Genomic DNA, 72,089 nt, shown 5'->3' on the forward strand with positions numbered 1-72,089 from the left:
TAAGGTAAAGGGTAGTCTTGCCTATTTCAGGCCTTTAACTTAACACTCCATTGTGTTTGCAGTTTATTAGACTTCTCTGTTATTATTGGGTTAGCATGCCTAGTATGTTTTTCACTGCTTCAGCTATTTCTAAATCTTAGCAAAGACCAAGATCTATGATAAAGCACAATTAAGCTTGCAGTTCCCAGTTCCTGAAGCTGTTCCTCAGGCGAGGCTGGGCCGTGTGGAGGAGGCAGCATTCCCAGCAATCAGGTCTGCGGGCTGTTTGCTCTGTGCTATTTAATGCGCACGGGGGTTTCTTGCAGACGAAGCAGCTCAGCCTCGGCGCTCTGGGGAGCGTCTGGCCCTGTCATTGTCCCTTTGAAGAAGTAGGGAGGATGCAGAAATGCCTCAAATGCTGTGCAGGCAGCCTGGAGGCTCGCCTGTCACTTCCCAGGTAGCTGGGCCGGGAGGAGCCCTGGTGCTTGGCTATCGCATCCTCCTTGTCCTCCCGAGCCCGGTACCGGCAGCCGTGTGAATGCATCCTTCATTTTTCCTGCTCCTGGCATCGCTTGCCTCCCATCCCAGCTGTATATCGTGTATCTCTGCGTCCAAAGGCACCTTTAAAGAGATCTACTGCGCAACTCTCTGAATTGTCCATTCCCCTTTAGAGAAGAAATAACCCAAGCGGAAGGCAGGGCGGGTAAAGCAGGCTATTAATAAAGTAACGTTGTATTTTTCACTATAATATTGTATCCTTGCCCATGTTTTCGCCTTGCTTCCTGATGCAACAGCAACTATGCAACGCCCTGAAAGACACTCTCTCCACCCTTCACCCTCACTTTTTCCAATCGCATAGGGCTGCAGCTGCCGGGGTTGTCCCGTTCCCCTCGGCAGCCCCCGGGGCCCGTCAGCCGCACGGTGGCCCCGCAGGCCCGGGCGGAACCGCCCCTCAGGGACGGCCCGGCCCCGCTCTCGCAGCCACCCGGGCGGGGCCGCGCCTCCCCCCGCCTCTCTCGTCACGGCGGGGCGGGCCGGGCCGGGGCCTGCCCGCCCCTCCACGCCCTGCACCGCCACCGCCCCCAGCCGCCGCCCTGGGAGCGGGTTCGCCGGGGCCGGGTAAGAGCCGCAGGAGCTTCGCTGAGGTGCTGGGGGTGCTGCCCGCTGCAGGCAGGGGGGATCCGGGCGGTGTCCGGCCGGCCGGGAAGGGGCTGTCAGGCGTGGGGAGCCTGTCGGAGGGCAGTGGGAAGGGCCTCGCTGGAGCCGGGGCCGCGCCCCCGTGCCTGGCCGTGGGGCGAGCGGGGCGGCTCTGGGCGAGGCGGGGGTGGCGGGGCCGGGGCCGGGCTGTGCGGGGAGCGCGGTGTTGGAGCGCGGTCGGTCGTATCAGCGGCAGCTCCTTTCCCCGCACCCTTCCCTGTGACACCCACGGTACCAGGGCTTTGGGCTTGGCGATGCTCTTGGGGGAGGGTCGGGGCCTACAGCGGGTGTTTTATAGCAGCCGGTGTGGAACTGTGGGGTGGGACGGGCACCCCCGCCTTGTGGAAATGGTCCCCGTGCTGTTCCAGGTCCGAGGTGAGCGTGTCAGCGGGAGGAGGGGACATTATAAAAGTGGCCGGTGTAAAGAGTGAGCCCGGGCCTGGCGCCCGGCGTTATCGCTGTTTTCCTGGTGAATCACTCGGCGCTGCATCAGAAACTCAGGCTTCTTCAAACTCAGCAAGTCAGTGGAAGGTTTCACTCCGCTTTGCATGCACCGCAGGGCACTACACCTTAATTGAAAACGCCCGGTGTTAAAATCTCAGGATACTTGGTCAGAAGCAATGTGCTCCTATGCTGTGGTCCCCTCCACGAGCCATTCAAAGGCAGAGGGCTGTGCCAGCAGGGCGAGTGGAGCCCTCCTGACGGGTCATTATACAGGCTTGTGCTCTGCCAGCAGTGCAGCCCTTCTGCTTGGAGCCTGGGGATTGTGCAATTGCTCTTAATGGAAAAGAAGGAAAAGGGGACCAAAAAAAAGAGTTAAAATATGTCAAAATTAGAAGAAAGTGGTGCTCAGTGTTGGCATTGTTATAACCTGTGTCTGTGTGTGCTTCATGATGATGCCTTTTGTAGTCTTTGGAAGAATATGAGGTAGCAGTCTTCTTGGTGGCTTACACTGAAGTGAAACTCTTGAGAGAGGAGAAGAAAAGAGACCATGAGCTATATGTAGTCATTAGCACCCTGGTAGGCCTCAGAGAGACTTGGCATGCATTGCAATCAGATTTTGTGCAAAGGTAAACTTATCCCTTGGTGTGCTTGATCTGTTCACTTGGTAGCCAACAAGCTACCATGATGGAGAATTGGGTGAGAACAAACAGCACACCACATATATCAGGCTTCTCATCCATCTTCTTTTTCCCATGAGATAACCAGCTGCAAAAGAAACTGGGCACTTTGAAATGGTCATCAGGTCCATTTTCAGACTTCTCATTCCCTCTCTTTCCCCATAGTTTCGGTCCCCAGTGTTCCTTTTCCTTGCTTCGTCATAAGGCTTTTAAATGCCTTGTGTGCTCCTAGGAAACATAATTCTCTTGCTTAAGGCATTTTTCCAAGCACTAATATGTTCTCTTAGGCTTGTGAAAGCTATGCACTTCCTTCACCTAGTTCATCATAAATATCAGTGTGGATGAATCAGACAATTGTAAGGGTGGTAATTTTTATCCGTATATGCTTAGCGTTGGTGATGTGTTAGGCCTAGTAGAATTTCAGGCTTCTGTAATTTAGCTTTTCATGCTGAGCAGTTTAAATGTCGCTGCTTTAAATTGCGTCTTTGTTCAACAGAATCATTTTTAGAAAAAAATGACTAAAAACACTGACCAGTGGCACAATCTAATAATTATTTCAAAAAACCCCAAACATAGAGCTGTTAGATGATGCGAGCTTGGTTTTGGTAGGTTTCAGCATCAGTGACATGGCAAGGCTAAGGGAATTGTGCAGAGTAGGTAGGCAGTTACCTTTTGACATCTCTTCTGTTAGTGTTGATGCAGTTTTAAATAAACTTTGCTTTTTCCTATCATATATGGATTTAAGTTTGACTTCTACCTGAAAGTAGAGGATAAAAAAATAATCTGGAAATTTTTCTTTTAAGAAGGCAAGAAGAATTTAATTTTACTGCTACTTTGTTTGCTAATTTATTATGCTCCACGGTAGGTTTTGTATTATGGGGGCCTACAGCCTGCCTGTGGACCAGGATTTCAGCACAAGGAGCTGTAAAAGCAGAAAGTGGGAAATGTAATATCAGTCTCTAAATATTTTAGCTGAAGTATAAAGGAAAAAGAGACATAAGTCCAGGAAAAAATTAAACCTGCCTCATCCCTTAGCAAAATAATGACAGATTTAATGCTCACCTGTATCTTATTAATTCAGTTGCTAAGAGTCTGTTATGAGGATCCCTCAGGTGCTGTAGCAGGAGTCCTTATCTTTTCTTTAGCAAACATTGTGACTTGCTGAAATTTTTGCCCAAGTTTTTCAGCAGTTCATCACTTTTGGCTGTGTTTTCACCCTGCTTGAAGAATTTTGACCTTTTTTTTTTGGGAGGGGTAGTTTGTAAAGGAAGCCACATATTGTTTAGGAGAAGCTTTGTTACTGTGACCTTTATTTAGGAAAAGAATATCCTGTAAGGAAAGCCCCATGACTTATTTCTGGATACTTAAAGGCATAAAATCAGATCAGATTTAAATTTTCAAGTGTTCTATGGAATGCAGTGTGTACTTTCTGCTTTCTGAAAGTTAAGCGTCCATGTAAACATTCTAGGTCCTAATGCTATAATATTGCTCAAACAGTGAAACTATTGCTTAAGGGTTCTTATCCTAATGTATCTGGACTAGACTTCTGGGAGAAGGAGAATTCTTCGAATATCTAAATGAGAGAATACAAAATAGATTAGGTGCTTATTAACTGTAGCTTACTGGAGTCTGCAAAATGTTCGTGCAACTACTGTGAAATCTGACATGTGCAGTGCTTGTCACATCACTTCCTTTTGTCCTGATGGAGCTTCAGGAATGACACTGGGGAGCTGCTTAGATGTGGAGACTTTCTTGTCTCTGCATTCATAGTCGATGAAAAAGTGTATTTTTTTCTTATGCCTGATAAACACCTTTCTAGAAGATATGTTGGTACTAAGGTTCATTTTTTGTTTTGGTATGAAGTGACCAAATGATGTAGGAACTAGTTAATGCAGAAATTATGGAAAATATATTCAGTCCTTTGAGTTCTTTAAACCTCAATGTACAGTGAGATCCTGCTTCAGTTAGTGTTAATAAAATGTTCTGATTTTTCATTTAATTTGTGCTTGTCGACTCAGTTCCTTGGAATTTCTACAGTAGCTTGAAAAGCTGAATTGGCACTCAGTATACTCCCATTCAGAGGCAGTGATGTTGAGCAGAAGATAAAATGTACAATCAGAAACTCACACCTGACTGAAACTTTTAGAGGAACTGAAGACTACCACAAGTGCAGCTTGGTTCCAGTCTGAAGGCAAAGTGTACTTCCTGCAACTGCAGCAGGCCTTTAACTTCCCTGTTTTGTAAGTTGTGCAGCCAGTCATACCAAATACATCACAACAGAGTACTTAAATGCTGTGAAAGGGAAAAGGGGTAATTTCTGTGGAAATGCAGTGTCGTGATGAATGCTCCAATCACCCTGGATGGAAAGAAGTGCTTGGTGCATGCTTGTTTTTTTTCCTGGTGGTTGAAACCCTGACCTTGTCTAGGTCATTAGCAGTTGACTTTCCAAGGGCTCAGCTTATCTGTGTTTTCAGAGGAGCTTGAGTAACTCAGCACTCACAAGTGAAGGGGTTGTGAGTGGAAGAAGGGTGTTCATCAGGTTCAGATACCCATGTTACTGTGAGAACTAGAGGGAGAAAATGTGGTGAAGATTGGGAGGTGATGACAGCTGATGGTTGTCCTCTTACCTCTCTTTCTGTCTGTTCCCCAGACAGTCACTTACTGTCATCTATCTGTATTATTGAAATACTCAGGAATAGCTCTGTTAGCAGAAGAATGTGTTTGGAGTAAACCAGCTGTGAATTTACATGGCTATCCTACAAATTTGCTATAAGTACTCAATTGTTAAGTATGTGAGTTGATAAAAAGAATTGTGTCAACAATTAGAGAGATCTACATGTGCAGATGAAAAGTTGAACTATATCTTGTGGAGTTTGTACTCTGTTATCTGAACATCTTGCTATCTATTGTGTTTGGCTGTTGTAGAAATTTTAAAAATTCTTGTCTTATGTATTGAACAATCTGTATGCTTGTCAGTGTAGTGGAGTGTAACTTCTTTAAAGATATTTACAGTTAGCTGTAGAAATTTGCAAGACAAAAAAAAAAGCAGTAGCTGCTTTTGTCAAGACTTGGATGAAATATTCAGTGCATATCTCTTGATTGTAAAGGTATTCCTGAGAACAGTGCTACAGGCAGCTGTTAGGTGAATACCAATATGAAAGAAAAAAAACCAATAATGAAATGTTGTTTCAGTTAATTCTAACACAAGGTAGCTTGGTCTTTTGCCATCTCTTCTCCTTAGCAGTGGCATTTAACATTACCATTAAACATAAAAGTTAAACAACTTTTAACATTAACTGTAATATTTAACTAAAAAGTTTTTTTAAGGTATCTAGAAATAGTAATAACTTTTACAAAAACCTGTCAGCAGTTCTGAGAAATCTTTTTCAAATTTAGTTTTTAGGTGGTTTCTTTGTATTTTATGCCTATTATTGTATTTTTCACTGAATTAGTAGATTTCCTTACTTAGTCAATGCACTAAGGTATAGAGCCATTTATTTGCTTTAAAGGTTGCATGGGTTTGGTCTTGCAATACAAATTCAGTGCGATGTTGCCTGGAATTTCCAAAGAAAATCAAAAGTTGTAGTTCCAGTCTTGGCCCAGATAAGTGGGATTTAGGCTGGCTGGCTGACTGACTCCAGACTTTAGTCAAAAAAACTTGAATCTGCATGTGGTACAGACAAAGGAAACGACACTGCAGGCAGTTATCATGACTCTGGCAATGGTGCAGCAAGAAGAAGAGTGCAAATACACTCCCTGTGGCCTCGTCTGCTGTCAGGTTATTCATTACTAGGGCCTGATGACTCCAAGCAGGGCTTGGGATCATAGTGAAGCAGCCATTTTTAAATTAAGCAGAGTTTGTCTTCATGGTAGCAGCAGCTTTTTCATGGGGCACAGGTGATGTCACCTGCAGGGAGGCAGGGATGGGCCTAACCTCTGTATTTACATCCCTGGTGAAGTTTTGGTGAGTTGTACAATGTCAAGACCAGTACATGTCTTGGCTCTGCTAGAGATCATTTTATATGACAGAGATATGAAACCAGTTGTGTTTTAAAACAGCCAGGGTATTGCTGCCTGTATTAATACAGGCATTTCCAAGGTGGAAGGAAATATTTGGCAACAATGACTGTTAATTGTTTGTATTTAAAAAAAGGTTTTAAGGACTTGGGTTTGCAAATTGTAGTACAGCTGCTGTCATACTTGACAAATCAGTTGGTCTTTTCATTTCCTTATTTTCACACAGTAAATTTGCTTTCTTTTTCTCTATACCTGAAATGGAGTTTTAGTGGTGTCTCTTAAGCAGAAGCTGATGGGTCAGGAGGAGAGGACATTGTTTGGAAGGCACATGGTTTGGGTTGAACAGTGGAAATGTGGGGAAGTGGTGAAGCTAAAATGTTCAACCTGTGAAGGTGATGTGCAGGAAAGCACAGCCTGGATGAAATTGTGGGTTTGTGTTGGATGTGTTGCACTTGATTATTTTGCATTCTCACTGCAGAACAGATAAACCACCAGTTTTGATTTGCACAGGCATTGTAATTTATGTCTTGGTAATTTTGATTTAGGATATGTGCCCATGAGCTTGTGCTGAAATTTTATCTGTATGGATGGAAAAACACCCCTAAAAATGTGTTTGCATACCCAAGTTGTTGAAAAAAGAATTCATATCAACAAACACAGCAGCTGAAACAGGATAAAGTGCTAATTCATAGAACTTAGGTGGCACTGGGTTAAACTAAAACTGAAGTTGATACAAATGATTGCTGTTTGGAGGAAACTGGTTGCTGCCTTTTTTCTGAAGTTTTTTTTCCAGTGGTTACTTATGCTGGATTTTATTGTTGGGGTGGGTGATATATGGTATGTAAATAACAATGTAATTGGTTTGGGATGTAATTCTTCAGAGGGTTTGGAAGTTTCAGATGAAACATTTTTTTACTGGAATGGTAAATGCAATGAAAATTACACTCTTTGATTACAGTGGGGAAAATATATAAGAAGTTTGACAAAAGATAAACTGTCCTTGAAGTACAGTGCGTTCAAGGAGGGTAAACATTAGTATATAGAGTTTTCTTTAATCTTCTCCCATGTATTCTCCCATGTATCTTTAAGAAGATGAAGACCTTTATAAACCAATGACCAAAACATAACTATTGTTTTCTGTAGGTAGAGACTGTCATTTTCCTGTTGTGGATGACTGTGACAGCAGATCTACTCAGCCATGTCGTACGGACCAGGTTTTGGGGATCCTAATCAACTAGCCCAACGCATAACTTCTAACATCCAGAAGATCACACAATGCTGTAAGTTACATTTGTGCATGTTTTGTGTAAAATTTTAGTAATGGTTGTGGCCCCACTCAAGGTGAGTGTCTCAGATTCATTCATGGGAATTAACTCTGACTCTGCCTACTCATTTGGTAGGTTTGTGGCACCCCACACAGCGTGATCATTCCTTCCTTCATGTGTATTGTTAGCAGTGATCTGCCATGGCAAGTACAGATAGTATCACTCTGTATTCACCAATTTTGTCCTGTCAGTTAAAGGACACTTTAAGATGGTAGGTTGAGGTGTTTGCTGAGCAAGGATTGCATCAAGTATTCACTGAAGCTTGAATTTTTTAGCAGGGACAGAAGCTGTGGCCTTGCAGGTTCCCCTTCTTCCTTGTATGTCTTAGATTTGTAAATAAGATTCTGCAAGTTTTAAAATACCAGTACTTAGTTTCATGCTACTTAGTATTTTTTAGCCACCTAACTGGGGTATTCAAGCTAGAGGTTAATTAGGCTGCTGGGATTGTCAATCCTTTTTCCCTTTTCCACCATTTTCCATTTTTTTTTTAATGTGTGTGAATACAAAGCAAATACAACTTGATTGACAAACTATGTAAAGTATATAGTTCATCAGAAGGGAAATAGTCATGAACAACATGTGGCTAGTTTTGGTACATGTGTTTTATGTTGTGCAGGATGCAGAGTGCATGCAGAAATGAGTATTTTAATGTTAAAACTTCAAATGAATTCTGGACAGTAAAGTATGTCAGTTTTTATTAAAATTTTGATCTTTGTTTTGAAGACAAATTCTAGAAGTTGGTATTTGTAGCGCAGGTTAGTGGCACAGACTGGGTTTTTTCCTGTTTTTTTCAGTTACATTTTCTATTTTCTTCCAGAAAGAATTTCTTAAGATCTCAACAGGCAAGAACAAAAATTGCAATTTTGCCTTATTGAAAAGTTTCTGTACTTCAGGGTGGTATTTCCACAACCTAAAGTTAACAAACCAACTCTGTAAAAGTCCTCATGTTTTATTTCCTAAAATCTGCGCAGTGAACTCATTCAGTCTGATGGCTTCTAACTTGGTCTTCCAGAGGCAGCTGCCCACCTGTGACAGACACTGAGGCTCCAAGATGTAAAACAACGGTTTTCTGTCAAATGAAAACATAAAGTCAGTGATTGAAACTGGAGTATTATGGAAGTTGCTGAACATAATTAACTGTCTTGTGCTGGACTCACTGATTCCTTAATCTCATCTTTCCCCTTCTGTCCCTTCTCTTCCTTCTTCTGTCTCCTCCCCAAGGCATGTTAACAGCAAGCTGCCCATGCATAGATAGGAGATGTGCCAGAAGAGTTATCTGCAGTTCTACTGTCTTTTGTATCTTGAAATTTAGATGGCTAAGGTCTGAGCAATGGATAGGTGCTACTGCCATACCAAGACCCAAGTCCAAATGTCTCTAAGCCCCACTGCTGCATGGCTTCAGAAACCGGAGCTTTGCTCTGAAAAGCAGCAGCCAAAGATTTTCTAGTCCTGGTAGGGACACAGCTGGATTCCATCCCTTGCTCTTGTGTAGATCTGACTGAATTGTAACCACTCAGTTACTCTTGCAGTCCATAGATTTTTATGAGGGTCTGGATCCTATGTGTTTCCTGAACTGAGGTCTCTAAGGACTTACAGACTTTTCTAGCTTTTTTTTTTTTTCCCACTGTGTGTAATACCCATGCAGCTTTCTATTGCAGTGTGGGAGCTGCAGGAACTTCCAGGTCAGATGGAAGAAACCTGCAAGCTTAGGCACTTACAGTGCTAGTGAGATGCTGAACATGTCTCTTGGACTGCAGTTTTTCATCTTGTTTAGGAAGGAAGGGGGAGAGACAGGAATCTTAACCATAAATGCATGGGTTTTCATCTAAGCAGTTGCCTTGGTTTTGCACTTCTGCCTGGATATGCTAAGCTTTTGTGAGAGGCGTCAACACATTTGAATTCTTCTTGATTAACCTGGAGGTGTGTGAATACTCTGGTTTTCAGTGTGAGATTAATAGAGGAAGTGAATTTCATTTCAGATCACCAGGCTATTTCAGGAGGTACCTCAAAACTAGTTTACACTTCCGGTAACATGCAAGCAAGGTGGGAATACTATTATAGAGATGGAGATGAGATACAGATTAGTTGAAAAGAAACTGACCCTTTGAGCTACAAGCTGGCCCTTTAACTTGTTGGGGAAATACAGAACTTCCTATATTAGATAACATTGTGCAGCCAAGGTTTCATAATACACCAGAGTTTATAGGAAGTAGCATGGGTGAGAACAACAATCTTTAACATTTCTTCAAGGCTGAATTATTACATCCTCACCTTCCAAGTAATAAAACTGATCTGTTTCAAGATAAAATACATATGTTAAGTACCTCACTCATAATGCATGGGCAGGATGCTTATGTTGTATTAATACTCTCATTTCTTTCCTAGTTCATCTAGCCCACTGTTACTGATTAGCTAGGAAAGCTCCTCTCTATGCTGGTTTAACACACTGCTTCAATAATTGTATCAGTTGCAAGATAGTATTCTTTTTGGTTTGGGTTAATGGAAGGACATACATTTGTGGCTGGTAACATCTTGGTTAGCCTTTTAACTTCAAAGAACAGATTTTTTTATCTATTGATGCAATCATCCCGTTGATTGTTTTGTTGAAGGTGTGTTAAGAGCTATAAATTGCTTCTGCCTTGTACAAACCTTTGTTCAGCTACTGCAACAAATGCTATCTGTACTGGACTGTTTGAGTTTCTTTGGAGGAGAGGGTGTTGGTGAGTCCTTTTTAGGACCTTGAAGATTGAAATTGAGCTAGCTAATGGGAAGCAGCATATGCTGCTGTCTGTACTGAGAGTTCTCTTACTCCTGCCTGTGTTTGAGATCCCCAACCCCAGAGCATTCTGTGTGTAGAAACTTCTCTCAGCTGTTCCATAGAGAAGGATGTGCTTTGTTTCACTTTTACAGCATTTCTGCAGAAATAAATGTGTATAACATCACTTAACAACATCTAGAGAGCAGTTGCTTTGCTCAGCCTGAAACTTATATTTTATCAGTGACATCTCTGAGCTGAGATTTAGGGAACTAGTCAGTGGGGTGTTTCTCTATTACTTTTGTCACAACTGTTTCACTGAGAAGCTGGAGTTGCAAAACTTAAGGCTGCTCTTGACATCCAGAGAAAGTGGCAGGCCTCAGGCAGGAGAGAGAGTTAGGCTCTCAGACTGACTCCTGGAGTTTTTGAGTATCCATGTGACTGAGCAGTGCTCTGAAGTCTGGGGAGCCTGAATCACATGTGCTCAAATGAGCTGCAGTGTTGTGTGCTGAACCTCAGTGAGGGCAGCAATGCCTGCAAGCCATGTCTCGCTGGTTTGGTTTCGGGTCTGTATTAGCAGTGATGGGAAGTAAATCTGCAAACAGCTAAGGGAACTTCAGATTCAAATAGTAAAGCCAAAGAAGTGTATAATGAGCTAGACTTGGATAGCTGCTAAATTTCTATCTTACTAGAACACAACTGGTAGTTAAGGTTTGATGGTCTGTCTGGATCCTAGTCTAAAGTAACTGTAATTCTCATTTCAGGCCTATATTATATCTTTATAAAATCTAGGTGACCTACATTTCATGCTTTAAAAGTTCAGTAGTGCATTTAAAGGTGGTTGAGGTTTGTCCCTAGCTTTCTGAATATGAAGAACAAGAATATGGAGGAGAGAATATGTGGATGAATATATGTAGGATGTAAAGCTCCAACCTGTCTGGCCTTTGCAGACAGAGAACCTATTATCAAGGTGGTTTAATCAGTTTACTGAAGGAGCAGTTGTTCTAGAACTGGATTTCACAGGTAGCACTCTCACCTATTTGTCAGCTTAATGGCAGTGCTATTAACTTGAGACAATTCTAAATGCCTCCCTTCAATATTTCCTTGAAATATTTCCACTTGTCTACAGCAACTGGATAGACAAGGAATGAGTGTGATGCACAGATACAAAATGAGTTATCAAAATATATTTCTCTGTGACAAAACAAATTCTGCCTGCTTACAAAACTGTATTTCTACCAGGCATGTTCATTTACCGTACTGGGATACGCCTGGGAGGATGAGCCCGTGTGATTGTTTCTTTCCTTTTTTTTTTTTCTTTTTTTTTTCCTCTCCCTCTCTTTTGGAAGGGCATACAATTGTATAAATCTGATCTTCCAACAAGTGGACAGATGAAAGTAGATTAAGTGAGACAAAAAGCCTAATTTAAAGACTTTAAAATATGTAATTTTCAGACTTCTCACAACTGAAGATGAGGGGGAGCAGTTCTTTGAAATCTGACCACTTTCTGATTTTAAAGAACTGATTCTCTTTGTGTGGCTAAAGGAGGGAAAGCATTTTATTTAAAAAGATGTTCCCAAGAGGGAGAAAAATGGGAATTGCATTCCTCTACAGGAACAACTTCACAGATATAAATGTAGGAAGGATACAGTTAGAGGAGCTGACTCTTCTGCTCAGCTGGAAAGATTTGACTCATGTCTCTGACAGGAACAGTGCAAGAAGTAACAAGCCATGCTTTTTCCTCCCCACACATACAATAACTCTGTCATGTGTGGGGCACTGAGGAAGCAGGCTAGTATGCCTTTGTTTTGCTTTGTAGTTAATATTTTATTTGTAGCTACCAAATACATTACTTGGAGCATTCCTTAAAAAAAAGCAAGAACGGTGCAGGCTAGATTTCTAACTATCAAGTCTCCACTGGCATCTTGAGCTGAGCTTTGGAGCTGCCCATCTAGAAGCAGTTTAGAATTCTGCCTTTTGCTTGGGAACACAGAACAAAGCCTGATATTGGTAAAATATGCCCAGTCTTTGGGTTTTAAAACACTTCTTTTAAAGCACTTTTTTTTTGAGTTTGCAAACAGTAATCAAGCTAGAGAACCTACATTAACTGTAGTAATGGTTCATATTCCTTCCCTACCAAACCCTTCCTTCACTCCCCAACTCCTCCAGGTAGTGTCAGCATTTTGTACAGAGTTGGTTGAGAAGCCAGTAAGAATGGCGTAATCTAGCCTTGCTCAGTATTGGCATGGGAGGTCGCTGATAAAGTATTTGACTTGTTCATTCACACTGAAGATCAGCCTAGCTGAACAAACACATTCTCTGCATGCTGCAAGGTAATAAAAATAAAATTCAGTAGCCACAATCCACATATGATTGGAGGGGGTCTGGCTGACTTTGAGAGATACTTTCTCATAGGGACTTCTGCTTTCTGCTGATGCCCTTTGCTGTTTGTTAATGCAGCACAAGTATCAATTCATATAGAGCACATTCCTGGAAGGTCAGCTTAAGCCAGCAGAAATCCCTCTGCCATGTGATACCTGTCCTGTGACAACAATTTCATTCAATTTCTCTTGCATCTCAAGTTTTGTATAAGCTACTATTCTCACTGAATGTCGTTAAGATGGGAGTTAAGTTAGATCAATCATATGACTTCCTCTATAACTTGATCTGACTGTAAAAAATAATAAATGTAGATTAAACCCTGAAAAATATTAACACTTTCAATGGATGCCTTTATGTTGTGGTTTAAGCCCAGTAGGTAGTTAAAATGTTCTGCTAAAAACATTCACAAAAATCTGTATCTGTCACTATGTTTGAAACACCAGCAGGTTCGCATGATTACTCTTGGCTAAAGAAGAACACAGATGGGCACATGAAAAGTAAATGAGATCACTGAGGTGTTGAAATCACAGCCTGTATGAAAAGAAAATTCTGTTTTGTCTATATATAAAAAGTGTGGTTTTGTACAGGTGTGATTCTTAAGAAAACAGTCTCCCAGTAGAGCTTGTTGAGGCTTCTAAATGTGGTATTGTCAGAAATTTCCAATTAGCTGCAGTTAACCAGATTAAACTTTGTGGGAACATACCAGCTGAAACAATTTATATATTATTATTGTTGCTGTTGTGCGGAAGGTTTCTTGGCTATGGAGTGAAGTTTCTATAAAACCTGGAAAAAGCTGGTTATTTAGGGATTTTAAGAACCATTGTATCCTTCCACATTTCATTTTGTGGACTTCTTCCAAGGCTGAGGAATTGAGGAGAAAGTTAGCTAATTTGAGTCTTTCTAAATGCTTGTCTTTGCAATGAGGTGAAGTTATGAAGCTCACAGTTCTTGCAGAAATAAATTATTTCTCAAAATAGAAATAGAAAACCTCAAGCCTGAATAATTTCCATGCAGTTCTTAAAGGTTTTTTTTTCTGTGTAAAATAGCATATACATTTAAGAAAGCATGCATCACAGATTTGTCTATGAATCTGGGAAGCTATTTAATATTTTTCTGTGTTTTGTCTTGTCTTTGTCTTATTTGGATGACATTGCACAAGAGGGGCAGGGATTTATTTATGCTATCAGCAGAAAAGACTGAAAAAATGGGTCTTCCATGTATGCCCCAGCACAGTTTGTGTCAACATATGCAAAAAAGGGAGAGTTTTTCCTTGACTGACACTGTATTGCATTACAGTTATAAGCAGCGAGGTGGCCAGTGAAGACGTCCGCAATTTTACTGCAACTGTTGCTTTTGTTGATGGAGCAAGTATAAATGGACTCACCTTGATAAGATAACTTTTACAAAACAGCCTGCACCTGCAGCAGAGGAGAAGGGATGTGGCCAGAGTCCTCATGCTTCTTCCTGGCTCTGGAGAGTTGTATTTCAGATGCTCTCTAAGGTACTTAAAATGCCTGCTGCAGCTCAGTTTTATTGGATTTTCCTTCTTGTGGACAGGAGATTGCGTAGCAGCTTGATTATACAGAGAGTCCTCTATCAAATCTGCTATTAAACTGCTCTGCTGGGGCTAGACAGCTGTCAGGGCTTAGAATAAACCCAGGTCAGTGATTGATTGTGAGTGACCCTGCAGTAGCAGCTACTTGCTTGTGTTGACCGGTCTGTGGTGTGTTGTGCCTCCTTCCATGTCAGCTCCTGAGGTGGCTGCAGTAATGACCTGGCCTCTTAAAAACCAGACTTCCTTCATGGAAATGGGTTGGGTTATGGTGTTTGTGCAGTTACTGTTTACTGCAGAACAATGCTTCATTTTCATAATTTAATAAGCTACTGGTATTCTTTAGAGAAATACTCAAACTTCTGAGTTTCAGGAAGTTACCAGGGACACTTTAGGATAAGAATATAAAGGGATTGGTTTAATGACTTCGCCTTGGCTGAGCTGTAATAATTGAGTGTATGATCAGTAATTGTACACTTTAACAATGTGTGTTTAGTGTGTTCTATACCCATATTAGAAGAAGAGCCAATACTTCAATGCCCCCACTTCACTCTGTCCTTGAAAGACCATTATAGATGGGAGTACCCTAGAATGAAATAATTACAACAGCAGTGAAAAAATTGAGGGCAGATCCTGAACTTCAGGCATTGTTGCTGGTGTTCCTGGTTGCTCTGAGGCGTGATTCTGTTTAGAAATGCCAGAAGTTGTAACAAAATATAAAGAAAAGGTTACAAGACTGGATGTTTTCCCACTAGTCCAAGCGTACTGAGTTCTTAGAGCTCAGGGGACAATCTTCAGGCCCATCCTCATTTTATTTTCTCCTTCCCACACATGCATCATTTACTGTTTTTCTGTGCTGATGCATTCTCCTGTTTTAGAATAATTAGTATTGCATACTGAGTTAAGATAGAATAAAGCAAATTACTTAAAACCAAATTACTAAAGTTTTTGGATATTTGATTTCAAGTAGGTGAGTTCCTGGGGATGCTTTTTAGTGTAAGCCGGTCTCTTTTGACTGGTGTCCTGGATTTGATTCCTTTGAGAAACTGTCACTCTTGTTTAAAGTAGGGCTAGCAAGACAGCACTATGGCATTGTGATTTATGCAAAATTTGAGGGAGTGAACTAGATTAATAGCTTTTAAGAGGGTCTTACACAGGAGACTTACATCTGATGAAGATGTTGCAACTAAGTCAGAATCACTGAGTCATATGAAGGCTTGTGTTGGAAGGGACTTTAGAGATCATCTAGTTTCAACTCCCAGCAATGTGCAGGGATGCTACGCACTATATCATACTGCTCAAAATCCCATCCAACTTGGATGTGAAGATTTCCAGAGATGGTGCATCCCTAGCTTCTCTGGGCAACCTCTTCCAGTGCCTCATCACCCTCACAGTAGAGAATTTTTTTCCTAAACCTATTCTCTTTCAGACTGAAGCCAGTCTTCCTTGTCCAATCACTAGGTGCCCTTGTAAAATGTGTCTCTCTTAATTTTCCTTGATCTAGGAATGTTTTCTTCAGCATCTCTTCATCTTTAGTCAAGTACCCTCAGTTGAAGTGCAGAAAGAAAACACATTGAATTGGATTTGAATAAATTGAGGAAGTTTGTTGTCCCCAGGCAAAAGCAGTTTGAACTGGTGTAATTTTAACAAATAATTCTTTTGTTCCAATAACTTGCTCTGGAGGGACTCTGAAGTTTATTAGATTCCACACAAATTAATCTGTAACTGGATGTGCTGTTTGTTGACTCACTTGCTCAGCTGGAAAGAAGTAGGAGATTTCTTCATAGTTACCCAGCCGGTCTCAGCGCGTGTGAGGTATTTGACAAAGCATTTCTGCAAGGTGACTGTGCTAGTGCAGTAGTCACTGTTTATTTGCCTTATGAAGCCACAGTTGGAGCATAAGGCTCACATGGAGCAAATCAAATGTTGCATTAGGTGTACACGAAGGAACACTTTGCTGATTCTGTTTATTCTCCTTGGGTGCAGGAATAAGGAAAATGAGTAAAAAGCATTGTCTTTAAATGCTTGTTGTTGTGTTAGCCCTGTGAACCTCAGACAGTTAGTAAAACCCTGTCTGTGACTTTTTAAGTATAGGATGGTGACATAGGTGGGTCCATTACAATTAACATTCAGGAGGCGCTGTTCTGCTCCTTCTTCCTGTGAGGTCCCAGTCCTTGCTGTTTTGTAAGGCAGGTTTCATTGTTCTTGCTCTTCCTGCTTGTCTGGTTCTTGTCCTCTGCAGAGCAGTGCCTCAGTGTTTGTTGCTTGTGCTGCTGTTGGCGTTTCTTCCATGCACACCCAGTGAGTGCCACATTTTCTGTGGAAGCATTAGACCACAGCTTTATGAAACTGGGCAATGTGGTGGATCTGGCTGAAGGAAGCTAAAGGAAACAGCTGCTGGATGGCTGTAAAGCAGTTTTGATCCAAGTAAGAAGTGAAGTTACTGCAGTGGGGTAATAAGCAGCACTCATTAAACATATTTGCCCTCAGTTTCATGCTTCTATATTGAGGTATATTTTTTAGAACTCTCAGGATTATGTTGTTGATACATGTAATTCTCCAACTCGTAAAGCTGCAGCAAGCTTGGTCATGGCCACTTGGGGCTTTAAAGTTTGGTTTTCCAAATGTGAAATAGAACAGCGTTTAAGGTAAGAAGACAGCTGATTGTGGGTAGCTTGAGAAAGCTTCTCTCCTGTAGCTGGAGTTGCTGGTAAACATTGCAAAGTAAGACCATTCTCAGTTTCCTTTGTCTAATGCTGTAGCTGAACATCAGTAACAGTCTTGGACACTTCTCAGCTCTGCCAGAGAAGGTAGGTGACCTCCACTCTGTTCTTCATTTCCATTCTCTTAGTTGATGCAGTGCCTTTCAAGCATTAGGATTTTACTGAAGGATTTGGGTGGGGATTTTTTTTGCCTTTTCTACTGCAACAATACTGTGGTATTACAGTTTGTACAGTGATTACTATTTCACAGTTTGGGATTAAGATTATTTGCACCCATGATATTAGAAGAAAGAAGTTGTTTGCATTTTGGTCTTCATTGCATTAATTTATTTGTGTCTGTATTTTAATTTTAAAATTTCCTATGCCACCTTTTAAATGTTCTGATTTCAAGGACTGGAACCATCAGTATGTCAACATGGATTTACTTGTAGTAATGAAACATCTTTGCAAATTTGGCTGAAAAACAAGACAAGGAGGAAGGAGAGGAAGCTTTCTTCTTTGCTTGCCAGCCTAAAGCAAGGGTAGTTGTGTGATCCAATATGTGAAACATGGTTTTATTTATGAAAAGAATTGTATATATTACAGATCAGTCAGGAACATGTTTCTCAAGTACTCCTACCTGTTAAACATTGTAAGTATTTCCACTCCAGCTATCTCTACTACCAGGACTCTTGTAGAGGAAAGGAGGTCTTTTATATCAGACTACTACTTTCCTTTTGATGCTCTCCTTAACTAGAGGAAGAGCCTTCTACTGACTGGAAATTGAACCACAGTTTGGCTTAGTAAAAATAAACATGAGCTGACTCTTGAATAATTTTCTCTGTAGGAATTCAGGTTAGGTCTTAATTGTTTCTCTGGCTCATCATTAACCATGTCTGACCTGTTTCTGAGCATGTGATCAGCCTTAGAGAAGCTGAGTAGCTTTTATCAGCTAATAGTTGTGTATTGTGACATTTAGATCAGGAATACTGCAAGGACAAATGGAAAGTCTTCTTAATGTTATGGTATTGCTTCTTTCTAAGACAAGACTAATTTTCAGTAGAAAAAATGGAATTCCTTTGCATGCAAGACAGCAGTTTCTTGGAAAAAAATGCGTTTTGTTTGCATGCTGTCATGTATCCTTGCTTCCTGCTCTGCTCAGTTTCCAAAGTGGGCTTGCTTTCTTATATTGCCAGCCCACAGCTGGCAAGGTGCTGTTCCTGCCAGTACAGTGTGAGCCCTGACAGAGCTGTTGATTTCCATTCCATGCAAACATCTCCCCTGATGTGCAGTGTGAAGTGGCTGCAGGAGTTTGCAGGCTGTTGCCATGCGCCGGTGACTTTGGTAAAGAACGCCTGCGTGCACATGTGGTGTGTGCCCTTGTGCAGCTCCTGAGCAAAGTCCAGCAGCCACCTATGTACGCCAAGGAGCCTAAGTGCTCACGTGAGCCAGTGTCTGACTTTGCACTGAAATGAATTAAAATCATGCACAACATCCAGACGATCTCTGTGGCAGGATTGGTAATGTCCAAGACAGGAGGGACCTTAGGTTATTCCTGTCTTTTGGAACTTCTTGGGATGTTTGAAGAATTGGGAAACTGGGGAAGGGAAAAGCATAATGAGTAAAGTAGCCTAGGAACTTGTCAAAGCTGTGTTGTGATCTTGGGTCCCTGACTGTTACCAGTATGTTTGCAGTGCAGTGCTAGGGCTTTGTGAGCTAGGCCTAAGCCTTTGGCTCTCTGGGACGCTTGAGTGTTACTGATGGACTGAGGGCACCAGAGCAGATGCTGTGTACTGTGATCTGCCAGCCTGCACTCCCTACACAGGCCTGAAATGCTGGCTAAATGAAGGAAGGAGACAGTACCCTTATAAATACAACCATCAGCAGTGAAATCAGGAATTTAGGAACTTCTGTTTTCCAAAGAGTAATCCCAGTTTTTCAGCAGTTTTGCTCTCAATTGCCTGCTTGGTTCTTCTCCCTGCTTCTTTCACACATGGAGCAGTGCAAGGAGCAAGCAGAGGTATTTCTTCAGTCTAGGAGATGCTAAGGCTACCTGCTTTTCCCTTGAGTAAAGGAAGGGATATTGTCCTGTGATCTAAGGAGTTGCAGAGCTAGTTCTTGCTTTTAATCAGATTCTGTGAGACCTGTGAGACCCTTTCCCTCTGTGATCCCCATGGTAATATCTTTAATCCTGTTAAAAAATTTTGTTCATGAAACTATCACTATAAACATATTTTAGGTGGCTTTGTGATTACATCTATAATATTAGATAAAATATTTGAATCAGAGGTAGCTGCAGTGAGAAATCAGTAAAAAAACAAGCCAAACCAAAAGAGTTAGAAGACTATAAAGAATGTATTTTTCAGTCTGTATACATGCCAGCATATTTATATTAATACAAAGGAGTGCAAAGACTGGATTTCTTTAACTCATCAATCTGTAGGTATATACTGTAAACCAAGATTTCAGGAAAGTCAGCTTCTCCACTTCCTTTGTTATGCTGGCCCTACTAACTTGTTTTTGTCTTTTTTATGAAGCATCTTCCAGAATGCTGCTGAAGGCTATTGGCCCAAATTTACTTTTTCTGCTCTGCCTCTTTTTCTATTTATTTACTCAAATAAGCATTTTCATTTTCCTATGAAAATATTTTTTGCTATACTTCATATAAACAGGAACTTTTTTTTCAGTAATACCTATGAAAGGTTAAGGTGGAAAATACTGAATTATAGGAAGCATAGAAAATGCTATTATTTCAGTCCTTAGGATTTTTTTTCTCAAACTTTTCCCCTTGTGATTTGAAGTCCTATTTGAAATTTGCTATTTCTATGCATACTTACAGACTTCATGATAACACGTGTTTGAATTTTATGCTAAATTTTTGAATCACAAGACCTGACCTGCCACAAACTCTGCCTTTGGAATTGTACATCTGACCAAATTTGCAATGTGGGCTTTTAATTTTCTCTCAATTATCTACTTGTGTTCAGCTTTAGAAGTAAGGTAAATATGCAGTTAGCTTGGCATGCAAATATTTTAAGTATAGGCCATGTTTTGGGGAATTTTTATTTAAAACACAAACCTGCATTTTCTTCACTTGCAGTTAAATAATGCACCTCTAGGTGGCGGTAGGACACACCGAGACTTATTTCTGTCTTTTTGGGTTTCCTTTTTAGTCTCCCTTTTCAAAGTACATACGAGTAACCGAGCTCCTCGGCTCTGCAGTCAGAAGGCAGAGCGCCTTGGAACAAATACAGAATAATTAGTGTTCAGTTTTATAGATATTAAAACTCCATATTTTTGAAGATAACACCAGCCAGTTATCTTTTTGCTTATTTTAAAACAGTGCATTACACTGGCCATAAAAAAGAAGCTTGATAACCCCGAGCTCGTGTTGATCAGTGTTTGTGAGCAGCTGCAGCTGCCCAGAAGTGCAGGCAGACAGGCACTGCCTTGCCCAGCATGCAGGAAGCAGGGAAGGGCTGGTCCTTAGTAGCCAGTGGTGACTGTAGCCAAAATAAAAAAATCTTCCCTCGTGTTTTGCTGTTTTTCAGCTCAGTTAAAATACAAGCTGCATGAAACCCATCTTACAGTGCTATTCCACACAGAAATTCTGTTAGTCGTTTATGCCATTTAGTTATCTCAAAAACACTTGCATTAAGTATTTGATTTTTTTACCTCATGTAAATCTAACTTGCCTGTTTTGATGTATTCATTACCCAGGTGTGCACACAAAGTATTGGCTATAGCAGTTGCCAGCATTGGGATGTTTTGTAAAGTAGTGCAGATAATCCACTATCAGCTATACTACATTCACTGAAGATTTATTATGAAGCAAAGATCAGAATTAACATTATTAATAAAATGCTTTAAGGAATTGCAGTTTTATCTAACTGGTTAACATAACTCAGCTTATTTTCTTACCTGTAGTTCTGTTTCCTACAGGTAACTTCTATAGTGTATAGAAAAGTACTCTCTTTTTTTAATATGTTTTTCTTCCTTATGTAGAGTTGTCACTTACTGCATTTTCAACCGTGTTTAAGGAAAAAAATAGATGCTGAGATAAGGAAGTGAGGATCCCACATAATATTGTACCATATCTGTCTGTGTGGTACACCATTGTGCCTGGGAAGAGCCACAGAAATACAGAGAAACTATAAGCTTTACAGTGTGAAAAATTGCCTATCCTTTAAGTTTCTGTTCATTTTTCTCCTTGCTTTCTCACATGTCAGTAAAATATATTAGGCTGAAAATAAGCCTCAGACAATATGTCACTTCTTGCAGTTCAAAACTAATGTGTTTCATGAAATACACTTTAAAATCACTGGCAGTTTGTATCCCAGACTTACAACCATAAGATTTTCAAAATTGCAATTTAAACCTGGACACACAAGTTTTCTTTCCTTTTTAATGTACTGTTAACCCATGAATGCTTTACTGCCGTCTCTTTATTGATGCATGGATTCTGAAATGTTCGTGTAAGATGTTATAGAAGTCTTCCATATGGTTTTCCAAAATGACATATATAAAATAAACCAGAATAAGAATGGTGCTGTTTATTTAAAAAAAAAAAAAAATAAACCCCCTGATTTAGACTTACTATAATGAAATCATTGACTAATCTTTAAATTGCCTGTTTCTACCTAAAGATTTTAATACATTCTTTCATAAGAAACCTCAGGTTTTGTCTTTGACATAGCGAAAATCATTCAATAATTGTTTTGGGACTTACAAATGGAATCTTTGTAGTAGGTTGAAAAAGTCCTGCATATCCATTTCTGTCAATTTATTTATATGGCTTTAGAATTGTCAAGCAAAAATGCATTAAACTGAATAGCAATTGTCTCTGCCCCATTCAATTTTTTCTTCCTCTTCACAAACAGCTGCTGAAATACAAAGAATACTCCATCAGCTTGGAACACCACAGGACACGCCTGAGTTGAGGCAACAGCTGTGAGTACTTCACATCATAACACTTCATTTCATTGCATTGTAAACAATCTCCTCTTAGGTGATGAGGTGGGTGCAGAGTGCTTGATTTTCCTGAGCAAGGTGAGATAGAGAAAGATTTGAAACTTAGATGTTGAGATGTGCTTTATAAAGTAGGGTAGACTGTAAACTCGAATCAGCTGATTTTACCATGCACATTGCCTGCAGTATCAGTGCATCTGTAAAACCTGTCCTGTTTATTAGCAAAGTGGCACAAACGGAAAGCAGTATCACTGCTCAAAAACATACCCCCACACCCCTCCACTCCAGTCAATGCTTCCAATCTGATTGTAGAAGTGTCACAAGGTAATGAATATATTGGGATGGGTTTTTTGTGAGGTGGAGTACTGGGAGAGGAAGGGGAATATCATTTTTAGTGATGAAAGCTACAGTAAGGGGTGACATTATAGAATAAATACCTACCAGAAGTAGTAACATAACAGAAGTGAAATCAGACTCCAAGGCAGATGCTCTGCTGGAGTTCAGTCACCTAAAGGTGGACTTCCTCTAATATGCCTCTAGGAGAGACTGCAGCTGCTCTCTGCTTTTCTGCATGGTCTAATGAACCAGGATGATTTTTTCATTAAACTTCTTTACCACATTAATCTCAGCATCACAAATGCATGTAAGCAACATGTGCTCATCCTGGCATTTTTTGTGTGTTTCATGCTTTGCTGTGGCCATTGACTAGTAGGAGGAGGTGTGTGTTGGACCAAAGTTGTGATGTTCATTTTGGTGAACAGCCTAATTTCTTCATAACAGCCTAAGTTTAGGGCCCATAACATTAGCCAGGTACAATCCACAGGGGATATTCTACTGGAGACAGAACAGGTGAAGAGCAACATACACATGCAGTTGATGAAATAACCCAACAAGATCTAAGCATAAATTCACACCTAAACAGCACAGAAACTGTTAAGGACATGCTTCAGACCGTTATTGGAACAATTTATGTATATATAGTAAACATGCTTGAGTTTTTATTGCTCTTTCACTTCTCTGAATATTTGGCCTTTCCAAGAGTTATTTGATTATTTTAAATATTGATGCTGATGGCTTGATAATAGCTTTCCAGATAAAACCTTTTTATATAGACTGGGCGGGGAAGATGCCAAAGCAGGTAAAGAATTTGAGTTGCTTCAGAACAAAATAAAAGTGAATATTGGTAAAGGATTGTGTGATAAAATCGGAAGTATATTTATGTATTCATAATGACTACAAATGTATTACTGCACATTAATAAAATAGAGGAAACCTAAGGGAATAAAAAGTGAGTAATTATTAATTATGCTGTCACACTGCAGAATACACCTTCTTCAACACCTGTCTTGCCTGGAATCCATGATTTCATGCCTTTACAGCAAACAACAGAATAAAGATGGCTTTGTGTGCTTCAGAGAAGCTTTTAGTACTGATGTTTTTTGAGAATCAATGAAATTCAGCAAAGTAACCTGATGGTCTCTAATAAAAATTTGCATTTGGTTTTAGGCAACAGAAGCAGCAATACACCAACCAACTTGCCAAAGAAACTGACAAATACATTAAAGAGTTTGGATCTTTGCCTGCAACAAGTGAACAGGTATAAAACCAAAAAGCATGGCTTGTTTGATTAATATGTTGGCTCATGTAAAGTATTTGAGCCACTTCAGTTCTTTATTCCTGTTTTCAAAGCACTGTTTAGTTAGTTAGTCAACACATTTGCACAAGCAGGAATTCACTAAAATGTAAGAATATTTTGTTGCCGTCCAGACTTGTCCCAAACTTGTTGTTATGTATCAGGAATGAAGTAGTGTGATTGAAGTAGTGGGAATCAAGGCAATGGGCTGTGCCTTTCTGCTTTTTCAGGTAGCTGGACACTTTGTAATCCATTGCAGTGATGCTGTATCTGACTCTGCCCGCACTCTGACTGCTTCCAGGGTCTAGGAATTGTGTGCCAAAACACTGTTCACTCACTGTCTGAATAATTTGATTATCACAGTATGTCTGTTCTGCATCACTCAGATCAGCATATGCTATGTCTTGTCACAGGCTTTTCCTTTCTCAAGAGTACTAGATAGGAGCTGTTACTAAATCAATCTTCTTTCTGAGGTGTGTGTAAAATCTTTCAGTCAGAAACATGTGAAGTGGCTGTTGTGGTTAGCACACTCCTGTTTGCTCTCCTGTGGTTTCTTATCCTAGCAAAATCTGTCACTTAAATAAGGGGAGAACAACAGGATCCTAGAAAACATGGATTCGGGTTATTGTCACTTAAACAACTAGTTTGGTCTGTGGGTAGTTAGTAAGGAGCCTTTGGAAAAGTGAATGGTCTTAAAACACGGAGTTCAAATGGCAGGCCGTGATCTATGTGTGCTCATCCTGTCAAGCTGTAAACTTCTAACAGCAGTGTTAGAACTTGATCTTGGTATATAACCTCTAGTTCAGCCAAAGTATCTTTAGTTTGTCAGGTTATTTTCTGTTTGCTTGTCTTGGACTTGAAAAGTTCACAGTGAAATGTTTTATAGGTTAATTTTACCCTTTTATCAAAGCTATTTCTTAATGAAATGCATAAATAACAGATTCATGAATGGCAAATGACAACCTTTCAGAAAATTGGAAGGGTTGATGAATGCATATATTTAGGAAAATATGGTGGAGGCTCTCCTGAGTGCCCAATATTCCCCTTCTTCTCAGTACATCTTGGAAAAAAACAAACCTGAAAGGATAGAACAAGCGTTTCTGGATCTGTTTTAAAGCATTTAAGGGAGTACGTGAACCCACTGCTAGATTCAGTTCAATATGTATTTCCAGCATTTATGTAAAATACATAATAAGTGCTCTGTTCTTTCTTTTCTGCACCCTTCCTCCCCTCTATATTCAGTCATCTCTGCATATTTTAGCATTCCTGGTGTCAAAATATTTCACAATAAAGCAGAAAATTTTACAATCAGTGGATAATAAGGAAGGTAGAAGCTTTCTTATCATTGCTCATTTCCAGTTCTTAAATGAAAATAAATACATTGATTTCTTCTTTAAATGCCTTAATTTATGTGGTTATGTTATCCCAGAAGAAAAGAAGGCTTGTCCATGGAATTGCAAATGGTTTTGTTGACAGCCTTCCCTTACACCAATATAGTAGAAAGGATATATATGCCTTGGTATTTAGCAGACTGGAAATAGTAAAGCCTTGAAAAGCCTGAGCTCATTTGACTTGGTAAAACTTTTTCTCCTACAGCGTCAAAGAAAGATACAGAAAGATCGTCTAGTGGGAGAGTTCACCACAGCACTAACAAATTTCCAAAGACTCCAAAGGCAAGCTGCTGAGAAGGAAAAAGACTTTGTAGCCAGAGTAAGAGCCAGCTCAAGGGTGTCTGTAAGTATCAGAAAATATGCCACTATGTTCTTTACATTGGTGTTAGGGGGGTTCTGTGTCAGATTTACCTCCACAGTGCTACTTAGCTTATAGCTGAGTCTAAATGCTGCAGAACATGTGCTATATGATATTATAGTAAAGGCTGCATTAAGTTGTAATAACCTCCCTGGACAACTGTTACTTCTTCCTTTCCTTTGTCACAGAGAGGAATAAACTGCCCCTGTGTTCATGCTGTAATCTTGCAAAAGCAACTTCTAGTAGATTTTGAAATGCTTTTGCTCTACCTTTACATATCAACAGATTTTTTTCCTTTGGGGAAGAATGACTTCAGTGGAGCATTAAGGTGGAGAAGTGCTGAGTAGCTTCAGATTTTCCTTGTCAGTATATCAATTTTGCCTTTTCACTCTGTGCCAATACACATTCCATACTTGTAGGTTGCAGCAGGCAGTTACTGAGCTGAATGCTTTTGCTCATATTTCAGCCTTATGCATGCATAAAGCAAAATCAGAGAGAACATGTTGAATCATGTTTCAGTTTGACTTACCAGAAACCTCCCAGTATTGACTCCTTATAGAAATGCTGCCAGTGCTCTTTTCAGGGGTATAATGTTTTATTTATATTTTTAAACACTGGTCATGTAGGGTGGGGCTCCAGAAGATAACTACAAAGAAGGAACACTTGTCTCTTGGGACAGGTAGGTTGAATCACTTAATATGCCTTATCCTAGCTCAGAATAATGAATGGCCTGCAGGGAAGTAAGTTGACCATGGGGTTTTTTTTGTGTTTAGCATAAAGATACTTTGATGGCATACAGGGGGAGAAAAAGAAGCAGTTCACATAATGTCCCTCGTTTTTTCCTGATGCTTCAGCTGCACACATGTCCTTAAGCTCCCCTAAGCCGCATTTGGGTTTTCTGGGACCAAAAACTTAGGGAAGAAGATTCCAACTTGAAAAAAGTAAAGCTTTTGTGATAAGGGTCCAGTGTTTACTGGGAACTCCCATTACTTCCATATTCTTTGAGAACTGTTTCTTAGTCTCAGATTCTTTTTTGTTGCTCAGATAGATGTAAAGTCTGCAGTTGATAGTTCAGAAGAAACTTTGACCTTGTATTCATACTTAGAATTTCCAGTCAGTCCCCTGCTCTGTGCAGCACTGCTCCAGCAGCTCTGCTACACCACAGCTGTGATGGTTATACCATTTCTGTTAGCCAGGCACAGACAAGGGTAAAACCCCACATTTTATTGACTGATAACATAAAACGTGCTATGTACTTAACTGTAGTTTTATCCTTTTGAATAATTTCTCATTGTATTTGTTCAGTTCTGCATGGGTTTTGGTTTTGTTGGTTTTTTTTTGTGTGTGATAGCCAACCACAAACACAAGTGCAAGATGAAGAAATTACAGAAGATGACCTCCGTCTTATTGAGGAGAGGGAATCTTCCATTAGGCAGCTTGAAGTAAGTACAAGTGGTTTTACAACAGAACATGTTTTTGATGTTCCAAAACAATAGCATTTTTAAAGGAGCATGAGCATTGATTGGTGGCATGAATCTTGAGTAGTTTGGATTTGTCTGTGGGTATTTGAAATCTACTGTATGAAAGCCATGTTTTGATATACTGTGTTTAACTTCAGTGGTTCTGTGGAATAAGAGTGCTCGTGTGATTGCAAGAAAAGATGCATACCATTTTTTTCCAATATGGTCATATTATAGAACTGTTTTAAACAGTGAATATAAATGTAGCAAAATTAAACATCTTGTCACACATCTTCCCAATGTATTGTTCATCATGTTTATTTTTAAGTGGACTTTTTTGAACATTTCTTGAAATACAGAGATTTTCTATTTCATTGAAACTCTGGTAAGTAAGGACCTCAATCTCAGTCTCAAAGTATGAGAAAAACTTTTAAAATAAACACATTAAGGATTTTTTTTTCCATCCTGTAATATAAGGAGTCATGGATGCACATCCTGGAGGAGAAGGATATAGTATTTATATCTAAATAATGCACACAGATGCTTAAATGTGTGATGTACATTAATGATTTCATTTTGCAGGCTGATATTATGGACATCAATGAAATTTTCAAAGATCTAGGAATGATGATTCATGAACAAGGTGATGTAATAGGTAAGTCCAATTCAAATATTACCTGAAATTTTTTTTATTCACTTTCTCTGGTGAGCTGCAGTGTAGAACTTCCTTTTGCTCGAAAAATTCCTTTAATGACACTATTAATGCTAAAGCAAATCAGATAGAACCTAATAATGGGTAGACTGGCTGAGGTGACTGGGAACACAGTACGAAAGAGTGCTTAAAATTTAGTTTAAAACATATAATTTTTCATGTGTATAAAATGTCTCTAAAGTAGTTTTTAGAACTGTTTGTATATAAAATTGGAAAAAAATACAATCTGTGTCAATATGATAGAACACCAAACTAGAATCATGCCTCTTGGGTATTGTTTGGTCCATTGCCTCTGCTTCATAAACCTTAGGACTTCTTTTAATCCGAGCAGAGAGTAGTCAGTAGCAAGTTGGAGGACAAGTAAAAGGTAATTTAAAAATGAAAAAAAAAAAAAAGGTAGAAGTACTGAAAAACTTCTGCCTCAGTTGGTATCAAAGTTTTAGCCCTGCATGCAGAACAGGAGAGCTGTTACCTGACATGAATTCAGCCAAGTATTGCTTGGGCAGTTTTGGAATGAGCTCAAGCATAAGTGTAGGATGGATCAAGCTTTCATAATCCAAGGTACATTGATGAATACACCAGCATTTTGGGGCAGCTGTTTATATGCTCTCAAGTATATTTCAGCATTCCAAATCTTTGTCTGGGTTATGACTTATCAAAATCTGCAATCTTTCTTTTCAAAACAAAGACAGCATAGAAGCCAATGTGGAAAGTGCAGATGTACATGTGCAGCAAGCAAACCAGCAGCTGTCAAGAGCAGCAAACTACCAGGTAATGCCAGTTGTGTGAAACTGTCCTGCAGTAGTCCTGATTTATGCTTTCTTATGCACTCCAGATTTTGCCTAGCAAATTCCTCAAGGCTTGAAGACTTAAAGGTTTATGTTAGACTACAATGGTATTTCTAGGTCAATATAAAATAAGTCAGTGACTTTTGAAAGCTTTGAGTTTCCTCTGTTCCCAGCCAGACTGTTTCAGTATCTTATGCGATTCTGTGAGAACACCTGGAGTTACACCTTTACTTAAAACAAACAAACAAAAATTCCAAAACCAACAAAAATCCTTACACAAAGAGACTCCTACTTTTATAATTCAAAAAGTTAGAGGTTCCTGTATATGGGAGAGCAAGCCTTTGGAGATCACTGGTGGAGTAGGGAAGATAGGCAGGAAAATCTTCTGAAGATATGGCCAGTTATTACCAATTTTTGCTGTCTAAAATCTTCCCGATGTTGTATATATCCAGCTTTTTTTACTTGCTACTTTGATGATAAAAACATATTTCAAACTGTCAAACTTTTTTGAAAAGACTTTTAATACCTTTAAATGCCATTTCTTTATAACATTTTTGGAACTTATTAGAAATAATTGTATTATTATATATATATATAACTAATATATAATATTTATATAAAGTAATAGTATTTCTAATTACTAATCTTCCCCTTTAAGTTAGAGTTAGTCCTTAGACTTTTTTTTTAAAAAACCCTCTTATGTGTGTTAGCAGTAAATGAGTGACAGAATGTCTGAAAGGTTGTATATATCCAGCTTTTTTTACTTGCTACTTTGATGATAAAAACATATTTCAAACTGTCAAACTTTTTTGAAAAGACCTTTAATACCTTTAAATGCCATTTCTTTATAACATTTTTGGAACTTATTAGAAATAATCGTATTATTTTATATATATATATATATATATATATTTCTATATTATATATTATTTCTAATTATTTCTAATTATTAATCTTCCCCTTTAAGTTAGAGTTAGTCCTTAGACTTTTTTTTTAAAAAACCCTCTTATGTGTATTAGTAGTAAATGAGTGACAGAATGTCTGAAAGGCTGCCTGCTGATTTCAGAAGTAGGAGAGGGGATGCATCCTTGAACTGTATTCTCACTGGGACTAATTGTCACATTAAGTATGTTTGATGACTCCTATTTTGATACTTTAAAAATTCTGGAAAAAAAAAAAAAATCCAAAAATTTCAGTGTAAGGTATAAGTTTTCTAGTTGAAATTTAAAATGAAAAGCTTCATGATTTATTTTGAGGAGGAAAGGATCTTCCGATCTCGAAGGAAAGTTATCAAGACTTGACAAGCTTCTATTGAGTGGGTCTTGCAAGAGGGACCAAACACTGCAGAGTTGCTGTGTGTTTGGATGAAAGGACTATGTAGTTTGCTTTGGATTTGCTTTCCTTTGCTTGAAAACTTATCCTTGTAACAAGGTGCTGAAAATTTTGGCAACTATTGTATCTGGCCTAACCTTCTCAAGGGAGTGTTAGAGGCCCAGGTATGCGGGGAGGGACAAGGCTGTTGATACTCCTACAGCTCCTGTTTGTGGTTGGATGAGCTCTATATCACTCATCTGCCCTGTGGAGTGCATTCACACTGCAGAGCAATATGCGCAAAGCCAGGCTGCTTCAGCACTTGTGGAAAGGATGACCAATTGTATGTTGAAATAAATTTGCCATGCCTTGCTTAAGGAGTATTACAGGGGAAATGTTTGACTTCAATGCAGTTCTGGTAAGAAGGGGGTCAGCAGGATGCAGAAGGAAGAGATTGTGAGTGTAAGGAAATGATAATGGACAGAGGGGGAAGGTACGCCAGCAAGCTTATTGAGTTCTAGCAAGTAAAACAATGAAATTAAGAAATCTTAGCCTGATGGTGGGAGAAGTGGCAATGAGACAATAAAACTAAAAGAATTTTTATGAAATGTGGTGGTCTGGCTATTACTGGTTAGAGAACTGACAGCTTCTATGAAGAACTGACACAGATGTTGTTCTTCAGAGAGAAAAAAATTAAAAAAATCCAAAACATCAAAACCACCCAGGCAGAAGAACTTTTGCCAAGTACAGCACAGACTGCCTTTACTTCTGGGACTATGGCCTAGAATCCCAAGATCTTTGTTTTTCCTTGGCTATTAGCAAGAGCCTGAGAAACCCATTTGGTAATTTTCTTCCATCCTCTGGAGGAAACCTTCAGATTCCATACCCTTCAGGTAAAGGATGAAAGACTGCTGCTGCTCTTGAGTGCTTTGGTATCTCAAGTTATAGACCTGTATGAGAAATGTGAAAGTTCTCAACATGCTCATAGCTTGGACTTTATTGTAATGACATCTATTTAAGTGGTTCTCTAGTCATGTCTCTTTCGTTTGGTTATTTTTGTTTGTTTTCTTTAAGAGGAAGTTCTACCTAAGAAACTTGGCAAAAACACCTTTAAAATAACTGTGAATGGATACACAGCAGCCCAAAATTGTAGTCTGTTGTTCCCTTCTGTATATATACACTAATAGTCTTTTTTTCTAGCAGACCATTTCTACTTTCTCTGTTGTGCAACTGATTGTCCATTTTCCTCTCTATGCTGTCACCTCATGTTACTTCCCCCAGAGTTTTAATGATATCCACTCATTACAGTACTGTGTTTTAATTAATTTATTATGTGTACCAGAAAATACCACTGAAATAATTCTGTTGAATAATATAGCTATAAAGTAGTGTAGATAGGTTTTTTTTTCCTTAAACATCTTTAGATGTCTTGACCATCTTTATATGTAAGGACACAATTTAGTTAGAATGTACAAGTAGCAGGACCATAAAAGCATCTGAATAGTTTTCTGATGTGGTACAGTTTTCAATCAACTGTGTTTTTCCTCTTTTGCCAGCAAAAATCCCGAAAGAAGATGTGCATACTCATTATTATACTTGCTGTTGGAGCATTGCTTGTTGGAGTCATCATATGGTTAATTGCAAGATAAGTCTCTGGAGAAAGCTTTGTAATTTGTATTTAAATTAGGAAATTCATAGTCATGGTTTGCTCATTGTGAAGCTGAGTAAAATAGTGGTTCTGTATTTCATCACGCTTACTTTTTTTATAAGACTTTTTGTTTTAACCTGAGAAGTAATGTTCTCAGTACTGCCATCAGTATAGCTGCCTGGCCTCTCAGATGTGGGTGCTGTCTTACCAGGAAAATAACAGTCAAGATCATAAACTGTTCTGTTAATTTAAACATGAAACATCTTAAAGTTTAGGGGGCTAATCAAAGTAAGGATAACTTGTGTTGACAGGGTGGGTAATTATCTTTTGGGGTATTGCTAAATGTTGCTGCCAAAACAAACTCCTGAATTGTTGCTTGAGGCAACAAATTCACATCTCAGAATTTATTTTTAAGTTAGAAATATATTTCTTCTCTTTCCCTTCCATCGCATTCACCTACCCATTTGATATGGGTAGTTCAAACATACAACATAGGTTGCTGAAGTTGATGTGATCTCTCTTTTATACCTGAAGCCTGTGAATTAAGCCTTCAGTTTGCTTGAGATCTTTTAAATGTTCCATTTATCTCTATATCTGGCATCAAGTATGGTTATGTCTGGAAGCCTCTGGAAAGGTAGGGAGTTTGAATGATATAGTTATGTGAATTTTTTTTCCAGTCCTTGCATTAGGAAATACTGTGTTTTATTGCACACATCTGGTATCTTTGCATCTGAAGTGTGCATGAGTGAATTTGGTTAGACAAAAATATGCTCTAGTCTGTGACTTCATAGACTTACTGGGAAGAATAGAAATTCCCAACTTCCTAGCTGCACTTGAATGTCACTGTTCTGAAACTGCTGTGATTTAGTTTCCATGAACAGGTACAAAGTTGAATGTGATGTCTTTCACACAGCTTAAGAAAAGAAGATTAGAAGTTCAATTCCAAGTTCAACACTGGTATTTGAAATTAAGTTAAAATCAGTTGAACTGACTGAAAGCATTTAAAAAGTTGGATGGTTATAGCCTTTAAAATGACCTTTTTTCCTTTTGTGCCATTTTGTACTAATATATTAAAAATGTAAAACCACTTTTTTGCCAATTAATCTATTTGCCTTTTTACTTAATCTTGATTAACTAATCTGAAAAGTGTACAGATAAAAAAGTCACTTAATCTGTATTTTATAGAGTTCCTCCATACCAGAATGATAGAGAATACACTGTGTACATGGTGAGCTATGAAATATTATTTGGGAAGAATCTAACTGTAAGCATAAATGAATTGTAACCATGCAACCAAAATAAAGGCCTTTTAAAGAGTGCACTTTTCTAGTAGTTGTTTTTTTTTTCAGAATCCATCTTTAAAAGCACAGCTGTTGTCTTTGCCTTTATGTGAATGATTGAAACTTCTCTGAACAACTCCAGAGAATTTTAGCTCAGCTGGTGAGGAAGCCCCAGGGAATCTCTCTTCCTGTACTGTACTTCACATTGTCAATGAAAATACTTCTGGATCTTGCATGTCCAGCTGGTGATGCTAATGCTGTGGGATTTTTGGTTTCAGACTACACTAGTCTAAACTAGAACAGCATTCAACATTTAGCCAGGTAGCTTTTTTACCAATGAGCTAAAACTGACTTTGGAAAGTTCCTGGCTTTACTGTTTAACAAACTCTTTGCGCTACTGCAAACAGGCACAGAAGGATGACCTAATCCCATTCACTCAGGAGTGTTGTCATAACATTACAAGAGCTCTATTGTCATTATATTCTAAGGGTTCCATATTGCTAGAGTTCCATACCTCCTTGGTTTTTCTGGTAGGCAGCTCCTCTAAGCACTGACTCTTCCTTCTTCTCATAGCAGCTAACTAACTCCAGTTCCCTCTCAACCAACCAATCCACTCTTTTATAGCACTCTTATTATTGGCTACAGTTGTGGCCTGTTATAGTCAGGCCTGTTCCCAATCTCTCAGCTGGAGAGAGCTGTTCCCAATTGGCTCAAATGCAACTCCTTAAGGGGTAAAATTACTTTCTATACTACCTTTATTTTCTTATGTTCTATCCCCCTACACAGGAGAATCTTTTCCCTGTTGCAATACCTCATAACTGTCTCTGTCAGTGACTGATTTTATTGACATGCTGAGGAATGAAAAAAGCTCTTTGGCAGCAGAACTTCACCTCTGACTCGTGACAGATCAGAAATTCTGTCTATGCTTGATACTCGTTACATTGCATTTGTTCTTCTTGTTTGGTTTTCTGTTAGGAGGATTCTCTACTAAAATGCATACCACCTTAAAGAATATTGTTCTTAGGAAGAGATGGTATATTTACCATCTTGTTTGATTGTTTACCTTGTAAAGGGGTGAATACCCTCTTTACTGAGTTTGTCCAGTAGTGACTGCAAGGTGGGATAGCCAGTACATAAAAGCCTCCACTATGAGGAGCTGGTGAGAGTCAAGCTGGGGCAACAGCACCAAATAACTTGGAAATTCTGCAAGTTTCACAGCATTGCATTTCCCAAACCCCTGCTGCAACCTGCGGTCTCTGCTCTTCTGTGTCTGATTTATGTGCATGTCTTTATTTCCCACATAGAATTGTCTCTATTTTCAGACTCATGTGCCTGTTCAGCTGCTCTCTGGTCTTAGTGGTGGGGGCACTCTTGGGGAGAAGAGTGCTGCTGAGAGTGCCCGTGGGTGCCTTGCTTTCTTTCATTCATGATTTATTGAAATAAAACCCTGCTTGTGATGTGGGGGTGCCTCCCCCACATGCTCTCAGATGAAAGAATTCTTCCTTGAATCCTGTGGAGGTGGGATACTGGAGCTCTTTACCTCTGGATGAGACAATGAGCCAGTTCTCAGAAGTCACAGGGATGTTCTGGCAGATATGGTGGCTGCTCCTGCCACCCCAGGGGCTGGTGGGGAGATCAGTGCTGGAATGTTTACACACAAGCTCCTGTACCTGTTGGAGAGACCAGCCTGCAAGGCCCTAATTGCACATTAAGGATCTTGGGGCTGTTCATTTTCAAACTTGATTAGGCAGAAACAAAGTGCTGGGAGGGGTAGTATTTAGAGTGTCCATGTTGGGGGGCATAAATACTCCTTTCTAAGCTGCTCTTAATGGAGCTTCTCTCTATTATTTCCCTCCCCTATGTGCATACACTTTTAAATGTATGAAATGCAACTTCCAAGTTTTTGAAGGAAGCTTTGATATCTATTAAGAGCCCAATAAAACATCTGGGTGTAACATGTATGAGTCAATGTTTTTAGAACAAAGATTTTGGCTGTTCTGAATTATCCATCAATATCTGTCAGATTAGGAAGGCCAAAAAATGCAATCAAAGCACCCTTCATTTTACTGAAGGAACCTGCTAAGAAGAATTCCTTTGTAGTTATCTTAACCACACCCCAGGGGTGTTTTTCTGTTCTTTCTTACTTTTTCAAAGGGCTGAAAATCACAGGGGCACACAGCTTTTTAAAGGTTTTTGTTTTCTTTTTCCCTGAACCCTTTTAAATTGTTCTGGTAATCAGCAGGGTATACAATAGTAATACCAAGCTCACTTCGTACCTAGGAGCTTTCTTAAGTCACCCACCCGTACAATGTGTGTGTATTGTCAGCAAATATGCTTGGTGTCAGAGGGGTGGGCTAGATTTTGGATATCAGTAGTTTGAAAACATGAAAAAAACGAGTAAGGGGTCTAAAGGTGGGGAGAGGGAGGGAGAGAATGACATGATCTGTTAGTGAAGTTGAACCAATACCTCATAGTTTATCGCTGGCTTAGGATGTTTCAAGCAGTGTGTGGTTGAGTATCACATGTGAGAGAAATTACTTGCTTGGCTTTTGTTTAATTCTGCTTGAACCTCGTTGATGATTTCAAGAGCACCAGTGAGAGAGGAAAGTGCAGAGATCTCCTTGCTGCTGGGTATCAACAGTTGATGACTTTCTGTTTCTTAGGGTACATGTGGTGCAAAGTGCTGCTTAAGTGGGTACCACACAGCTTTCTCTTTCAGTTTGCAATTAAATCCAGAGCTCTCACCCAAAGCTGTTATGGAGTGAGGACTAATTATCCTCTGATGAGGTGCCCACCTGCAGAGCCATTCTAGATGCTATTGCAGTATAAGGGTTGCAAGAATGAATATCTGAAAGCAATCAGCTTCCAGGCATTTTTGTCCTTGTAGGGATCTCTGAGGAGGCCCCTGATGCTACAGGGGTTTTTGTAGCTCAAGAATGCAGATAACATAGCAAGCATTTACTTAGCTTTGTGTATCCTGATCCATGATATCCTTCTATGATAAAGGGAGTTGTGTTTGCATAATACTAAAGAACTCCACAAATCCAGGAATAACCAGAAAAGTTAGCAAAATCTTCAACTTTTAGAGGCAGAGAGCAACAAATGTTGCTGTAGTTTGCTTCTCAACTAATTTTTAACTTTTCCTGTTGGCTGTATTGAATGTCTAGTGTTGAGCACAGCTGTAGTGATTTGGTTTGCTCCTATCCCAAGTATCACTATTTCAAATATCAGAAAAGTACTCAGGAAAGGGAATGCATCCCACTTGTGGGTATGGTGCAGCCACAGAAGAGGGCCACAAAATGGCTGGAGCACCTCCTTTCTGAGGTCTGAGAGAGTTGAGTTTGTTCAGCCTGGAGAAGAGTTCAGGGAAACTTAATTGTGGCTTTCCTGTACTTGAAGAAGTCCTCCAAGAGAACTGGAGAGGGACTTTTTACAAGGGTGTGTAGTGATAGGGCAAGGGGAGTGGTTTTAAACTGAAAAGTGGGTAGGTTTAGATTAGATATAAGGAAGAAATTATTTACAATAAGTGTGGTGAAATGCTGACATAGGTTGCCCAGAACGGTGGTGGATGACCCAGCCCTGGAAGCATTCAAGACCAGGCTGAACTGGGCTCTAGTTACTAATTACTGAGTAATCTAATCTAGTTGAAGATGTCACTGCACATTTCAGGAGGGCTGGACTAGGTTACTTTTAAAGGGTCCTTCCAATCCAAACTATTCTATGACTGCATTTACAAGAATATCCTAAGAAGAAATATTCAGTATCAATGTCTGCTCTTTAATAGTCATATCTCTGTATATGAAAACATCACTTCTTTGCTACTGCTGATAAAATAAATTTTTCTGATTTTAGACAAAAATAACCTAGATTAAAATGCTTGTTAGCACAAGAAAAATAATAATTTTGAAGCTTTTTCTTTTTATTACTGTCACATCTCAAAATATGTCTTGCATATTTTAAAAATTGTAAAAGGGGAAAGGTAAAAATAAACACAAAGAAAATTGGAAGTCACTAGCAGCACATTTCACCCCTCGTTCCTCCTTCAAGATTCATTCTGGACTGAGTTTTAATTGTGTTTTTCCTTTATTTAATATTTATGCAGAAAATGTTTGGTCTTTGGCAATATAGTTTGAAGTGTGAAGAGATAATAAGGGTGGGAAGGAGTAAGCTCACTGCGTAATCCAGGCAGTATAAATGATAATCTACCTTCCCACCTTTACTCATAAAAGCTGCTGGAGCTCACTGTAGCTGCCAAGTTTGATATTAGAAGGAAGGACTCCAAGACCCACAGGGAATTCCTCAGCAACAGCTTCAGCTGCTCCCATGTCCTGCAGACTGGATGGACCTTTATCTAAAGGAGGTAAGCAGGGACAAGGAGAGGGTCTTTTCCCCTCTAAAGGAGAACGTCAGCCAGCAACCTGGGGAGAGGGAAATAAATATACTCCTTGCCATCTGCACCATGTTTGCTCCCTTCCCACCCTCTCCCCTCTCATACACACAGATGTTCTCAATGCAGAGGAAACTGAAACCCCAAAATCGGGTCCTTCATATCTTGTCTTCAAGAACTTCTCTGGCATGGTATTACGGAAATAAGAAGATTTCTTATTGTCTAATACTCTGTTCTCCAACAGATTTTCTTCAATTAGATAAAGAATAACTATTATCTTGGAGATTAGCCACTGTGTTGTAGGGAGAACTAGTTTGGGGGATGAAGAAGTTTGGGGGATCAGAAATGCTTATTAAAAAGTAGATTTGTGCTGTCTTGTCAGATGAGAAAAACAAATTGAGGCTTTCTCATCGTGTATCAGCCATAGTTTTGATGTCTTCAGCAAATCATAATTTAAAATAATCCGAGAACTTTAAATAGAGAAGCGAAGTAGACCATTTGTCTCTGACATGTATTTTTTCTGTTAGTTTAGAGAGTAGTCTGTAAATTCCCAAGCAGGGACGGCAAGGCTTGAAGCTCTAGGGGAGGGGATATGTCTGCAGCAGAGCCACTATCGTTCATCTGCCCCACAGCACCATCCCTGGGAAAAAGACAATCAGGCAACTGAGCGGCCACACAACAGAACAGGGCATCAATAATTTTCAATTATCTCAGGTTCAAGGAGAAGAAAACAAAGATGGGGGAGAAGAATGTATCCACAAGGAAAGTAATTTCAGCAAGTGTCGTAAAAATCAGATCTGTCTGTTTGGGGCAGGGGAAGGCCATAGCTCACAGATTCGTTTGCGGAGGCCAGGTATACACACTCTCCTGCCACCTGAGTAGGAGGAAGAAATGATCTGTGAGAAAATGAGCTGCATTGCAAAGGGACAAAACATGCCAAAACTAAGCTCACAGACGTTAAAAAAGCAGGAGAAAATGTCAAGGAGGAAGACGAAACATGGAGGGGAAGATATGAGGGACATGGTAAGGACACTGAAAAAAATTGAAAATGAAAATGGAAAAAATCTTTCCCATATGCTATTAGTGCAGGCACATGCAGCAAAGCTTGCCAAAATTGATCCCTGCTGAAGGCCAAAAGAGAAAAGAAGGACTTACAAACAGGCTGGAATGGAGATACCATCACAGGAATTGCAATTGGAGGAGAAAAAAAAAGAAAATTGGGAAATTTGGGCAATTTAGTGACTATAAGAAAATGGACCGGGATTATAGCAGAGCAGTGCAAAATCTCCAAACATGCCAAAACTAAGCTCCCAGGCATTGCAAAAGCAGGAAAAAATGTCAAGGAGGAAGACACAACATGGAGGGGAAGATATGAGGGACATGGTAAGGACACTGCAAAAGTCTAAAATAAAAAAAGGAGAAAATCTTTCCCATATGCTATTAGTGCAGGCACATGCAGCAAAGCTTGCCAAAATTGATCCCCGCTGAAGGCCAAAAGAGAAAAGAAGGACTTACAAACAGGCTGGAATGGAGATACCTTCAAAGGAATTGCAAGTGGAGGAGAAAAAAAAAAAAATTGGGAAATTTGGGCAATTTAGTGACTATAAGAAAATGGACCGGGATTATAGCCGAGCAGTGCAAAATCCCCAAACACGCCAAAACTAAGCTCCCAGACATTGCAAAAGCAGGAGAAAATGTCAAGGAGGAAGACGAAACATGGAGGGGAAGATATGAGGGACATGGTAAGGACACTTAAAAAAATTGAAAATGAAAATGGAAAAAATCTTTCCCATATGCTATTAGTGCAGGCACATGCAGCAAAGCTTGCCAAAATTGATCCCTGCTGAAGGCCAAAAGAGAAAAGAAGGACTTACAAACAGGCTGGAATGGAGATCCCTTCAAAGGAATTGCAAGTGGAGGAGAAAAAAAAAAAAAATTGGGAAATTTGGGCAATTTAGTGACTATAAGAAAATGGACCGGGATTATAGCCGAGCAGTGCAAAATCCCCAAACACGCCAAAACTAAGCTCCCAGACATTGCAAAAGCAGGAAAAAATGTCAAGGAGGAAGACACAACATGGAGGGGAAGATATAAGAGACATGGCATGGATGCTTAAAAAGAATTCAAAAAACCCAAAAAAAATCTTTCGCAAAGTCAAAGCCATCAAAAGTCATGGCATGTCATCAAGGGCGGGGACATGCACCAAAGATTCCTCTCTTGGTGGCCATTGAAATCGCAAGATTCCGTTTCCCTTCCCGAAAGGAAATTTCATTTCCTTTCGGGAAGGGAAACGGAATCTTGCGAACCCAAAAAGAAAGGCCAACAAACACTCTGGAAAGGAGATGGGATCAAATGAAATCCAAAGGAAAAAAAGGCAAAAACCTGCAGAAAATTGGGAGTTTAAGTGTCTTCAAGAAATGGTCTGTGAGGAAATGAGCTGCACTGCAGAGGACCAAACCATGCCAAAACTGAGCTGACAAATGTTGCAAAAGCAGGGGAAAAAGTCAAGGAGGAAGACAAAACCTTGAGGGGAAGATATGAGTGACATGGTATGGACACTGCAAAAGTCTAAAATAAAAAAAGGAGAAAATCATTCCCATATGCTATTAGTGCAGGCACATGCAGCAAAGCTTGCCAAAATTGATCCCCGCTGAAGGCCAAAAGAGAAAAGAAGGACTTACAAACAGGCTGGAATGGAGATCCCTTCAAAGGAATTGCAAGTGGAGGAGAAAAAAAAAAAAAATTGAGAAATTTGGGCAATTTAGTGACTATAAGAAAATGGACCGGGATTATAGCAGAGCAGTGCAAAATCCCCAAATATGTCAAAACTAAGCTCCCAGACATTGCAAAAGCAGGGGAAAATGTCAAGGAGGAAGACGAAACGTGGAGGGGAAGATATGAGGGACATGGTAAGGACACTTAAAAAAATTGAAAATGAAAATGGAAAAAATCTTTCCCATATGCTATTAGTGCAGGCACATGCAGCAAAGCTTGCCAAAATTGATCCCCGCTGAAGGCCAAAAGAGAAAAGAAGGACTTACAAACAGGCTGGAATGGAGATACCATCACAGGAATTGCAATTGGAGGAGAAAAAAAAAGAAAATTGGGAAATTTGGGCAATTTAGTGACTATAAGAAAATGGACCGGGATTATAGCAGAGCAGTGCAAAATCTCCAAACATGCCAAAACTTAGCTCCCAGGCATTGCAAAAGCAGGAAAAAATGTCAAGGAGGAAGACACAACATGGAGGGGAAGATATAAGAGACATGGCATGGATGCTTAAAAAGAATTCAAAAAACCCAAAAAAAATCTTTCGCAAAGTCAAAGCCATCAAAAGTCATGGCATGTCATCAAGGGCGGGGACATGCACCAAAGATTCCTCTCTTGGTGGCCATTGAAATCGCAAGATTCCGTTTCCCTTCCCGAAAGGAAATTTCATTTCCTTTCGGGAAGGGAAACGGAATCTTGCGAACCCAAAAAGAAAGGCCAACAAACACTCTGGAAAGGAGATGGGATCAAATGAAATCCAAAGGAAAAAAAGGCAAAAACCTGCAGAAAATTGGGAGTTTTAGTGTCTTCAAGAAATGGTCTGTGAGGAAATGAGCTGCACTGCAAAGGACCAAACCATGCCAAAACTGAGCTGACAAATGTTGCAAAAGCAGGGGAAAAAGTCAAGGAGGAAGACAAAACGTGGAGGGGAAGATATGAGGGACATGGTAAGGACACTGAAAAAAATTGAAAATGAAAATGGAAAAAATCTTTCCCATATGCTATTAGTGCAGGCACATGCAGCAAAGCTTGCCAAAATTGATCCCTGCTGAAGGCCAAAAGAGAAAAGAAGGACTTACAAACAGGCTGGAATGGAGATCCCTTCAAAGGAATTGCAAGTGGAGGAGAAAAAAAAAGAAAATTGGGAAATTTGGGCAATTTAGTGACTATAAGAAAATGGACCGGGATTATAGCAGAGCAGTGCAAAATCCCCAAACATGCCAAAACTAAGCTCCCAGGCATTGCAAAAGCAGGAAAAAATGTCAAGGAGGAAGACACAACATGGAGGGGAAGATATAAGAGACATGGCATGGATGCTTAAAAAGAATTCAAAAAACCCGAAAAAAATCTTTCGCAAAGTCAAAGCCATCAAAAGTCATGGCATGTCATCAAGGGCAGGGACATGCACCAAAGATTCCTCTCTTGGTGGCCATTGAAATCGCAAGATTCCGTTTCCCTTCCCGAAAGGAAATTTCATTTCCTTTCAGGAAGGGAAACGGAATCTTGCGAACCCAAAAAGAAAGGCCAACAAACACTCTGGAAAGGAGATGGGATCAAATGAAATCCAAAGGAAAAAAAGGCAAAAACCTGCAGAAAATTGGGAGTTTTAGTGTCTTCAAGAAATGGTCTGTGAGGAAATGAGCTGCACTGCAGAGGACCAAACCATGCCAAAACTGAGCTGACAAATGTTGCAAAAGCAGGGGAAAAAGTCAAGGAGGAAGACAAAACCTTGAGGGGAAGATATGAGTGACATGGTATGGACACTGCAAAAGTCTAAAATATAAAAAGGAGAAAATCTTTCCCATATGCTATTAGTGCAGGCACATGCAGCAAAGCTTGCCAAAATTGATCCCCGCTGAAGGCCAAAAGAGAAAAGAAGGACTTACAAACAGGCTGGAATGGAGATACCATCAAAGGAATTGCAAGTGGAGGAGAAAAAAAAAAAAAATTGAGAAATTTGGGCAATTTAGTGACTATAAGAAAATGGACCGGGATTATAGCCGAGCAGTGCAAAATCCCCAAATATGTCAAAACTAAGCTCCCAGACATTGCAAAAGCAGGGGAAAATGTCAAGGAGGAAAACGAAACGTGGAGGGGAAGATATGAGGGACATGGTAAGGACACTTAAAAAAATTGAAAATGAAAATGGAAAAAATCTTTCCCATATGCTATTAGTGCAGGCACATGCAGCAAAGCTTGCCAAAATTGATCCCTGCTGAAGGCCAAAAGAGAAAAGAAGGACTTACAAACAGGCTGGAATGGAGATACCATCACAGGAATTGCAATTGGAGGAGAAAAAAAAAGAAAATTGGGAAATTTGGGCAATTTAGTGACTATAAGAAAATGGACCGGGATTATAGCAGAGCAGTGCAAAATCCCCAAACATGCCAAAACTAAGCTCCCAGGCATTGCAAAAGCAGGAAAAAATGTCAAGGAGGAAGACACAACATGGAGGGGAAGATATAAGAGACATGGCATGGATGCTTAAAAAGAATTCAAAAAACCCGAAAAAAATCTTTCGCAAAGTCAAAGCCATCAAAAGTCATGGCATGTTATCAAGGGCGGGGACATGCACCAAAGATTCCTCTCTTGGTGGCCATTGAAATCGCAAGATTCCGTTTCCCTTCCCGAAAGGAAATTTCATTTCCTTTCGGGAAGGGAAACGGAATCTTGCGAACCCAAAAAGAAAGGCCAACAAACACTCTGGAAAGGAGATGGGATCAAATGAAATCCAAAGGAAAAAAAGGCAAAAACCTGCAGAAAATTGGGAGTTTTAGTGTCTTCAAGAAATGGTCTGTGAGGAAATGAGCTGCACTGCAAAGGACCAAACCATGCCAAAACTGAGCTGACAAATGTTGCAAAAGCAGGGGAAAAAGTCAAGGAGGAAGACAAAACGTTGAGGGGAAGATATGAGGGACATGGTAAGGACACTTAAAAAAATTGAAAATGAAAATGGAAAAAATCTTTCCCATATGCTATTAGTGCAGGCACATGCAGCAAAAGCTTGCCAAAATTGATCCCTGCTGAAGGCCAAAAGAGAAAAGAAGGACTTACAAACAGCCTGGAATGGAGATCCCTTCAAAGGAATTGCAAGTGGAGGAGAAAAAAAAAGAAAATTGGGAAATTTGGGCAATTTAGTGACTATAAGAAAATGGACCGGGATTATAGCAGAGCAGTGCAAAATCCCCAAACATGCCAAAACTAAGCTCCCAGGCATTGCAAAAGCAGGAAAAAATGTCAAGGAGGAAGACACAACATGGAGGGGAAGATATAAGAGACATGGCATGGATGCTTAAAAAGAATTCAAAAAACCCGGAAAAAATCTTTCGCAAAGTCAAAGCCATCAAAAGTCATGGCATGTCATCAAGGGCAGGGACATGCACCAAAGATTCCTCTCTTGGTGGCCATTGAAATCGCAAGATTCCGTTTCCCTTCCCGAAAGGAAATTTCATTTCCTTTCGGGAAGGGAAACGGAATCTTGCGAACCCAAAAAGAAAGGCCAACAAACACTCTGGAAAGGAGATGGGATCAAATGAAATCCAAAGGAAAAAAAGGCAAAAACCTGCAGAAAATTGGGAGTTTTAGTGTCTTCAAGAAATGGTCTGTGAGGAAATGAGCTGCACTGCAGAGGACCAAACCATGCCAAAACTGAGCTGACAAATGTTGCAAAAGCAGGGGAAAAAGTCAAGGAGGAAGACAAAACCTTGAGGGGAAGATATGAGTGACATGGTATGGACACTGCAAAAGTCTAAAATAAAAAAAGGAGAAAATCTTTCCCATATGCTATTAGTGCAGGCACATGCAGCAAAGCTTGCCAAAATTGATCCCCGCTGAAGGCCAAAAGAGAAAAGAAGGACTTACAAACAGGCTGGAATGGAGATCCCTTCAAAGGAATTGCAAGTGGAGGAGAAAAAAAAAGAAAATTGAGAAATTTGGGCAATTTAGTGACTATAAGAAAATGGACCGGGATTATAGCCGAGCAGTGCAAAATCCCCAAATATGTCAAAACTAAGCTCCCAGACATTGCAAAAGCAGGGGAAAATGTCAAGGAGGAAAACGAAACGTGGAGGGGAAGATATGAGGGACATGGTAAGGACACTTAAAAAAATTGAAAATGAAAATGGAAAAAATCTTTCCCATATGCTATTAGTGCAGGCACATGCAGCAAAGCTTGCCAAAATTGATCCCTGCTGAAGGCCAAAAGAGAAAAGAAGGACTTACAAACAGGCTGGAATGGAGATACCATCACAGGAATTGCAATTGGAGGAGAAAAAAAAAGAAAATTGGGAAATTTGGGCAATTTAGTGACTATAAGAAAATGGACCGGGATTATAGCCGAGCAGTGCAAAATCCCCAAATATGTCAAAACTAAGCTCCCAGACATTGCAAAAGCAGGGGAAAATGTCAAGGAGGAAAACGAAACGTGGAGGGGAAGATATGAGGGACATGGTAAGGACACTTAAAAAAATTGAAAATGAAAATGGAAAAAATCTTTCCCATATGCTATTAGTGCAGGCACATGCAGCAAAGCTTGCCAAAATTGATCCCTGCTGAAGGCCAAAAGAGAAAAGAAGGACTTACAAACAGGCTGGAATGGAGATACCATCACAGGAATTGCAATTGGAGGAGAAAAAAAAAGAAAATTGGGAAATTTGGGCAATTTAGTGACTATAAGAAAATGGACCGGGATTATAGCAGAGCAGTGCAAAATCCCCAAACATGCCAAAACTAAGCTCCCAGGCATTGCAAAAGCAGGAAAAAATGTCAAGGAGGAAGACACAACATGGAGGGGAAGATATAAGAGACATGGCATGGATGCTTAAAAAGAATTCAAAAAACCCGAAAAAAATCTTTCGCAAAGTCAAAGCCATCAAAAGTCATGGCATGTCATCAAGGGCGGGGACATGCACCAAAGATTCCTCTCTTGGTGGCCATTGAAATCGCAAGATTCCGTTTCCCTTCCCGAAAGGAAATTTCATTTCCTTTCGGGAAGGGAAACGGAATCTTGCGAACCCAAAAAGAAAGGCCAACAAACACTCTGGAAAGGAGATGGGATCAAATGAAATCCAAAGGAAAAAAAGGCAAAAACCTGCAGAAAATTGGGAGTTTTAGTGTCTTCAAGAAATGGTCTGTGAGGAAATGAGCTGCACTGCAAAGGACCAAACCATGCCAAAACTGAGCTGACAAATGTTGCAAAAGCAGGGGAAAAAGTCAAGGAGGAAGACAAAACGTGGAGGGGAAGATATGAGGGACATGGTAAGGACACTTAAAAAAATTGAAAATGAAAATGGAAAAAATCTTTCCCATATGCTATTAGTGCAGGCACATGCAGCAAAAGCTTGCCAAAATTGATCCCCGCTGAAGGCCAAAAGAGAAAAGAAGGACTTACAAACAGGCTGGAATGGAGATCCCTTCAAAGGAATTGCAAGTGGAGGAGAAAAAAAAAGAAAATTGGGAAATTTGGGCAATTTAGTGACTATAAGAAAATGGACCGGGATTATAGCAGAGCAGTGCAAAATCCCCAAACATGCCAAAACTAAGCTCCCAGGCATTGCAAAAGCAGGAAAAAATGTCAAGGAGGAAGACACAACATGGAGGGGAAGATATAAGAGACATGGCATGGATGCTTAAAAAGAATTCAAAAAACCCGAAAAAAATCTTTCGCAAAGTCAAAGCCATCAAAAGTCATGGCATGTCATCAAGGGCAGGGACATGCACCAAAGATTCCTCTCTTGGTGGCCATTGAAATCGCAAGATTCCGTTTCCCTTCCCGAAAGGAAATTTCATTTCCTTTCGGGAAGGGAAACGGAATCTTGCGAACCCAAAAAGAAAGGCCAACAAACACTCTGGAAAGGAGATGGGATCAAATGAAATCCAAAGGAAAAAAAGGCAAAAACCTGCAGAAAATTGGGAGTTTTAGTGTCTTCAAGAAATGGTCTGTGAGGAAATGAGATGCACTGCAGAGGACCAAACCATGCCAAAACTGAGCTGACAAATGTTGCAAAAGCAGGGGAAAAAGTCAAGGAGGAAGACAAAACCTTGAGGGGAAGATATGAGTGACATGGTATGGACACTGCAAAAGTCTAAAATATAAAAAGGAGAAAATCTTTCCCATATGCTATTAGTGCAGGCACATGCAGCAAAGCTTGCCAAAATTGATCCCCGCTGAAGGCCAAAAGAGAAAAGAAGGACTTACAAACAGGCTGGAATGGAGATACCATCAAAGGAATTGCAAGTGGAGGAGAAAAAAAAAAAAAATTGAGAAATTTGGGCAATTTAGTGACTATAAGAAAATGGACCGGGATTATAGCCGAGCAGTGCAAAATCCCCAAATATGTCAAAACTAAGCTCCCAGACATTGCAAAAGCAGGGGAAAATGTCAAGGAGGAAAACGAAACGTGGAGGGGAATATATGAGGGACATGGTAAGGACACTTAAAAAAATTGAAAATGAAAATGGAAAAAATCTTTCCCATATGCTATTAGTGCAGGCACATGCAGCAAAGCTTGCCAAAATTGATCCCTGCTGAAGGCCAAAAGAGAAAAGAAGGACTTACAAACAGGCTGGAATGGAGATACCATCACAGGAATTGCAATTGGAGGAGAAAAAAAAAGAAAATTGGGAAATTTGGGCAATTTAGTGACTATAAGAAAATGGACCGGGATTATAGCAGAGCAGTGCAAAATCTCCAAACATGCCAAAACTAAGCTCCCAGGCATTGCAAAAGCAGGAAAAAATGTCAAGGAGGAAGACACAACATGGAGGGGAAGATATAAGAGACATGGCATGGATGCTTAAAAAGAATTCAAAAAACCCGAAAAAAATCTTTCGCAAAGTCAAAGCCATCAAAAGTCATGGCATGTCATCAAGGGCGGGGACATGCACCAAAGATTCCTCTCTTGGTGGCCATTGAAATCGCAAGATTCCGTTTCCCTTCCCGAAAGGAAATTTCATTTCCTTTCGGGAAGGGAAACGGAATCTTGCGAACCCAAAAAGAAAGGCCAACAAACACTCTGGAAAGGAGATGGGATCAAATGAAATCCAAAGGAAAAAAAGCCACAAACCTGCAGAAAATCGGGAGTTTTAGTGTCTTCAAGAAATGGTCTGTGAGGAAATGAGCTGCACTGCAAAGGACCAAACCATGCCAAAACTGAGCTGACAAATGTTGCAAAACCAGGGGAAAAAGTCAAGGAGGAAGACAAAACGTGGAGGGGAAGATATGAGGGACATGGTAAGGACACTGAAAAAAATTGAAAATGAAAATGGAAAAAATCTTTCCCATATGCTATTAGTGCAGGCACATGCAGCAAAGCTTGCCAAAATTGATCCCCGCTGAAGGCCAAAAGAGAAAAGAAGGACTTACAAACAGGCTGGAATGGAGATCCCTTCAAAGGAATTGCAAGTGGAGGAGAAAAAAAAAAAAATTGGGAAATTTGGGCAATTTAGTGACTATAAGAAAACGGACCGGGATTATAGCAGAGCAGTGCAAAATCCCCAAACACGCAAAAACTAAGCTCACAGACATTACAAAAGCAGGAGAAAATGTCAATGAGGAAGACAAAAGCTTGAGGGGTAGATAGGAGTGGTATGGTATGGACAAAGAAAAAATCTAAAATAAAAAAAGGAGAAAATCTTTCCCATATGCTATTAGTGCAGGCACATGCAGCAAAGCTTGCCAAAATTGATCCCTGCTGAAGGCCAAAAGAGAAAAGAAGGACTTACAAACAGGCTGGAATGGAGATACCTTCAAAGGAATTGCAAGTGGAGGAGAAAAAAAAAGAAAATTGGGAAATTTGGGCAATTTAGTGACTATAAGAAAATGGACCGGGATTATAGCAGAGCAGTGCAAAATCCCCAAACACGCAAAAACTAAGCTCACAGACATTACAAAAGCAGGAGAAAATGTCAATGAGGAAGACAAAAGCTTGAGGGGTAGATAGGAGTGGTATGGTATGGACAAAGAAAAAATCTAAAATAAAAAATGGAAAAAATCTTTCCCATATGCTATTAGTGCAGGCACATGCAGCAAAGCTTGCCAAAATTGATCCCTGCTGAAGGCCAAAAGAGAAAAGAAGGACTTACAAACAGGCTGGAATGGAGATACCATCACAGGAATTGCAATTGGAGGAGAAAAAAAAAGAAAATTGGGAAATTTGGGCAATTTAGTGACTATAAGAAAATGGACCGGGATTATAGCAGAGCAGTGCAAAATCCCCAAACATGCCAAAACTAAGCTCCCAGACATTGCAAAAGCAGGAAAAAATGTCAAGGAGGAAGACACAACATGGAGGGGAAGATATAAGAGACATGGCATGGATGCTTAAAAAGAATTCAAAAAACCCGGAAAAAATCTTTCGCAAAGTCAAAGCCATCAAAAGTCATGGCATGTCATCAAGGGCAGGGACATGCACCAAAGATTCCTCTCTTGGTGGCCATTGAAATCGCAAGATTCCGTTTCCCTTCCCGAAAGGAAATTTCATTTCCTTTCGGGAAGGGAAACGGAATCTTGCGAACCCAAAAAGAAAGGCCAACAAACACTCTGGAAAGGAGATGGGATCAAATGAAATCCAAAGGAAAAAAAGGCAAAAACCTGCAGAAAATCGGGAGTTTTAGTGTCTTCAAGAAATGGTCTGTGAGGAAATGAGCTGCACTGCAGAGGACCAAACCATGCCAAAACTGAGCTGACAAATGTTGCAAAAGCAGGGGAAAAAGTCAAGGAGGAAGACAAAACCTTGAGGGGAAGATATGAGTGACATGGTATGGACACTGCAAAAGTCTAAAATAAAAAAAGGAGAAAATCTTTCCCATATGCTATTAGTGCAGGCACATGCAGCAAAGCTTGCCAAAATTGATCCCCGCTGAAGGCCAAAAGAGAAAAGAAGGACTTACAAACAGGCTGGAATGGAGATCCCTTCAAAGGAATTGCAAGTGGAGGAGAAAAAAAAAGAAAATTGGGAAATTTGGGCAATTTAGTGACTATAAGAAAATGGACCGGGATTATAGCCGAGCAGTGCAAAATCCCCAAATATGTCAAAACTAAGCTCCCAGACATTGCAAAAGCAGGGGAAAATGTCAAGGAGGAAGACGAAACGTGGAGGGGAAGATATGAGGGACATGGTAAGGACACTGAAAAAAATTGAAAATGAAAATGGAAAAAATCTTTCCCATATGCTATTAGTGCAGGCACATGCAGCAAAGCTTGCCAAAATTGATCCCTGCTGAAGGCCAAAAGAGAAAAGAAGGACTTACAAACAGGCTGGAATGGAGATACCATCACAGGAATTGCAATTGGAGGAGAAAAAAAAAGAAAATTGGGAAATTTGGGCAATTTAGTGACTATAAGAAAATGGACCGGGATTATAGCAGAGCAGTGCAAAATCCCCAAACATGCCAAAACTAAGCTCCCAGACATTGCAAAAGCAGGAAAAAATGTCAAGGAGGAAGACACAACATGGAGGGGAAGATATAAGAGACATGGCATGGATGCTTAAAAAGAATTCAAAAAACCCGGAAAAAATCTTTCGCAAAGTCAAAGCCATCAAAAGTCATGGCATGTCATCAAGGGCAGGGACATGCACCAAAGATTCCTCTCTTGGTGGCCATTGAAATCGCAAGATTCCGTTTCCCTTCCCGAAAGGAAATTTCATTTCCTTTCGGGAAGGGAAACGGAATCTTGCGAACCCAAAAAGAAAGGCCAACAAACACTCTGGAAAGGAGATGGGATCAAATGAAATCCAAAGGAAAAAAAGCCAAAAACCTGCAGAAAATTGGGAGTTTTAGTGTCTTCAAGAAATGGTCTGTGAGGAAATGAGCTGCACTGCAGAGGACCAAACCATGCCAAAACTGAGCTGACAAATGTTGCAAAAGCAGGGGAAAAAGTCAAGGAGGAAGACAAAACCTTGAGGGGAAGATATGAGTGACATGGTATGGACACTGCAAAAGTCTAAAATAAAAAAAGGAGAAAATCTTTCCCATATGCTATTAGTGCAGGCACATGCAGCAAAGCTTGCCAAAATTGATCCCCGCTGAAGGCCAAAAGAGAAAAGAAGGACTTACAAACAGGCTGGAATGGAGATCCCTTCAAAGGAATTGCAAGTGGAGGAGAAAAAAAAAGAAAATTGAGAAATTTGGGCAATTTAGTGACTATAAGAAAATGGACCGGGATTATAGCCGAGCAGTGCAAAATCCCCAAATATGTCAAAACTAAGCTCCCAGACATTGCAAAAGCAGGGGAAAATGTCAAGGAGGAAAACGAAACGTGGAGGGGAAGATATGAGGGACATGGTAAGGACACTTAAAAAAATTGAAAATGAAAATGGAAAAAATCTTTCCCATATGCTATTAGTGCAGGCACATGCAGCAAAGCTTGCCAAAATTGATCCCTGCTGAAGGCCAAAAGAGAAAAGAAGGACTTACAAACAGGCTGGAATGGAGATACCATCACAGGAATTGCAATTGGAGGAGAAAAAAAAAGAAAATTGGGAAATTTGGGCAATTTAGTGACTATAAGAAAATGGACCGGGATTATAGCCGAGCAGTGCAAAATCCCCAAATATGTCAAAACTAAGCTCCCAGACATTGCAAAAGCAGGGGAAAATGTCAAGGAGGAAAACGAAACGTGGAGGGGAAGATATGAGGGACATGGTAAGGACACTTAAAAAAATTGAAAATGAAAATGGAAAAAATCTTTCCCATATGCTATTAGTGCAGGCACATGCAGCAAAGCTTGCCAAAATTGATCCCTGCTGAAGGCCAAAAGAGAAAAGAAGGACTTACAAACAGGCTGGAATGGAGATACCATCACAGGAATTGCAATTGGAGGAGAAAAAAAAAGAAAATTGGGAAATTTGGGCAATTTAGTGACTATAAGAAAATGGACCGGGATTATAGCAGAGCAGTGCAAAATCCCCAAACATGCCAAAACTAAGCTCCCAGGCATTGCAAAAGCAGGAAAAAATGTCAAGGAGGAAGACACAACATGGAGGGGAAGATATAAGAGACATGGCATGGATGCTTAAAAAGAATTCAAAAAACCCGAAAAAAATCTTTCGCAAAGTCAAAGCCATCAAAAGTCATGGCATGTCATCAAGGGCGGGGACATGCACCAAAGATTCCTCTCTTGGTGGCCATTGAAATCGCAAGATTCCGTTTCCCTTCCCGAAAGGAAATTTCATTTCCTTTCGGGAAGGGAAACGGAATCTTGCGAACCCAAAAAGAAAGGCCAACAAACACTCTGGAAAGGAGATGGGATCAAATGAAATCCAAAGGAAAAAAAGGCAAAAACCTGCAGAAAATTGGGAGTTTTAGTGTCTTCAAGAAATGGTCTGTGAGGAAATGAGCTGCACTGCAAAGGACCAAACCATGCCAAAACTGAGCTGACAAATGTTGCAAAAGCAGGGGAAAAAGTCAAGGAGGAAGACAAAACGTGGAGGGGAAGATATGAGGGACATGGTAAGGACACTTAAAAAAATTGAAAATGAAAATGGAAAAAATCTTTCCCATATGCTATTAGTGCAGGCACATGCAGCAAAAGCTTGCCAAAATTGATCCCCGCTGAAGGCCAAAAGAGAAAAGAAGGACTTACAAACAGGCTGGAATGGAGATCCCTTCAAAGGAATTGCAAGTGGAGGAGAAAAAAAAAGAAAATTGGGAAATTTGGGCAATTTAGTGACTATAAGAAAATGGACCGGGATTATAGCAGAGCAGTGCAAAATCCCCAAACATGCCAAAACTAAGCTCCCAGGCATTGCAAAAGCAGGAAAAAATGTCAAGGAGGAAGACACAACATGGAGGGGAAGATATAAGAGACATGGCATGGATGCTTAAAAAGAATTCAAAAAACCCGAAAAAAATCTTTCGCAAAGTCAAAGCCATCAAAAGTCATGGCATGTCATCAAGGGCAGGGACATGCACCAAAGATTCCTCTCTTGGTGGCCATTGAAATCGCAAGATTCCGTTTCCCTTCCCGAAAGGAAATTTCATTTCCTTTCGGGAAGGGAAACGGAATCTTGCGAACCCAAAAAGAAAGGCCAACAAACACTCTGGAAAGGAGATGGGATCAAATGAAATCCAAAGGAAAAAAAGGCAAAAACCTGCAGAAAATTGGGAGTTTTAGTGTCTTCAAGAAATGGTCTGTGAGGAAATGAGATGCACTGCAGAGGACCAAACCATGCCAAAACTGAGCTGACAAATGTTGCAAAAGCAGGGGAAAAAGTCAAGGAGGAAGACAAAACCTTGAGGGGAAGATATGAGTGACATGGTATGGACACTGCAAAAGTCTAAAATATAAAAAGGAGAAAATCTTTCCCATATGCTATTAGTGCAGGCACATGCAGCAAAGCTTGCCAAAATTGATCCCCGCTGAAGGCCAAAAGAGAAAAGAAGGACTTACAAACAGGCTGGAATGGAGATACCATCAAAGGAATTGCAAGTGGAGGAGAAAAAAAAAAAAAAATTGAGAAATTTGGGCAATTTAGTGACTATAAGAAAATGGACCGGGATTATAGCCGAGCAGTGCAAAATCCCCAAATATGTCAAAACTAAGCTCCCAGACATTGCAAAAGCAGGGGAAAATGTCAAGGAGGAAAACGAAACGTGGAGGGGAATATATGAGGGACATGGTAAGGACACTTAAAAAAATTGAAAATGAAAATGGAAAAAATCTTTCCCATATGCTATTAGTGCAGGCACATGCAGCAAAGCTTGCCAAAATTGATCCCTGCTGAAGGCCAAAAGAGAAAAGAAGGACTTACAAACAGGCTGGAATGGAGATACCATCACAGGAATTGCAATTGGAGGAGAAAAAAAAAGAAAATTGGGAAATTTGGGCAATTTAGTGACTATAAGAAAATGGACCGGGATTATAGCAGAGCAGTGCAAAATCTCCAAACATGCCAAAACTAAGCTCCCAGGCATTGCAAAAGCAGGAAAAAATGTCAAGGAGGAAGACACAACATGGAGGGGAAGATATAAGAGACATGGCATGGATGCTTAAAAAGAATTCAAAAAACCCGAAAAAAATCTTTCGCAAAGTCAAAGCCATCAAAAGTCATGGCATGTCATCAAGGGCGGGGACATGCACCAAAGATTCCTCTCTTGGTGGCCATTGAAATCGCAAGATTCCGTTTCCCTTCCCGAAAGGAAATTTCATTTCCTTTCGGGAAGGGAAACGGAATCTTGCGAACCCAAAAAGAAAGGCCAACAAACACTCTGGAAAGGAGATGGGATCAAATGAAATCCAAAGGAAAAAAAGGCAAAAACCTGCAGAAAATTGGGAGTTTAAGTGTCTTCAAGAAATGGTCTGTGAGGAAATGAGCTGCACTGCAGAGGACCAAACCATGCCAAAACTGAGCTGACAAATGTTGCAAAAGCAGGGGAAAAAGTCAAGGAGGAAGACGAAACGTGGAGGGGAAGATATGAGGGACATGGTAAGGACACTGAAAAAAATTGAAAATGAAAATGGAAAAAATCTTTCCCATATGCTATTAGTGCAGGCACATGCAGCAAAGCTTGCCAAAATTGATCCCTGCTGAAGGCCAAAAGAGAAAAGAAGGACTTACAAACAGGCTGGAATGGAGATACCATCACAGGAATTGCAATTGGAGGAGAAAAAAAAAGAAAATTGGGAAATTTGGGCAATTTAGTGACTATAAGAAAATGGACCGGGATTATAGCAGAGCAGTGCAAAATCCCCAAACATGCCAAAACTAAGCTCCCAGACATTGCAAAAGCAGGAAAAAATGTCAAGGAGGAAGACACAACATGGAGGGGAAGATATAAGAGACATGGCATGGATGCTTAAAAAGAATTCAAAAAACCCGGAAAAAATCTTTCGCAAAGTCAAAGCCATCAAAAGTCATGGCATGTCATCAAGGGCAGGGACATGCACCAAAGATTCCTCTCTTGGTGGCCATTGAAATCGCAAGAAATTTCATTTCCTTTCGGGAAGGGAAACGGAATCTTGCGAACCCAAAAAGAAAGGCCAACAAACACTCTGGAAAGGAGATGGGATCAAATGAAATCCAAAGGAAAAAAAGCCAAAAACCTGCAGAAAATCGGGAGTTTTAGTGTCTTCAAGAAATGGTCTGTGAGGAAATGAGCTGCACTGCAGAGGACCAAACCATGCCAAAACTGAGCTGACAAATGTTGCAAAAGCAGGGGAAAAAGTCAAGGAGGAAGACAAAACCTTGAGGGGAAGATAGGAGTGACATGGTATGGACACTGCAAAAGTCTAAAATAAAAAAAGGAGAAAATCTTTCCCATATGCTATTAGTGCAGGCACATGCAGCAAAGCTTGCCAAAATTGATCCCCGCTGAAGGCCAAAAGAGAAAAGAAGGACTTACAAACAGGCTGGAATGGAGATACCTTCAAAGGAATTGCAAGTGGAGGAGAAAAAAAAAGAAAATTGGGAAATTTGGGCAATTTAGTGACTATAAGAAAATGGACCGGGATTATAGCCGAGCAGTGCAAAATCCCCAAACACGCCAAAACTAAGCTCCCAGACATTGCAAAAGCAGGGGAAAATGTCAAGGAGGAAGACGAAACATGGAGGGGAAGATATGAGGGACATGGTAAGGACACTGAAAAAAATTGAAAATGAAAATGGATAAAATCTTTCCCATATGCTATTAGTGCAGGCACATGCAGCAAAGCTTGCCAAAATTGATCCCTGCTGAAGGCCAAAAGAGAAAAGAAGGACTTACAAACAGGCTGGAATGGAGATACCTTCAAAGGAATTGCAAGTGGAGGAGAAAAAAAAAGAAAATTGGGAAATTTGGGCAATTTAGTGACTATAAGAAAATGGACCGGGATTATAGCCGAGCAGTGCAAAATCCCCAAACACGCCAAAACTAAGCTCCCAGACATTGCAAAAGCAGGGGAAAATGTCAAGGAGGAAGACGAAACATGGAGGGGAAGATATGAGGGACATGGTAAGGACACTTAAAAAAATTGAAAATGAAAATGGAAAAAATCTTTCCCATATGCTATTAGTGCAGGCACATGCAGCAAAGCTTGCCAAAATTGATCCCTGCTGAAGGCCAAAAGAGAAAAGAAGGACTTACAAACAGGCTGGAATGGAGATACCATCAAAGGAATTGCAATTGGAGGAGAAAAAAAAAGAAAATTGGGAAATTTGGGCAATTTAGTGACTATAAGAAAATGGACCGGGATTATAGCAGAGCAGTGCAAAATCCCCAAACATGCCAAAACTAAGCTCCCAGGCATTGCAAAAGCAGGAAAAAATGTCAAGGAGGAAGACACAACATGGAGGGGAAGATATAAGAGACATGGCATGGATGCTTAAAAAGAATTCAAAAAACCCGAAAAAAATCTTTCGCAAAGTCAAAGCCATCAAAAGTCATGGCATGTCATCAAGGGCAGGGACATGCACCAAAGATTCCTCTCTTGGTGGCCATTGAAATCGCAAGATTCCGTTTCCCTTCCCGAAAGGAAATTTCATTTCCTTTCGGGAAGGGAAACGGAATCTTGCGAACCCAAAAAGAAAGGCCAACAAACACTCTGGAAAGGAGATGGGATCAAATGAAATCCAAAGGAAAAAAAGGCAAAAACCTGCAGAAAATTGGGAGTTTAAGTGTCTTCAAGAAATGGTCTGTGAGGAAATGAGCTGCACTGCAGAGGACCAAACCATGCCAAAACTGAGCTGACAAATGTTGCAAAAGCAGGGGAAAAAGTCAAGGAGGAAGACGAAACGTGGAGGGGAAGATATGAGGGACATGGTAAGGACACTGAAAAAAATTGAAAATGAAAATGGAAAAAATCTTTCCCATATGCTATTAGTGCAGGCACATGCAGCAAAGCTTGCCAAAATTGATCCCTGCTGAAGGCCAAAAGAGAAAAGAAGGACTTACAAACAGGCTGGAATGGAGATACCATCAAAGGAATTGCAATTGGAGGAGAAAAAAAAAGAAAATTGGGAAATTTGGGCAATTTAGTGACTATAAGAAAATGGACCGGGATTATAGCAGAGCAGTGCAAAATCCCCAAACATGCCAAAACTAAGCTCCCAGGCATTGCAAAAGCAGGAAAAAATGTCAAGGAGGAAGACACAACATGGAGGGGAAGATATAAGAGACATGGCATGGATGCTTAAAAAGAATTCAAAAAACCCGAAAAAAATCTTTCGCAAAGTCAAAGCCATCAAAAGTCATGGCATGTCATCAAGGGCAGGGACATGCACCAAAGATTCCTCTCTTGGTGGCCATTGAAATCGCAAGATTCCGTTTCCCTTCCCGAAAGGAAATTTCATTTCCTTTCGGGAAGGGAAACGGAATCTTGCGAACCCAAAAAGAAAGGCCAACAAACACTCTGGAAAGGAGATGGGATCAAATGAAATCCAAAGGAAAAAAAGGCAAAAACCTGCAGAAAATTGGGAGTTTAAGTGTCTTCAAGAAATGGTCTGTGAGGAAATGAGCTGCACTGCAGAGGACCAAACCATGCCAAAACTGAGCTGACAAATGTTGCAAAAGCAGGGGAAAAAGTCAAGGAGGAAGACGAAACGTGGAGGGGAAGATATGAGGGACATGGTAAGGACACTGAAAAAAATTGAAAATGAAAATGGAAAAAATCTTTCCCATATGCTATTAGTGCAGGCACATGCAGCAAAGCTTGCCAAAATTGATCCCTGCTGAAGGCCAAAAGAGAAAAGAAGGACTTACAAACAGGCTGGAATGGAGATACCATCACAGGAATTGCAATTGGAGGAGAAAAAAAAAGAAAATTGGGAAATTTGGGCAATTTAGTGACTATAAGAAAATGGACCGGGATTATAGCAGAGCAGTGCAAAATCCCCAAACATGCCAAAACTAAGCTCCCAGACATTGCAAAAGCAGGAAAAAATGTCAAGGAGGAAGACACAACATGGAGGGGAAGATATAAGAGACATGGCATGGATGCTTAAAAAGAATTCAAAAAACCCGGAAAAAATCTTTCGCAAAGTCAAAGCCATCAAAAGTCATGGCATGTCATCAAGGGCAGGGACATGCACCAAAGATTCCTCTCTTGGTGGCCATTGAAATCGCAAGATTCCGTTTCCCTTCCCGAAAGGAAATTTCATTTCCTTTCGGGAAGGGAAACGGAATCTTGCGAACCCAAAAAGAAAGGCCAACAAACACTCTGGAAAGGAGATGGGATCAAATGAAATCCAAAGGAAAAAAAGCCAAAAACCTGCAGAAAATCGGGAGTTTTAGTGTCTTCAAGAAATGGTCTGTGAGGAAATGAGCTGCACTGCAGAGGACCAAACCATGCCAAAACTGAGCTGACAAATGTTGCAAAAGCAGGGGAAAAAGTCAAGGAGGAAGACAAAACCTTGAGGGGAAGATAGGAGTGACATGGTATGGACACTGCAAAAGTCTAAAATAAAAAAAGGAGAAAATCTTTCCCATATGCTATTAGTGCAGGCACATGCAGCAAAGCTTGCCAAAATTGATCCCCGCTGAAGGCCAAAAGAGAAAAGAAGGACTTACAAACAGGCTGGAATGGAGATACCTTCAAAGGAATTGCAAGTGGAGGAGAAAAAAAAAAAAATTGGGAAATTTGGGCAATTTAGTGACTATAAGAAAATGGACCGGGATTATAGCCGAGCAGTGCAAAATCCCCAAATATGTCAAAACTAAGCTCCCAGACATTGCAAAAGCAGGGGAAAATGTCAAGGAGGAAGACGAAACGTGGAGGGGAAGATATGAGGGACATGGTAAGGACACTGAAAAAAATTGAAAATGAAAATGGATAAAATCTTTCCCATATGCTATTAGTGCAGGCACATGCAGCAAAGCTTGCCAAAATTGATCCCTGCTGAAGGCCAAAAGAGAAAAGAAGGACTTACAAACAGGCTGGAATGGAGATACCTTCAAAGGAATTGCAAGTGGAGGAGAAAAAAAAAGAAAATTGGGAAATTTGGGCAATTTAGTGACTATAAGAAAATGGACTGGGATTATAGCCGAGCAGTGCAAAATCCCCAAACACGCCAAAACTAAGCTCCCAGACATTGCAAAAGCAGGGGAAAATGTCAAGGAGGAAGACGAAACATGGAGGGGAAGATATGAGGGACATGGTAAGGACACTTAAAAAAATTGAAAATGAAAATGGAAAAAATCTTTCCCATATGCTATTAGTGCAGGCACATGCAGCAAAGCTTGCCAAAATTGATCCCTGCTGAAGGCCAAAAGAGAAAAGAAGGACTTACAAACAGGCTGGAATGGAGATACCATCAAAGGAATTGCAATTGGAGGAGAAAAAAAAAGAAAATTGGGAAATTTGGGCAATTTAGTGACTATAAGAAAATGGACCGGGATTATAGCAGAGCAGTGCAAAATCCCCAAACATGCCAAAACTAAGCTCCCAGGCATTGCAAAAGCAGGAAAAAATGTCAAGGAGGAAGACACAACATGGAGGGGAAGATATAAGAGACATGGCATGGATGCTTAAAAAGAATTCAAAAAACCCGAAAAAAATCTTTCGCAAAGTCAAAGCCATCAAAAGTCATGGCATGTCATCAAGGGCAGGGACATGCACCAAAGATTCCTCTCTTGGTGGCCATTGAAATCGCAAGATTCCGTTTCCCTTCCCGAAAGGAAATTTCATTTCCTTTCGGGAAGGGAAACGGAATCTTGCGAACCCAAAAAGAAAGGCCAACAAACACTCTGGAAAGGAGATGGGATCAAATGAAATCCAAAGGAAAAAAAGGCAAAAACCTGCAGAAAATTGGGAGTTTAAGTGTCTTCAAGAAATGGTCTGTGAGGAAATGAGCTGCACTGCAGAGGACCAAACCATGCCAAAACTGAGCTGACAAATGTTGCAAAAGCAGGGGAAAAAGTCAAGGAGGAAGACGAAACGTGGAGGGGAAGATATGAGGGACATGGTAAGGACACTGAAAAAAATTGAAAATGAAAATGGAAAAAATCTTTCCCATATGCTATTAGTGCAGGCACATGCAGCAAAGCTTGCCAAAATTGATCCCTGCTGAAGGCCAAAAGAGAAAAGAAGGACTTACAAACAGGCTGGAATGGAGATACCTTCAAAGGAATTGCAAGTGGAGGAGAAAAAAAAAAAAATTGGGAAATTTGGGCAATTTAGTGACTATAAGAAAATGGACCGGGATTATAGCCGAGCAGTGCAAAATCCCCAAACATGCCAAAACTAAGCTCCCAGACATTGCAAAAGCAGGAAAAAATGTCAAGGAGGAAGACACAACATGGAGGGGAAGATATAAGAGACATGGCATGGATGCTTAAAAAGAATTCAAAAAACCCGGAAAAAATCTTTCGCAAAGTCAAAGCCATCAAAAGTCATGGCATGTCATCAAGGGCAGGGACATGCACCAAAGATTCCTCTCTTGGTGGCCATTGAAATCGCAAGATTCCGTTTCCCTTCCCGAAAGGAAATTTCATTTCCTTTCGGGAAGGGAAACGGAATCTTGCGAACCCAAAAAGAAAGGCCAACAAACACTCTGGAAAGGAGATGGGATCAAATGAAATCCAAAGGAAAAAAAGCCAAAAACCTGCAGAAAATCGGGAGTTTTAGTGTCTTCAAGAAATGGTCTGTGAGGAAATGAGCTGCACTGCAGAGGACCAAACCATGCCAAAACTGAGCTGACAAATGTTGCAAAAGCAGGGGAAAAAGTCAAGGAGGAAGACAAAACCTTGAGTGGAAGATAGGAGTGACATGGTATGGACACTGCAAAAGTCTAAAATAAAAAAAGGAGAAAATCTTTCCCATATGCTATTAGTGCAGGCACATGCAGCAAAGCTTGCCAAAATTGATCCCCGCTGAAGGCCAAAAGAGAAAAGAAGGACTTACAAACAGGCTGGAATGGAGATACCTTCAAAGGAATTGCAAGTGGAGGAGAAAAAAAAAAAAATTGGGAAATTTGGGCAATTTAGTGACTATAAGAAAATGGACCGGGATTATAGCCGAGCAGTGCAAAATCCCCAAATATGTCAAAACTAAGCTCCCAGACATTGCAAAAGCAGGGGAAAATGTCAAGGAGGAAGACGAAACGTGGAGGGGAAGATATGAGGGACATGGTAAGGACACTGAAAAAAATTGAAAATGAAAATGGATAAAATCTTTCCCATATGCTATTAGTGCAGGCACATGCAGCAAAGCTTGCCAAAATTGATCCCTGCTGAAGGCCAAAAGAGAAAAGAAGGACTTACAAACAGGCTGGAATGGAGATACCTTCAAAGGAATTGCAAGTGGAGGAGAAAAAAAAAGAAAATTGGGAAATTTGGGCAATTTAGTGACTATAAGAAAATGGACCGGGATTATAGCCGAGCAGTGCAAAATCCCCAAACACGCCAAAACTAAGCTCCCAGACATTGCAAAAGCAGGGGAAAATGTCAAGGAGGAAGACGAAACATGGAGGGGAAGATATGAGGGACATGGTAAGGACACTTAAAAAAATTGAAAATGAAAATGGAAAAAATCTTTCCCATATGCTATTAGTGCAGGCACATGCAGCAAAGCTTGCCAAAATTGATCCCTGCTGAAGGCCAAAAGAGAAAAGAAGGACTTACAAACAGGCTGGAATGGAGATACCATCAAAGGAATTGCAATTGGAGGAGAAAAAAAAAGAAAATTGGGAAATTTGGGCAATTTAGTGACTATAAGAAAATGGACCGGGATTATAGCAGAGCAGTGCAAAATCCCCAAACATGCCAAAACTAAGCTCCCAGGCATTGCAAAAGCAGGAAAAAATGTCAAGGAGGAAGACACAACATGGAGGGGAAGATATAAGAGACATGGCATGGATGCTTAAAAAGAATTCAAAAAACCCGAAAAAAATCTTTCGCAAAGTCAAAGCCATCAAAAGTCATGGCATGTCATCAAGGGCAGGGACATGCACCAAAGATTCCTCTCTTGGTGGCCATTGAAATCGCAAGATTCCGTTTCCCTTCCCGAAAGGAAATTTCATTTCCTTTCGGGAAGGGAAACGGAATCTTGCGAACCCAAAAAGAAAGGCCAACAAACACTCTGGAAAGGAGATGGGATCAAATGAAATCCAAAGGAAAAAAAGGCAAAAACCTGCAGAAAATTGGGAGTTTAAGTGTCTTCAAGAAATGGTCTGTGAGGAAATGAGCTGCACTGCAGAGGACCAAACCATGCCAAAACTGAGCTGACAAATGTTGCAAAAGCAGGGGAAAAAGTCAAGGAGGAAGACGAAACGTGGAGGGGAAGATATGAGGGACATGGTAAGGACACTGAAAAAAATTGAAAATGAAAATGGAAAAAATCTTTCCCATATGCTATTAGTGCAGGCACATGCAGCAAAGCTTGCCAAAATTGATCCCTGCTGAAGGCCAAAAGAGAAAAGAAGGACTTACAAACAGGCTGGAATGGAGATACCATCACAGGAATTGCAATTGGAGGAGAAAAAAAAAGAAAATTGGGAAATTTGGGCAATTTAGTGACTATAAGAAAATGGACCGGGATTATAGCAGAGCAGTGCAAAATCCCCAAACATGCCAAAACTAAGCTCCCAGACATTGCAAAAGCAGGAAAAAATGTCAAGGAGGAAGACACAACATGGAGGGGAAGATATAAGAGACATGGCATGGATGCTTAAAAAGAATTCAAAAAACCCGGAAAAAATCTTTCGCAAAGTCAAAGCCATCAAAAGTCATGGCATGTCATCAAGGGCAGGGACATGCACCAAAGATTCCTCTCTTGGTGGCCATTGAAATCGCAAGATTCCGTTTCCCTTCCCGAAAGGAAATTTCATTTCCTTTCGGGAAGGGAAACGGAATCTTGCGAACCCAAAAAGAAAGGCCAACAAACACTCTGGAAAGGAGATGGGATCAAATGAAATCCAAAGGAAAAAAAGCCAAAAACCTGCAGAAAATCGGGAGTTTTAGTGTCTTCAAGAAATGGTCTGTGAGGAAATGAGCTGCACTGCAGAGGACCAAACCATGCCAAAACTGAGCTGACAAATGTTGCAAAAGCAGGGGAAAAAGTCAAGGAGGAAGACAAAACCTTGAGGGGAAGATAGGAGTGACATGGTATGGACACTGCAAAAGTCTAAAATAAAAAAAGGAGAAAATCTTTCCCATATGCTATTAGTGCAGGCACATGCAGCAAAGCTTGCCAAAATTGATCCCCGCTGAAGGCCAAAAGAGAAAAGAAGGACTTACAAACAGGCTGGAATGGAGATACCTTCAAAGGAATTGCAAGTGGAGGAGAAAAAAAAAAAAATTGGGAAATTTGGGCAATTTAGTGACTATAAGAAAATGGACCGGGATTATAGCCGAGCAGTGCAAAATCCCCAAATATGTCAAAACTAAGCTCCCAGACATTGCAAAAGCAGGGGAAAATGTCAAGGAGGAAGACGAAACGTGGAGGGGAAGATATGAGGGACATGGTAAGGACACTGAAAAAAATTGAAAATGAAAATGGATAAAATCTTTCCCATATGCTATTAGTGCAGGCACATGCAGCAAAGCTTGCCAAAATTGATCCCTGCTGAAGGCCAAAAGAGAAAAGAAGGACTTACAAACAGGCTGGAATGGAGATACCTTCAAAGGAATTGCAAGTGGAGGAGAAAAAAAAAGAAAATTGGGAAATTTGGGCAATTTAGTGACTATAAGAAAATGGACCGGGATTATAGCCGAGCAGTGCAAAATCCCCAAACACGCCAAAACTAAGCTCCCAGACATTGCAAAAGCAGGGGAAAATGTCAAGGAGGAAGACGAAACATGGAGGGGAAGATATGAGGGACATGGTAAGGACACTTAAAAAAATTGAAAATGAAAATGGAAAAAATCTTTCCCATATGCTATTAGTGCAGGCACATGCAGCAAAGCTTGCCAAAATTGATCCCTGCTGAAGGCCAAAAGAGAAAAGAAGGACTTACAAACAGGCTGGAATGGAGATACCATCAAAGGAATTGCAATTGGAGGAGAAAAAAAAAGAAAATTGGGAAATTTGGGCAATTTAGTGACTATAAGAAAATGGACCGGGATTATAGCAGAGCAGTGCAAAATCCCCAAACATGCCAAAACTAAGCTCCCAGGCATTGCAAAAGCAGGAAAAAATGTCAAGGAGGAAGACACAACATGGAGGGGAAGATATAAGAGACATGGCATGGATGCTTAAAAAGAATTCAAAAAACCCGAAAAAAATCTTTCGCAAAGTCAAAGCCATCAAAAGTCATGGCATGTCATCAAGGGCAGGGACATGCACCAAAGATTCCTCTCTTGGTGGCCATTGAAATCGCAAGATTCCGTTTCCCTTCCCGAAAGGAAATTTCATTTCCTTTCGGGAAGGGAAACGGAATCTTGCGAACCCAAAAAGAAAGGCCAACAAACACTCTGGAAAGGAGATGGGATCAAATGAAATCCAAAGGAAAAAAAGGCAAAAACCTGCAGAAAATTGGGAGTTTAAGTGTCTTCAAGAAATGGTCTGTGAGGAAATGAGCTGCACTGCAGAGGACCAAACCATGCCAAAACTGAGCTGACAAATGTTGCAAAAGCAGGGGAAAAAGTCAAGGAGGAAGACGAAACGTGGAGGGGAAGATATGAGGGACATGGTAAGGACACTGAAAAAAATTGAAAATGAAAATGGAAAAAATCTTTCCCATATGCTATTAGTGCAGGCACATGCAGCAAAGCTTGCCAAAATTGATCCCTGCTGAAGGCCAAAAGAGAAAAGAAGGACTTACAAACAGGCTGGAATGGAGATACCATCACAGGAATTGCAATTGGAGGAGAAAAAAAAAGAAAATTGGGAAATTTGGGCAATTTAGTGACTATAAGAAAATGGACCGGGATTATAGCAGAGCAGTGCAAAATCCCCAAACATGCCAAAACTAAGCTCCCAGGCATTGCAAAAGCAGGAAAAAATGTCAAGGAGGAAGACACAACATGGAGGGGAAGATATAAGAGACATGGCATGGATGCTTAAAAAGAATTCAAAAAACCCGAAAAAAATCTTTCGCAAAGTCAAAGCCATCAAAAGTCATGGCATGTCATCAAGGGCAGGGACATGCACCAAAGATTCCTCTCTTGGTGGCCATTGAAATCGCAAGATTCCGTTTCCCTTCCCGAAAGGAAATTTCATTTCCTTTCGGGAAGGGAAACGGAATCTTGCGAACCCAAAAAGAAAGGCCAACAAACACTCTGGAAAGGAGATGGGATCAAATGAAATCCAAAGGAAAAAAATGCAAAAACCTGCAGAAAATCGGGAGTTTTAGTGTCTTCAAGAAATGGTCTGTGAGGAAATGAGCTGCACTGCAGAGGACCAAACCATGCCAAAACTGAGCTGACAAATGTTGCAAAAGCAGGGGAAAAAGTCAAGGAGGAAGACAAAACCTTGAGGGGAAGATAGGAGTGACATGGTATGGACACTGCAAAAGTCTAAAATAAAAAAAGGAGAAAATCTTTCCCATATGCTATTAGTGCAGGCACATGCAGCAAAGCTTGCCAAAATTGATCCCCGCTGAAGGCCAAAAGAGAAAAGAAGGACTTACAAACAGGCTGGAATGGAGATACCTTCAAAGGAATTGCAAGTGGAGGAGAAAAAAAAAAAAAATTGAGAAATTTGGGCAATTTAGTGACTATAAGAAAATGGACTGGGATTATAGCAGAGCAGTGCAAAATCCCCAAACACGCCAAAACTAAGCTCCCAGACATTGCAAAAGCAGGAGAAAATGTCAAGGAGGAAGACGAAACGTGGAGGGGAAGATATGAGGGACATGGTAAGGACACTGAAAAAAATTGAAAATGAAAATGGAAAAAATCTTTCCCATATGCTATTAGTGCAGGCACATGCAGCAAAGCTTGCCAAAATTGATCCCTGCTGAAGGCCAAAAGAGAAAAGAAGGACTTACAAACAGGCTGGAATGGAGATACCATCACAGGAATTGCAATTGGAGGAGAAAAAAAAAGAAAATTGGGAAATTTGGGCAATTTAGTGACTATAAGAAAATGGACCGGGATTATAGCAGAGCAGTGCAAAATCCCCAAACATGCCAAAACTAAGCTCCCAGACATTGCAAAAGCAGGAAAAAATGTCAAGGAGGAAGACACAACATGGAGGGGAAGATATAAGAGACATGGCATGGATGCTTAAAAAGAATTCAAAAAACCCGAAAAAAATCTTTCGCAAAGTCAAAGCCATCAAAAGTCATGGCATGTCATCAAGGGCAGGGACATGCACCAAAGATTCCTCTCTTGGTGGCCATTGAAATCGCAAGATTCCGTTTCCCTTCCCGAAAGGAAATTTCATTTCCTTTCGGGAAGGGAAACGGAATCTTGCGAACCCAAAAAGAAAGGCCAACAAACACTCTGGAAAGGAGATGGGATCAAATGAAATCCAAAGGAAAAAAAGGCAAAAACCTGCAGAAAATTGGGAGTTTAAGTGTCTTCAAGAAATGGTCTGTGAGGAAATGAGCTGCACTGCAGAGGACCAAACCATGCCAAAACTGAGCTGACAAATGTTGCAAAAGCAGGGGAAAAAGTCAAGGAGGAAGACGAAACGTGGAGGGGAAGATATGAGGGACATGGTAAGGACACTGAAAAAAATTGAAAATGAAAATGGAAAAAATCTTTCCCATATGCTATTAGTGCAGGCACATGCAGCAAAGCTTGCCAAAATTGATCCCTGCTGAAGGCCAAAAGAGAAAAGAAGGACTTACAAACAGGCTGGAATGGAGATACCATCACAGGAATTGCAATTGGAGGAGAAAAAAAAAGAAAATTGGGAAATTTGGGCAATTTAGTGACTATAAGAAAATGGACCGGGATTATAGCAGAGCAGTGCAAAATCCCCAAACATGCCAAAACTAAGCTCCCAGACATTGCAAAAGCAGGAAAAAATGTCAAGGAGGAAGACACAACATGGAGGGGAAGATATAAGAGACATGGCATGGATGCTTAAAAAGAATTCAAAAAACCCGGAAAAAATCTTTCGCAAAGTCAAAGCCATCAAAAGTCATGGCATGTCATCAAGGGCAGGGACATGCACCAAAGATTCCTCTCTTGGTGGCCATTGAAATCGCAAGATTCCGTTTCCCTTCCCGAAAGGAAATTTCATTTCCTTTCGGGAAGGGAAACGGAATCTTGCGAACCCAAAAAGAAAGGCCAACAAACACTCTGGAAAGGAGATGGGATCAAATGAAATCCAAAGGAAAAAAAGCCAAAAACCTGCAGAAAATTGGGAGTTTAAGTGTCTTCAAGAAATGGTCTGTGAGGAAATGAGCTGCACTGCAGAGGACCAAACCATGCCAAAACTGAGCTGACAAATGTTGCAAAAGCAGGGGAAAAAGTCAAGGAGGAAGACAAAACCTTGAGGGGAAGATATGAGTGACATGGTATGGACACTGCAAAAGTCTAAAATAAAAAAAGGAGAAAATCTTTCCCATATGCTATTAGTGCAGGCACATGCAGCAAAGCTTGCCAAAATTGATCCCCGCTGAAGGCCAAAAGAGAAAAGAAGGACTTACAAACAGGCTGGAATGGAGATACCTTCAAAGGAATTGCAAGTGGAGGAGAAAAAAAAAAAAATTGAGAAATTTGGGCAATTTAGTGACTATAAGAAAATGGACCGGGATTATAGCCGAGCAGTGCAAAATCCCCAAATATGTCAAAACTAAGCTCCCAGACATTGCAAAAGCAGGGGAAAATGTCAAGGAGGAAGACGAAACGTGGAGGGGAAGATATGAGGGACATGGTAAGGACACTGAAAAAAATTGAAAATGAAAATGGAAAAAATCTTTCCCATATGCTATTAGTGCAGGCACATGCAGCAAAGCTTGCCAAAATTGATCCCTGCTGAAGGCCAAAAGAGAAAAGAAGGACTTACAAACAGGCTGGAATGGAGATACCTTCAAAGGAATTGCAAGTGGAGGAGAAAAAAAAAGAAAATTGGGAAATTTGGGCAATTTAGTGACTATAAGAAAATGGACCGGGATTATAGCCGAGCAGTGCAAAATCCCCAAACACGCCAAAACTAAGCTCCCAGACATTGCAAAAGCAGGAGAAAATGTCAAGGAGGAAGACGAAACATGGAGGGGAAGATATGAGGGACATGGTAAGGACACTTAAAAAAATTGAAAATGAAAATGGAAAAAATCTTTCCCATATGCTATTAGTGCAGGCACATGCAGCAAAGCTTGCCAAAATTGATCCCTGCTGAAGGCCAAAAGAGAAAAGAAGGACTTACAAACAGGCTGGAATGGAGATACCATCAAAGGAATTGCAATTGGAGGAGAAAAAAAAAGAAAATTGGGAAATTTGGGCAATTTAGTGACTATAAGAAAATGGACCGGGATTATAGCAGAGCAGTGCAAAATCCCCAAACATGCCAAAACTAAGCTCCCAGGCATTGCAAAAGCAGGAAAAAATGTCAAGGAGGAAGACACAACATGGAGGGGAAGATATAAGAGACATGGCATGGATGCTTAAAAAGAATTCAAAAAACCCGAAAAAAATCTTTCGCAAAGTCAAAGCCATCAAAAGTCATGGCATGTCATCAAGGGCAGGGACATGCACCAAAGATTCCTCTCTTGGTGGCCATTGAAATCGCAAGATTCCGTTTCCCTTCCCGAAAGGAAATTTCATTTCCTTTCGGGAAGGGAAACGGAATCTTGCGAACCCAAAAAGAAAGGCCAACAAACACTCTGGAAAGGAGATGGGATCAAATGAAATCCAAAGGAAAAAAAGGCAAAAACCTGCAGAAAATTGGGAGTTTAAGTGTCTTCAAGAAATGGTCTGTGAGGAAATGAGCTGCACTGCAGAGGACCAAACCATGCCAAAACTGAGCTGACAAATGTTGCAAAAGCAGGGGAAAAAGTCAAGGAGGAAGACGAAACGTGGAGGGGAAGATATGAGGGACATGGTAAGGACACTGAAAAAAATTGAAAATGAAAATGGAAAAAATCTTTCCCATATGCTATTAGTGCAGGCACATGCAGCAAAGCTTGCCAAAATTGATCCCTGCTGAAGGCCAAAAGAGAAAAGAAGGACTTACAAACAGGCTGGAATGGAGATACCATCACAGGAATTGCAATTGGAGGAGAAAAAAAAAGAAAATTGGGAAATTTGGGCAATTTAGTGACTATAAGAAAATGGACCGGGATTATAGCAGAGCAGTGCAAAATCCCCAAACATGCCAAAACTAAGCTCCCAGGCATTGCAAAAGCAGGAAAAAATGTCAAGGAGGAAGACACAACATGGAGGGGAAGATATAAGAGACATGGCATGGATGCTTAAAAAGAATTCAAAAAACCCGAAAAAAATCTTTCGCAAAGTCAAAGCCATCAAAAGTCATGGCATGTCATCAAGGGCAGGGACATGCACCAAAGATTCCTCTCTTGGTGGCCATTGAAATCGCAAGATTCCGTTTCCCTTCCCGAAAGGAAATTTCATTTCCTTTCGGGAAGGGAAACGGAATCTTGCGAACCCAAAAAGAAAGGCCAACAAACACTCTGGAAAGGAGATGGGATCAAATGAAATCCAAAGGAAAAAAAGCCAAAAACCTGCAGAAAATTGGGAGTTTAAGTGTCTTCAAGAAATGGTCTGTGAGGAAATGAGCTGCACTGCAGAGGACCAAACCATGCCAAAACTGAGCTGACAAATGTTGCAAAAGCAGGGGAAAAAGTCAAGGAGGAAGACAAAACCTTGAGGGGAAGATATGAGTGACATGGTATGGACACTGCAAAAGTCTAAAATAAAAAAAGGAGAAAATCTTTCCCATATGCTATTAGTGCAGGCACATGCAGCAAAGCTTGCCAAAATTGATCCCCGCTGAAGGCCAAAAGAGAAAAGAAGGACTTACAAACAGGCTGGAATGGAGATACCTTCAAAGGAATTGCAAGTGGAGGAGAAAAAAAAAAAATTGAGAAATTTGGGCAATTTAGTGACTATAAGAAAATGGACCGGGATTATAGCAGAGCAGTGCAAAATCCCCAAATATGTCAAAACTAAGCTCCCAGACATTGCAAAAGCAGGGGAAAATGTCAAGGAGGAAGACGAAACGTGGAGGGGAAGATATGAGGGACATGGTAAGGACACTGAAAAAAATTGAAAATGAAAATGGAAAAAATCTTTCCCATATGCTATTAGTGCAGGCACATGCAGCAAAGCTTGCCAAAATTTATCCCTGCTGAAGGCCAAAAGAGAAAAGAAGGACTTACAAACAGGCTGGAATGGAGATACCTTCAAAGGAATTGCAAGTGGAGGAGAAAAAAAAAGAAAATTGGGAAATTTGGGCAATTTAGTGACTATAAGAAAATGGACCGGGATTATAGCCGAGCAGTGCAAAATCCCCAAACACGCCAAAACTAAGCTCCCAGACATTGCAAAAGCAGGAGAAAATGTCAAGGAGGAAGACGAAACATGGAGGGGAAGATATGAGGGACATGGTAAGGACACTTAAAAAAATTGAAAATGAAAATGGAAAAAATCTTTCCCATATGCTATTAGTGCAGGCACATGCAGCAAAGCTTGCCAAAATTGATCCCTGCTGAAGGCCAAAAGAGAAAAGAAGGACTTACAAACAGGCTGGAATGGAGATACCATCAAAGGAATTGCAATTGGAGGAGAAAAAAAAAGAAAATTGGGAAATTTGGGCAATTTAGTGACTATAAGAAAATGGACCGGGATTATAGCAGAGCAGTGCAAAATCCCCAAACATGCCAAAACTAAGCTCCCAGGCATTGCAAAAGCAGGAAAAAATGTCAAGGAGGAAGACACAACATGGAGGGGAAGATATAAGACACATGGCATGGATGCTTAAAAAGAATTCAAAAAACCCGAAAAAAATCTTTCGCAAAGTCAAAGCCATCAAAAGTCATGGCATGTCATCAAGGGCAGGGACATGCACCAAAGATTCCTCTCTTGGTGGCCATTGAAATCGCAAGATTCCGTTTCCCTTCCCGAAAGGAAATTTCATTTCCTTTCGGGAAGGGAAACGGAATCTTGCGAACCCAAAAAGAAAGGCCAACAAACACTCTGGAAAGGAGATGGGATCAAATGAAATCCAAAGGAAAAAAAGGCAAAAACCTGCAGAAAATTGGGAGTTTAAGTGTCTTCAAGAAATGGTCTGTGAGGAAATGAGCTGCACTGCAGAGGACCAAACCATGCCAAAACTGAGCTGACAAATGTTGCAAAAGCAGGGGAAAAAGTCAAGGAGGAAGACGAAACGTGGAGGGGAAGATATGAGGGACATGGTAAGGACACTGAAAAAAATTGAAAATGAAAATGGAAAAAATCTTTCCCATATGCTATTAGTGCAGGCACATGCAGCAAAGCTTGCCAAAATTGATCCCTGCTGAAGGCCAAAAGAGAAAAGAAGGACTTACAAACAGGCTGGAATGGAGATACCATCACAGGAATTGCAATTGGAGGAGAAAAAAAAAGAAAATTGGGAAATTTGGGCAATTTAGTGACTATAAGAAAATGGACCGGGATTATAGCAGAGCAGTGCAAAATCCCCAAACATGCCAAAACTAAGCTCCCAGGCATTGCAAAAGCAGGAAAAAATGTCAAGGAGGAAGACACAACATGGAGGGGAAGATATAAGAGACATGGCATGGATGCTTAAAAAGAATTCAAAAAACCCGAAAAAAATCTTTCGCAAAGTCAAAGCCATCAAAAGTCATGGCATGTCATCAAGGGCAGGGACATGCACCAAAGATTCCTCTCTTGGTGGCCATTGAAATCGCAAGATTCCGTTTCCCTTCCCGAAAGGAAATTTCATTTCCTTTCGGGAAGGGAAACGGAATCTTGCGAACCCAAAAAGAAAGGCCAACAAACACTCTGGAAAGGAGATGGGATCAAATGAAATCCAAAGGAAAAAAAGCCAAAAACCTGCAGAAAATCGGGAGTTTTAGTGTCTTCAAGAAATGGTCTGTGAGGAAATGAGCTGCACTGCAGAGGACCAAACCATGCCAAAACTGAGCTGACAAATGTTGCAAAAGCAGGGGAAAAAGTCAAGGAGGAAGACAAAACCTTGAGGGGAAGATATGAGTGACAAGGTATGGACACTGCAAAAGTCTAAAATAAAAAAAGGAGAAAATCTTTCCCATATGCTATTAGTGCAGGCACATGCAGCAAAGCTTGCCAAAATTGATCCCCGCTGAAGGCCAAAAGAGAAAAGAAGGACTTACAAACAGGCTGGAATGGAGATACCTTCAAAGGAATTGCAAGTGGAGGAGAAAAAAAAAAAAATTGAGAAATTTGGGCAATTTAGTGACTATAAGAAAATGGACTGGGATTATAGCAGAGCAGTGCAAAATCCCCAAACACGCCAAAACTAAGCTCCCAGACATTGCAAAAGCAGGAGAAAATGTCAAGGAGGAAGACGAAACGTGGAGGGGAAGATATGAGGGACATGGTAAGGACACTGAAAAAAATTGAAAATGAAAATGGAAAAAATCTTTCCCATATGCTATTAGTGCAGGCACATGCAGCAAAGCTTGCCAAAATTGATCCCTGCTGAAGGCCAAAAGAGAAAAGAAGGACTTACAAACAGGCTGGAATGGAGATACCATCACAGGAATTGCAATTGGAGGAGAAAAAAAAAGAAAATTGGGAAATTTGGGCAATTTAGTGACTATAAGAAAATGGACCGGGATTATAGCAGAGCAGTGCAAAATCCCCAAACATGCCAAAACTAAGCTCCCAGACATTGCAAAAGCAGGAAAAAATGTCAAGGAGGAAGACACAACATGGAGGGGAAGATATAAGAGACATGGCATGGATGCTTAAAAAGAATTCAAAAAACCCGAAAAAAATCTTTCGCAAAGTCAAAGCCATCAAAAGTCATGGCATGTCATCAAGGGCAGGGACATGCACCAAAGATTCCTCTCTTGGTGGCCATTGAAATCGCAAGATTCCGTTTCCCTTCCCGAAAGGAAATTTCATTTCCTTTCGGGAAGGGAAACGGAATCTTGCGAACCCAAAAAGAAAGGCCAACAAACACTCTGGAAAGGAGATGGGATCAAATGAAATCCAAAGGAAAAAAAGGCAAAAACCTGCAGAAAATTGGGAGTTTAAGTGTCTTCAAGAAATGGTCTGTGAGGAAATGAGCTGCACTGCAGAGGACCAAACCATGCCAAAACTGAGCTGACAAATGTTGCAAAAGCAGGGGAAAAAGTCAAGGAGGAAGACGAAACGTGGAGGGGAAGATATGAGGGACATGGTAAGGACACTGAAAAAAATTGAAAATGAAAATGGAAAAAATCTTTCCCATATGCTATTAGTGCAGGCACATGCAGCAAAGCTTGCCAAAATTGATCCCTGCTGAAGGCCAAAAGAGAAAAGAAGGACTTACAAACAGGCTGGAATGGAGATACCATCACAGGAATTGCAATTGGAGGAGAAAAAAAAAGAAAATTGGG

General features: G+C 40.4%; 1 protein-coding gene across 2 annotated transcripts; it reads left to right on the plus strand.

Moving 5' to 3' along the window:
* The first annotated feature begins 946 nt into the window (after nt 1-946).
* Nucleotides 947-32,620, plus strand: STX7 (syntaxin 7). 2 transcript variants are annotated; one of them, XM_071436434.1, is made up of 10 exons: nt 947-1,098; nt 7,458-7,594; nt 21,911-21,980; nt 23,505-23,595; nt 25,228-25,365; nt 26,007-26,059; nt 26,732-26,822; nt 27,423-27,495; nt 28,241-28,323; nt 31,208-32,620. In XM_071436434.1, the coding sequence occupies exons 2-10, from the start codon at nt 7,513-7,515 to the stop codon at nt 31,298-31,300; spliced, it is 774 nt and encodes a 257-aa protein (XP_071292535.1). In that variant the 5' UTR covers nt 947-1,098; nt 7,458-7,512; the 3' UTR covers nt 31,301-32,620. The 2 variants fall into 2 exon arrangements, with proteins under 2 accessions (XP_071292535.1, XP_071292545.1); XM_071436444.1 differs by having other exon boundaries at nt 1,012-1,149.
* Nucleotides 32,621-72,089: the final 39,469 nt, after the last annotated feature.

Source organism: Agelaius tricolor, unplaced genomic scaffold (assembly GCF_023055355.1).
Source record: "Agelaius tricolor isolate 1412-34295 unplaced genomic scaffold, bAgeTri1.0.p SCAF_1, whole genome shotgun sequence".
NCBI lineage: Eukaryota > Metazoa > Chordata > Aves > Passeriformes > Icteridae > Agelaius > Agelaius tricolor.

What these genes read in the sequence shown, in the direction of transcription:
- STX7 (XM_071436434.1), top strand. Translation starts at nt 7,513, where the DNA reads ATGTCGTACGGACCAGGTTTTGGGGATCCTAATCAACTAGCCCAACGC. An exon ending in ACACTTGTCTCTTGGGACAG is followed by an intron (nt 26,060 to 26,731) that starts GTAGGTTGAATC and finishes TGTGTGTGATAG; the next exon opens with CCAACCACAAACACAAGTGC. An exon ending in TGAACAAGGTGATGTAATAG is followed by an intron (nt 27,496 to 28,240) that starts GTAAGTCCAATT and finishes TTCAAAACAAAG; the next exon opens with ACAGCATAGAAGCCAATGTG.